The following is a 60,948-nucleotide window of genomic DNA, read 5'->3' as shown; positions in this document are numbered from 1 at the left end:
AAAACAGTGAGTAATAGACAAATCTGAAACCATATTTGAAATCAGCACCAAAAATACTATCAGCGTTATTTTTATGAATGTGACCAAAAATATTTTTGTTTTTAACCTGCACTAGTTTTTTTTAAAATAAGTATTTCTTTGTCTTTTATTTTGATAGAGATTAGACCTATGATTTCATTGGAATAGGAACTTCCAGATGAGAAAGTTCCTTCTGCCAATGAAGATGCACCCCTTCTTTGTAATTTAGGAAATTGCCTAGAGTACTGGGAGGATCCAGTGACTTGCCCTGGGTCCCCACAGCAAGCCACCCCAGTCTGTCCACTTTACCACAACTGCCTCTCAGTTGCCTTTATTTTAGCATTCCCTACATTTCCCACTGTATTTCTCCTCCCAACCATTCCAGAGAGCTGACTAGCATACAGTTTCTGATGTTATGTATGATGTCCCATGAGGAGGAGAGGTGCCTTTTCTTATGCCTCTTGGGGGCATCTGTGGCTCTCGCTTACCTGTGGCTGTGCTGTGCCCCTGCAGCAGTAACTTTCACATTAATCTTTAGACAGTATACTTGATGGAGTCAGTGATATAAGACTCAACAGAGAATTCTACAGTCATAAAAAGAAAAGCAAAATGAGCCTTATAGTCATGCTGTCTCATTCAGTAAATATATGAAACGATTTTTTTCATTGCCTGTAGCAAGTGGAGAAGCCAGCTAAGTTTTTATTTTGCTTTCGCAAAAAAGGAAGTGTTGAGGATAGAAAAGATTTCCATGAGGAAAGTATTTACACTTTCACAAATTCTGGGCTTTTAGGGAAAAGAGAAGCTTCAGTGGGGCTGAAGACCGAAAGGTGAAGGAGCCTTGAAGGCTGGGCATTTCTTAGTGAAGCCATACGTCTCACATGGAGAGAAAGGGGTGGTGGGAAATAGAGTTGTCTGAACAGGAGGCTGCAAGAAGACCTGACATACACATGGGAAGGCCGTGGTAAGTAGAGACCCAGCCTCGGAGGCCATGCAGGGCTCTGAGACAAGAGCTCGATCTGGAGTCAGAAGAGGCGTGTTATGTTGGACAGGTCATTTCACTGGTCTGAGCCAAGAGGATCAAATGAGATAATTGTGTCAGGTGTTGTGAAAGCCTCAAAGGGCTTTGTGAATGCCTGTTGCCATACTTCCTAGGAGTACTAAGGAGCTAGGGATTTCAGTAAATACTAATTAGGTGCCGGTTCTGTGTAAAGCACCGTACTAGGTGTTTACTCTAGCATTAAAGTCACCCAGAATTGGCACATTGATGCTAAAGGTCTCTAGATAGTCATAACATTCATAGATGTTCGTGTTCATCCTGGTGGGAGCATAGGCATTGATGATGGAGGCATGACGTTTTCATGCAAGTGGCAGTCACTGTATCACGAGCCTGTCGTTCACTCCTTTGGGCAGGCATACAAGCTTGTCGACTAGATTAGTTTTGATTGCAAAACCACCTCCAGCTGCACGGCGCCTTCACTGCTGCCACTCCAGAAGAACACGACCCAGCTCCAACCTGTGTAAGCTGGCCTTGTTTCACTGCTGTGTGGATACAATACCTGCTGAGTGCTCCTGCAACAGGAGCTGTTCATCTTTCAGGTCTACGGGATTTTGTGTTGGCATGTTCCATGAGTGGAATCATTTCTGCAGAAGTTTTTGTACCTTTTTTTTGTGTTTTGACCCCAGGATGGGATCACCACCTGTGGTAATCATGCCAGGTTGGGTAAGCAGACAATTTTTAGGACACCTTTACTCTTCCTCATCCTTCTTCACAACAGAAGGTGAGTAGTGCAGTTCTTTTTTAAAGGGAGGCAATTGAGGTTAAGTCTCTTGCCCAGAGTCACACAGCTAGTGAGTGTTACGTGTCTGAGGCCGGATTTGAACTCAGGTACTCCTGACTGCAGAGCCTGTGCTCTATCCACTGTGCCACCTAAGTGCCCCAGTAGTGTGGTTCTTAAAAGGCTGCGGAGACACCCAGGGGCTGCCAGATCTCACTGCTGCTTCCCAGTGAGAAAACGACCTTATGGCCTTGGCCACCTGTGTGCCGGATTGTGACTACAGCTTCCGGTGTATCCACACCTGCCCGTCACTACAGGACTTGGAGATAGGTAAAAACGGTAAAATGGAAATTGGATTTAAGTGAGGCAGAGTTGCGTGAAGTCGTCAGTCTCATTCTCTCTTCCAGAGTCGTCACAGTTCAGTGGCAGGACAGAGTTAAGATGACCGGTGATGGCCTGAGATGCAGTGGATGACCGTGGTGTCTTCAGCATCTAACCAAACTCTTAAGTGCTCCGTAGTGCCTGTAGGAGCAGCCTTCGTGGCCATTGGAACAATTATTTTCACCTGCCCATTTCACCGGGGAAGTCTTCACATGCTGGGGGTAGACACCCCCCTAACTCACCGATGGGTTTGAGACCTCTCTGTTACCCTCAGCCTGGGTTAGCCTGTCTGCTGAAACGGTTTACCAGGGTGTGGCCACTGTGCATGCCAAGGCTTCTTGGAGCCACACGTGAGAGGTGGAACGGGGGACACCAAAGCGGGGAGCATCCCTGAAAAGGGCTCGGTAGCCCTCCCCCCGGAGGTGCTAGTTTTCCCTGAACACGCCCTGCACTCCAGGTCGCTCTTAAAAACTTTGGAATTGATTGTGAGACACGGGAGACGCTGGCGCAGGACCACGCAGCATGGCGTGCCCTCATCAGAGAAAGTGTTGCGCTCCATGAGAAAAGCAGAACTGAAGTAGCTCAAAAGAAACACCAGGCGTGCATTTAGAAAATCCACCCTCAATGTTCATGTGGACCGTCTGTGCCCGACCTGTGGGAGAGCACTCCGAGCCCCTGCTGGTCTGATCAGCCACAGCTGGACACACCGTGACTTGACTTTGGCATAGGGACGTTGTTTCGGTCCTCTTTGAGAATGAAGGACACCTGCTGGGCGTTCAGTTTGATAAAACAGTATCTTGGAGTTAGACCCAGAAGGAAGCGTGGTGGTGGTCATCTGGTCCAGCTCCCTCAATTCACAGATGAATAAACTGAGGTTTGGAGGTGTTAAATGACTTAAGCTGACTAGGTGGCAGCTGAGGCACTGGCTCAGGGCAGGGCTCTCCCCTCTGCATTAGGCTGAATACACTCAGGCAGAGTAGAATGGGGCACAGGAGAGCCAGTGCTCTAACAGAGTTAGGAGGGAGAGAGCGCTTGTGGGCTGGAGATGGATGGGGAAAGGTTTCATGGACGTGGGTTTTGAAGAAACAGCATTTCAGTAAGGTAAGTGAATATGGGGATGAAGTCACAAAGGTGACAGGGATCAAAGCTGCAAAAGAGAGTGAAAACTTGAGACAGCCTCTCAGTTACGTCATGCTTAACAAAATAATGAAGAATATTTAAAAAAAAAAATGTTGAGAGGTTGCCATCAATTGATTATATATATGTACATATGCATATGTATGTGTGTGTATATATATATATACACACATACACGTATACATATGTACACACACACATATATATTATATGTATAGGCTTTAACAGCTCATACATCATGGTACAAAGAATAGAACACTTGGCTTTAGAGTCAAAAGACCTGTGTTCAGATCCTGCCTTGGCACTACCTGGGCAATTGTGAGCAGTCATTTGGTTGCTTCCACTTATATTTAATTGATTTCCACCCCTTCCACTTATTTAATGCCTATTCTATGCCAGGAATTGTGCTGGCCATACGGGATACAAAGAGAAAAATGAAACCATCTCTGCCCTTACAGAGCTTACATTCTAGACTGTGGGAAGCAACTTGAATGTTAATAAAAATTTACAAAGTGTATGCAAGTCACTTAACCTCTGTAGACCTCAGTTTCGTCATATGTAAAAGGAGATGATTGGACTAGGTCTCCTAAAACGCTAAGTCTATGAATGCCATCTGCATCCATGCAGGAAAGCTGCCCATCTATTTCAAATAATGGGTCTCTTGAAGTTCAGTGCTGAATCATTTAGTTTTGGTTAACATTTGTTCACAAAGTAAAAGTCAACTGACAAAACCAGCAGAAGGACCAAAGACAAGAATCACCATTATTCCAGTACATAGGTCCTCGACCACCTACCAGCATTTTCTTCTCATCTGGATAGGGGTACGTGGGCCAAAGAAGGATTATGGTGGGACAAAAGCTCATTTTACATTCCCTTAAACTAGAGCCAGATTATCACTAGGGTTTGCTTTGTTTTAAAGGCAATGCTCAGCTTGAGAGATCTTCACAGATCTTAAAATATGACTTTTATGAAAAGGAAATTTATGCAAACTTTTTTTATTCATTCTACCACCTAGCATGGTGCCTTGCACAAAATAACTGCTTAACCATTGTTAGCTGAGTTGTCTTGATAGTTGGAGAGGTGGCGAGGTCCTCAAGTGTGGCCCTTTGATTGAGTCCAAGTTGTACAGAACAAATCCTTTCACTAAGGGGATTTGTTCTGTGAAGCTTGGATTCCGCCACAGGTTCTCCACCCCTGGTTTAAGAATCATAAGCAGGAACCTGATTCTGATCAGGAAGAGTACCCCACAGGTCATCTCTCCTGAAGTATGAGTCTGAAATGAGATGTTGGTGGCAGTGATGATGAGATTGTATTTGGCTGCCTTCACTCTCCAGACATTCCACTCCCTTTCCCCTTTCATTCATCGTCTTATTTTCTCTCCTTCACTAGTAGCTATCCAGAGAAACTGATGGAGGAAAAAGTGTCCTTTCTAAAACTTCAGCTTAAGGGCGCAAGATGTCAGTTTTTGCTAATGAAAGCATATGTGAAGAAGTTGGCAGATTTTGCCTGGTTCGAGGTAACAGATCATTGAACTTAGTGTACTTCCACCTCGTTTCCCCTACTCTGAAATACTGCAATATTGATGTAATTACACGATTAAATGCAGTGTACAACAGGAACAAACACCATGGAATCTTATATTTTTGACCTCTCAGTTAATTATGTGATTGTGAAGATAAGATTTTGGGCACAGAATCAGAATTTTAGAATTGGAAGGGCCCTTAGAAGCTGATTGGCCCCATCCATACTTGTACGAGAACTTTCTCTAAAGCGTAACCAATAAGTCATCACTATTTTTGTTTGAAGACTCCTGATGAGGGACATCTCGCACCTTCTGAGACAAACCATTCTGCTTCTGGGGGCTCTCTTAGGAAGTTTTTCCTCACTTCCATGCAACATTGAGCCATTGCTTCTAACCCGGGGCTGAACTCTCCCGACTGGTGACTGAATGAGCAGCACCAGCTCACAAAGCCCAGCCAACCAGATGGTGCTTCACCTCTTGTCCACCCTGGTCATCTTCTTGCTGTGTGCCCTGCTGCTGCCCCCTCTAGACTATCAGACCTCTGGCTACCATGGCCTGGGGGACTTGATGCAGTCATCTTTGGGATTCTTCCCGGAGTTTATCTATCTTGATTGGTGAGCTCAAACTCGCATAGTGCACCATGTCAACCAGCCCTAGACTCTGAAATAATGGAATGTTCATCCAGACTCCACTTCAACCAAGCCACCTACTCCAGCCATCTCTTGACAAGATAGGTTGAAAACGTGCTGTTTCTTTACCAGTGAAAGGCTCCAGTGACTTCAAGAATGCCCCATGAAAAGAGGCAGATGCTGTTTCTGCCCAGGTATGTGAATGAGAGCAGAGGAAAGAACTACATATAGTACCAGTATGGGATGTGCTGGCTCTTACGGAAAGGGCACTGAAACCTAACTCGAGCCAGTCCTGTCTCCTGCAGAGAGTGCTGGGCAGGAACCCAGAACCATTGAACCCTATATGAGGGTTCCCAGTATGAGGAAGTCGAGTATGCCTTTAAGCCTGGCCTTAAAGATCTACTCAACAGCAAGGGAAGGTCATGCAAGGAAGTGATGGGACAAGACCAAAAACACACACAAAAAAGACTGACGTACCAAAGACATCAAGAGAAAAGGTCTGCCCACCATTTGTTTTTCCATTGCCCCTCGAGTCACTGTACCTGTAATTCTGTGAAGATGGTGATATTCCATGAATCAGCAGTCATATAGTATCACTAGGAACAGACTACTGGTGTTGAAAAGATGAGCATTTGCAAAGAGGATGCAGCTTGGGACCACTGCAGTCTATTGCGGTCTCATCATTCTTTTCAATTCTGGATCCAGCTAATGGTCTGCCAATACATAGTGTGTGCTCAAGGTGTGTACTTTGGACACATTCAAAGCATTGTTTATCTGATGCATGTTGCACAATAAGCATTTTTGGTCCACTTATTTTCTCCTGTGTACTATGGACACGTTTAGGGCCTTGAAGCAAGCAGTACAATACTACCCCAAAACAGATGCATTTGGAGACCATCACCATGCAGGTAAATCAGTCTTCTGCTTCATTTTTGTGCAGTATTTTTTCTGTGGGGTACTCTAATGTGGTGAAAAAAGTGTTGGACTTGTTTAAATTCCACCCCTGACATGCAGGAAAGTCACCTAAATCTCTAAACCTGTTTCTTCATCTGTGCAATGAAAATAACACCTGTGGTAGCTAACTCACAAAATGGTTGTAAGGATAAAGTGAAATCAAGCATGTGAAGTCCTTATAAACATGAAGGTATCGTGTCAGTCAGTGCCCATGATTATTTTCTTGACACTGGAGAATGTCTTCAGCAAACATGTCTTCCTATTTTATGCCTCACATGATAGTGATACTCAAGGATTCTGGAACAAATTTATCTCTGGTTGCAAAGATAACTGAAATGATTGCTGTTACATAAGCTGCAATTGTTTTTCTGGTGGTTTTATTACCTGTGCTTATTATCCTGAGCCCTGCAAATAAAGATGTCAAAGTGCCACACAAAATACTGGTCCTTGTTGTCTTTGGGCATACAAGGAAACTAACTCCATCCACTGCTGTAATTCTTCTCTTCTCTGAACCTTTCTTCCATTTTGATACAATTTCTTCATTCCTTCAACTTAAAGCATGAATATCAGTAGGACCTAGTTCAGTTCCTCTCAAACAAAGCACATCAGTGTGTTCATAACTATAAATTCAGCCCCTCCTATGATCCAGTGCTAAGCCTGCTCTTGGAATCTTACATATTTTGTACCGACTGATGTCAGTAGGCCATCTAAAACCATAGGACTTGAAGTACCCTTGTCTACTAGTCTGAAGAAATGGCAGTGGCTTACACAGGGATTTTGTTCTTATATATTTTACGAGTCACCACAGCCAAAGACTGATCACCAAGTAGTCAGCTGCTGGGGTGAATCCTCCCCATTTCATGTCCGTCCATCTACTGCTCAAATCCGTTCTAGTTTGCAGAGCAGCTTACACGCCATTGGCATTGCTTTTGAAAACTGGCATCACTTTAGTTCCCACGGAGGGAAACATTAAAGGAGGATGTTGTGCTTCGAGTAATTACCTGGGCTATGATTTTGGAGCATTTGTGCCCATGTGTGCTTTAGAGGAGAAGGGGAATGGTGGCATTGGGACTAGAGAAGTCTAACAGTTCCACAATTGAGACAGGAACTTTTAATTGCGATGAGGGAATTTAATTGTAATTACCTGAGATGTGAGATGGACAGGTGAAACATTTATTAAGCACGTAGTACATGTCAGCACTAAGCACTTATTACTTGTCAGGCACCATGTTAAGTGCTAGGGATATAAATACAAGCAAAGAGAAAGTCCTTACTCTCAAGGAGGTAACATTCTAATGGGGGAGGTCAGTACTTCAAAGGGAGCTGGGAAGGGTGAGTTACTCATTGGCACCAGGTGGAAATGGTCGGATGGAAAGCAAGAGCAATGTTTTTTTGTAACCTTTGGCTACAAAAGTGTATTTTTTCCAGTTACACTTGAATATCATTATAATAATTTGGAAGTTCACAGCATGTCAAACAAAGTGATAAAATGCTGCAGTATTAAAATTATCCCGAATGATTTGAAAAATTCTCCAGCTTCTTTCTGTGCTTATTTTGACTTTTGATTTACATTTGATTCTGGAGATGGACAAATAACCTCTGCAGAATTCCATTAAGCCAAGCTCTATTCTTTACGGCAAAGTGACATGAAGACATATGGCCTGGCTGCCTCATAAAATCTCCACAAAAATCTAGAAAGTGCAACAGACTGATTTTTGATTGGGAAATCCAATGAAAAGTCACAGTGAGTCATTTTACCAGCCCAGGAATGCTGAGGGAGACAGAAGAAGAAGCCTGTGATGTAGAACAGGGTCTGAAAAAGAGCCAAGACTGGGCACCAGGACACGAAGCCGCTAGAATAAAACTCAGGGGATCTCTGATGCATTGGCACAGGATGCAGGAATGGGTGTCATCTGGCAGTTCTGTGTGCCCTCGTTATGTAGTGGGCAAGGGATAAGCTCAGAAATAAATGGTCATTGTTGAGGGTAAGAATCTGTAGTGGAATAACCAGGGCAGGAGTCCCAAACCCAAGGAGAGCCTGCATTTCGCCTGCAGAGCTTCCTGGCAGGCTCAGAGTGACTGTCTCCGGCAGCAGTCTACTGAAACACCCAACCAGGGACACACTAACCGACCCAGAGCTGAGTCAGGAACCAGCAGAGCTTGGAGAGGAGGGCAGTGAGGAGCCCACTCAGATCCTATCACTTTGGGAGAGCAGGCCCGAATCCTGCACTGTGGGAAGAAAAGCAAAGGAGCTTAGAGGAAAACAGCTCAGGCCAGACAGACGCTCCCCCTAGATGTGTGCATAGCCCCGCACTGACATAACATTCAAAGTCAAGAAGGAGGATGGAAGAATAAGCACAAAATAATCCTGCCGTAAAGAACGATTACGGTGACAAGGAAACTCAAGAAGCAAACTCAACAGAAAGGAATGACTTATAAACGTCTACAAAGAAAAAAATGCATCCTGGAAACAGGTTTAAGAATTCCTGGAAGAGTCAGAGCAAGAGTTTAAAAAAGAGCTAAAAAAAACATAAGAGCCAAATAAGAACAGTAGAAGAAAAAAATGAAAAAAATAATACGAAATACGGCAGAAACACATCCAAAGAGCTTGGAACAAGAGATATAAAACCTTATCCAAGAAAATAATGCCCTGAAAATTAGAATGGACTACAAAGAGAAGCTACTGACAACATGAGGTGGCAAGAAACAAAAAACAAACAAACAAACAAACAAAAACAAGACTGGAAAAATAGAAGAAAATGTGAGAAATCGCCAAAACAAACCAAAAAACCCTGACCAGGAAGACAGATTGAGGAGACATGATCTAAGAATCATTGGACTACCTCACAGCCTTGACCTCGAAATCATATTTTAGGAAGCCACAAAAGAAAGCTGCCCAGATCTCTTAGAGCCAGAGGGGAAAGAATAAATTGAAAGAATCCAGTGATCACCTCCTGGAAGTAACCCCAAAAAGAAAACTGCCAGGAATATTATAGTCAAAATCCAAGACTCCCCAGGTTAAAAAAAAATACTGAAAGGAGCTAGAAACAAAGAATTCAAGTTCTATGAAACCATCATAAGGAACACACAGATTTAGTAGCCGCCACCATTAAAGAAATGGAAAGCCTGGAATATGATACTCCAGAAGGCAAATTATCTCGTCTCACAACCAAAAATAACTTATTCAGAAAAACAGTCTAATCCTACAGGAGGAAAAATGGATTTGTAATGAAACAGAGGACTTCCAAGCATCTCTGATGAAAATACTAGAGCTTCATAGAAACTTTACATGCAAACACAGGAGTCAAGATATAAAAAGGTAAACAAGAATGAGCAATTATAAGGGACTAAGCAATATTTACATTATTTATGTAATAATAAACTTTACATTTTTTACTGGAGAGATGATACATGTATACTTTGAGAACTCTATCATTAGCAGAGATCAGGAGTCTAATTGGATAAAGGGCTTCTGTTATGTTTTGATTATCTCAAAGAGAATGGAAAGGGTGGGGAAGAGGACTATTGGGAGAGTGGGGACATTTATTTCAAATGGGGTGCAAAAGTCTATGCGGCAAAGAGGGAAAGCAAGCAACACTTGGCCTTCACCATTATAAGAGAAGAATACACACACAGAGTTGGGTCCAGAAATAGACTTCAACCAACAGGGAAACAGGAGAAAAGGCTTAAGGGAAAGAGAATAGGAGGGTAAACTGAGGAAGGGATTAGTCAGAAGCGAAATAAATAGGGGGTAGGAAAAAGAGGGAAAATGATAAGAATAGGATGGAGGAAAATAAACAGCAATCCTACCTGAATATACATGGGACAAACTCACCCACAAAACACACCCCAGTGGATTAGAATCCAACAGTGTATTATTCACAAGAAAACTACTTGAAGCAGAAAAAATACACAGTTAAAATAAGGGACTAAAGCAAAATCTATTATACTTCAGCTGAAATAAAAGAGCCAGGAATAGCCATCGTGATCTCAGACAAAGCAACAACAAAAATGGACCTGATTAAAAGAGAAACATAAACAACATTTTGCTTAAAGGTATTAGATGATGAATTAATATTAATACTAGACATATGTATCCAACAGCATAGCATGTAAATTCTTAAAGGAGAAGTCAAATGAATTATAGGGAGAAATACAGGAAAGATATAATAGTGAGGGACTTCAGTTTACTTCCTCTGAGACTTCGATAAATCTAACAACAAACAAACAAAAAACAAGGAAGAAGTTAAGGACCTAAATGGCACTTCAGAAAAGTCAGATGTGATATCCCACTGGAGAATACTGAATGAGAAAGGAAAGGACTATATCTATTTCGCATCTGTTCATGCCATCTTCACAAAATTTAACTGTATAGTAAGGCTTAAAGGCCTCACAAACAAATGCAGAAAATCAGAAATGTTAAATGTGTAATTTTCCAGTCATTCAATGAAAGTTACATTCAGTAAAGGGCCATTGGAGGAAAGATTAAAAACTAATTCAATCCTAATGAATGGACGGGTCAAAGGATTAATCAGAATTGATCAGTAATTTCATTAAACATAATGACAACAATGAGAAAACATACCAAAATTTGGGAGATGTAATAATAGCCATACTCAAAAACTTATATTTCTAAATGTTTTCTTCAGGATAAGAGAAAGAGCAGATCAATGAACTAGATATGCAACTAAAAAAGCTAGAAAACCAACAAATTAAAAACCTCCAATTAAACAACAAAATAGAAATCTTGAAAATTAAAGCAAGTTTAACAAAATTGAAAACAAAAAAAAATTGATAAAACTTTGAGCTTTTTTGGGGGGGGAGGAGTTGAAAACCAATAAAGGAGATAAGCTATTAGCTAACTTGATTTAAGAAAAGAAGAATACCAAATTACTAGCATCAAAAATGAAAAAGGTGAATTCCCAACCAATGAAAAACTATTAGGACTCTTGCCAATCATATGCCAGTAAAACTGATAATCTAAATGAAATAGATGAATATTTACAAAAATATAAGTTGCCCAGCTTAACAGAGCAGGAAATAATAGTCCTTAAATGACCCTATTTCAGAAAAAGAAATTGGAACAATCCATAAATAAACTCCCAAAGGTGGGAAGGGAAAAAAAAACTCCAGGATCACATGGATTTAAAAGTGAATTCTACTAAATGTTTAAGGAATTCCAATACTACATACATTTTTCAAAAAATAGGGAAAGAGGGGCAGCTAGGTGGTGCAGTGGATACAGCTTTGGCCTTGGAATCAGGAGGACCTGAGTTCAAATCCAGCCTCAGACACTTGATACTTACTAGCTGTGTGACCCTGGGCAAGTCACTTAACCTTGATTGCCTCACCAAAAAAAAAAAAAAAAAAAAAAAGGGAAAGAAGAGGTCCTAAGAAATTTCTTCTTTGACATAAGTCCCTAAACTAGGGAGTCAAAACAGAAAGAAAACTATACCAATAGCTTTTTTAAAAAAATGTTTAAATTAATTTTGAACTTAAATACAAAAAGACAAAAAATTTCCATATGCACAGCACAACATAAGAGAATTCAATATAAAACCATGAATTTCCATTTCACATTATTTACCTTAAAAAAACCTATGTAATAAATATTACACATTGTTTTCAAAGCTACCCTGCTTTTCTGTGCTTCCTTCTAAGTTTCCTTTTGTTCTCTGCTGTTCACTTATTTTTTTTTTCTCCTCTCCCCAACCTACCCCAGAGAAGGCTATTATTAGACACAAATATAGGTTCTTCTTCCTTTTTCACACTTTGGGAAAGAGACCTAATAGTGGTATTGCTGGGTCAAAAAGTATACACAGTTTCTTAACTCTTTAGGCATAATTCCAGATTGCTTTCCAAAATGGCTGGATCAGTTCACAGTTCCACCAACAGTGAATTAGTATCCCAGTTTTTCTGCATCCCATCCAACATTTGTCGCTTTCCCCTTCTATCATTTTAGCCAATCTGATAGGTGTAAGATGATATCTCAAAGTTGTCTTAATTTGTATTTCTCTAAAAAAAATAGTGATTTAGGGGCATTTTTAAAAAAATGATTACATATGGTTTTGATTTCTTCCTCAAAAAACTGCTTGTTCATATCCTTTGACCATTTATCAATTGGGGAATGACTTGTATTCTTATAAATTTCACAAAGTTCTTTATATATTTGATATGTGAAACTTTTATCTGAGAAACTGTCTATAAAAATTTTCTCCAGTTTTCTGTTTTCCTTCTAATCTTAGCTTCATCGGTTTTATTTGTACAAACCTTTTTAGATTTAATGTAATAGAAATTATCCATTTTATACCTCACAATGCTATCTCTTGATTATTCATAATCCACAAGTCTGATAGGTAATGTGTTCCATGTTCCATTTTGACCTTATCTTGGTAAATGGTGTAAAATACTAGTCTATGCCCAATTTCTGACAGACTGCTTTCCAGCTTTCTCAATTTTTTTTTTTTTACCAAATAATGAATTCTTATCCCCAAAGCTTAAATCTTAACATTTGTCAAACAAAAGGTTACTACAATCATTTGCTACTGTGTATTCTGTCTACTCTATTCCACTGATCTACCTTTTTATTTCTTAGCCAGTACCAGATAGTTTGGTAATTACTGCCGTATAGTATAGTTTAAGATCTCATACTGCAAACCTCCTTCCTTTACTTTTTTTTTTATTAATTCCTTTGATATTCTTGACTTTTTATTCTTCCAAATGAATTTTGTTATTATTTTTTCTAGCTCATTAAAATAGTTTTTTGATAATTTAATTGGGATGGCATTGAATAGATAAGTGAGTTTAGATAAAATTGTCATTTTTATTATATTGGCTCTGATTACCCATGTACAATTAATATTTCTCCAGTTATTTAAATCTGACTTCATTTTTAATTATCGTCATGCAGTTCTTGAGTTTGTTTTTGGAGGTATACTCTCAGGTATTTTATACTTTCTACTGTTATTTTAAATGGGGTATCTCTTACTATCTCTTCTTTCAGGTTTTTGTTGGAGATATAAAAAATGCTGATGATTTATGTGGGTTTATTTTATATCTGGCTACTTTGTTAAAATTGTTTCCATTTTTATTTGAATCTTTAGGATTTCCCAAGTTTATCATCATATATTCTGCAAAAAGAGAAAGTTTTATTACCTCATTGCCCATTCTGATTCTTTCATTTTCTTTTTCTTCTTTTATTGTTATTGCTAGCATTTCTAATACAATATTGAAAAGTAATACTGGTGACAATGGGCATCCCATCAATTTCTTGTTTTACTCCTGATCTTCTTGGGAAGGCTTCTTTCTAGCTTATCCCCATTGCAAATGATGCTTGCTGGTGGTTTTAGGTAGATGCTTCTTATCATTTTAAGGAAAAATCCCTTTTTACCTATGTTTTCAAGTATTTTTAATAGGAACAAGTGTTGTATTTTATCAAAAGCTTTTCTGCATTTATTGATATAATCATATGATTTTTGTTACTTTTGTTATTGATATAATCAATTATGTTAATAGTTTTCCTTATTTTGAACCATCCTTGCATCCCTGGTATAAATCCCACTTGGTCACAATGTATAATCTTTGTAAGATATTGTTGTAGTCTCTTAGCTGGTATTTTATTGAGGGTTTTTGCTTCCATATTCATTAATGAATTGATCTATAATTTTCTTTTTCTGTTTTTGTTCTTTCTGGTTTAGGTATCAGTACCACATTTCTTTCATAAAAGTAGTGTGGTAAGACTCCTTTGCCTATTATTCCAAATAATTTAATATTGGAATTAGTTCATCATTTTAAACGTATGGTAGAATTCACTTGTAAATTCATCTGGTCCTGATGCTTTTTTCTTAGGAAGCTCATTTACAATATGTTCAATTTCTTTTTCTAAAATAGATTTATTTAGATATTCTATTTCCTTTTCTGTTCATCTAGGCAGTTTGTATTTTTCTAAGTATTCTTCCATTTCACTTAAATTGTTAAACTTCTTGGCATATAATTGGGCAAAATAACTCCTTTTAATTGCTTTGATTTCATCTTCATTAGTGGTATGTTCACTCTTTTAATTTTTAATATTAGTGATTTGGTTTTCTTCTCCCTTTTAAAAAATTATATCAACCAATGGTTTATCTTTTTTTTCCAAAAAACCAATTCCTAGTTTTATTTATTAATTCAATGGTTTTCTTACACTCAATTTTATTAATCTCACCTTTAATTTTTAGGATTTCCAATTGGGTGTTTAATTGGGGATTTTAATTTGTTCTTTTTCTGTTTTCTAATTACATACCCAATTCATTGGTCTGCTCTTTCTCTATTTTATTAATGTAAGCATTTCGGGATATAAATTTTCCTGTATCTACTGCTTTTGCTGCATCCCAGAGGTTTTGATATGTTGTTTCATTATTGTCACTCTCTTGAATGAAATTATTGTTTCTATAATTTGTTCTTTAACCCAAATATTCTTTAAGATTAGGTTGTTCAGTCTCCAGTTAGTTTTTAATCCATGTTTCCATGGTCCCTTATTGAATATAGTTTTTATAGAATTGTGATCTGAAAAGGATGCTTTTAACATTTCTGCTTTCTGTATTCAGCCATAAAGTTTTTATGCCCTAATATATGGTCAATTCTTGTAATGTACTTCTGAGAAAAAAGTGTATTCTTTTCTATTCCCATTCAGTTCTCGCAGGATATCTATTGTATCTAGCTTATCTAAGATTCTATGTACCTTCTTAGTTTCTTTCTTATTTATTTTTTTGTTAGATTTATCTACTCTGAGAGGGGAAGGTTAAAGTCCCCCACTATTATAGTATTTCCACCTGTAATTCATTTAACTTTTCCTAAATTTAGGTACTATAGCATTTGGTGCATATAGGTTTAGTATTGATATTGCTTCATTTTCTTTGGTACCTTTTATTGTAATGTAGTTTCCCTGTTTATCTCTTATTTTAAAATATTTTAGCTTTAACATTGTGTGAGATCATGATTAATACCCTGCTTTTTTTTTCTAACCTCAGCTGAAGCATAGTAAATTCTACTCTAGCCCTTTATTTTAACTCTGTGTGTATCTTTCATATTTAAATGTGTTTCTTCAAAACAAGATATTGTCGGAGTCTGATTTTTAATCCATTCTGCTCTCCGTTTGTTTTATGGATGAGGCCATCCCATTCCCATTCAAAGTTATGATTACTAGGTGTGTATTTTCCTTCATCCTATTCTTCTTCTCTGTTATCCTTTTCACCCTCTTTTTACTCTATCCCCCATCATAAATCTGATTTACCTAATCCACACCCTTTTAAAGAATCTCTCCCTTATCCTTCCCCCCACCCTCCTACTTCTTTATCTACACACCCTTCTAAAAGTCCTTTCCTTATCCTGTCCTCTCACCCTCCTCTTTCTTTATAAATTTAGGAGACTTTTATGCCCTTCTAGATGTACATGTTATTCTCTCTTTAACCCAGTTCTGAGGAGAATAACATTCCAGAACTACCAGCTCTCCACCCCCTTCCACTGTAACAGTTCTTTCATTCATGCCTTGTTTGTATGAGATAAGTGCTCCATTTCACCTCAGCCAACCCAGTTTTATTTTTTAGAATCATCCCATCATACCCAACTCAACTCCTAGCCTTCTATCTGTGTATGTTCTTTCAAACTACCCACGTAATGATGACGTTCTTAAGAGTACAGATAACATTTTCCCACATAAGAGTAGACAGTTTGACTTTATTGAGTCTTGGTCTTTAATGTTTGCCTCATGTTTCTCTTGGATCTTATATGTCATATTTTCCATTGAATTCTGATCTTTTTGTCACAAATAGCTGAAAGTCTTTCAATTCATTCATTAAATGTCCATTTAAAAAAAAATAAGGATTATACCTCACTTTGCTGGCTAAGTTATTCTTGGTTGCAAACCCAGCTCCTTTGCTCTTTGAAATAAAATGTTCAAGTCCTTCCTCTTTAGTCTTTTAATGTAGAAGCTGCTAGATCTTGTGTTATCCTGACTGTATTTAAACTGTTTTTTCCTTGTTGCTTATAGTATAGAAATGGGCAAGGGGAAGCTAATGATGTTATAAGATAGCAAGAAATAATAAAACAAAATCAAAAGAATGAAAAAATAGAAGAGAAGGTGAAACATCTCATTAGAAAAACAACTGATCAAGAGAACGATTTGAGGAGAAACAATATAATAATTGTTGGACTACCTGAAAGTTATGATTTTAAAAAGAAGAGTTTGGATACGATATTACAAGAATTCATTAAGGAAAAGGAAAATTATCCTGTAGTTCTAGAATGAGAGGGTAAAATAAAAATAGAAAAAAATCCATCAATCACCACCTGAAAGGTATCCCCAAAAGAAAACTCACAAGAACATCGTGGACATCTTTCAAAGTTCCAGGGTTAAGGAAAAAATACTATTAGGACTTGAACATTGTATTTCGAAGAGCAAAGGAGCTGGGTTTGCAGTGTAGGGAGTTACGCAGCTCAAATCACTGCTGTGTTTGCCATATCTCTATGTCGTGTATGTTTAAAAAGGGGAGAGGTCAAGATTTTGTGGTCTGCATGTATGTATGCCTGTGTCTACATACACAGATATACATACATCCGTACACGTGTAGGGATGGGGGAAGAGGAGGAGGGTGAGAGCTGCTTCTTCATCGACAGGTGCATATTCCCATCCCAGTTACTCTTTCGGACCCTAACAGTGTGAGGGATTGCCCCCAGTCACCAGCTAGTGTGAGAGGAGCAATTTCAATCCATGGCTTCCTGATTCTAACGCTGCCCCACTTCCCAGTAAGTGCTCTTGTACTTCTATTAATTTTTTTAAACTTCAGCCATGTTTTATTTAATATTTGAGTAAAGTTACACAACATTCGTTGTATTTATAGCCTTTTAAAGCATGACTTATATTATTTTAACAAATTAAAGGAAACTAACTACCCTAAGCAACATATCAAATCTATGACAGTAATACGATTAAAAAACATAGAAATGACTTACTTAGAAACTTGTTTTCATAGGTTTTTGGCTGATTGCACAATAGCAAAGCCTGCATCGGTTGAAGGACCTTCGATTTCTCCATAAGTGGGTGTCCAGTAATAATGTTTTTTAATGCCGTGAGACAGCTCAGCAAGATATACACAGCCATCAACTTCATAGGGCTCCACGTCTGTATTCTCTTTTTTTAGACGACCCGATGTTATTAAGTTTGAAAATGCCTAGGATTTTAAACAAATAGTATTTGCAGAAGATTAATGGTGTGATTCAAGTTTAAATATTTTAACTTTTACCACATTTTATATCAAAATTTAAAAATTAAGCCTTGAAGTTTTACAGGTGGGGGGGCTTTATAGATATAATTCCTTTACTGTTTAACATCATACAATCAAAGCATTCTAAATCACTTTAATCTATGCTGGAAAAGGTATTTCTCAGTGTCTCACACATTATTTTTCCTTCTTTATCTTTGAAACCTCTTCATTTTCATGGCTGGTTAACAATTCTTTGCATTGTTCATTATGGTGGATGGGCAGTTATCCTGTCCGTCAGCAGTGCCAGCATTGAGGATTCCTTCAGGACTCCAGCCCCTTGAGAGAGCTCCTTCAATAGAAAACAATACACCCTATTCTTCACCATTTGTCCCTTTAGCTTTCCCCTCTAAGAAGATACTTTTGGGGCTGGGGTTTGGGGAAGGAAACCACAGAAGCTCCTGCCACTTTGGGTGCATTATTGCTCTTGGATTAGGGGAAAGTTTCTTCTCTCCTCCCTCTTGAAATGTGCTCAAAACTTATGTTAATTCTGTTCCCATGTTGGGAAGAAATACAGTTCTCAGGACCTGCAACTTAAGTCCCCTTGCAAGACAGTCAACTTAACCACACCAAAAGAACAATTACTTTTGTGTATTTTGATGAGTACCCTATAATATCTTGGAAATCAGACTTTAAAGAATCTTGAGGTAAAGATTTTTTTCTAGGCTGTTTCATTTTTAATTTGAACTACATTTTGATTTGTACAAAGACTTTTCAGTTTTATGTGATCAAAATTGTCCATTTTAATCTTCTGTGATCATATTAATCCCATTGTTTGGCCAAATACTTTTCTCCTGTCTATACATTTTATTTTTTGTACTTATTTAATAGTATTTTTCCAGTTACTTGTAAAGATACTTTTCAACATTCATTTGTTGTAAGATTTTGAGTTTTGAATTTTTCTCTCCCCCTCTCCTCATCCTTTCCCAAGATATCAAGCAATCTGATATAAGTTATACATGTACACATTACAGACTAATGTTCCACATTAGTCATATACTGAAAGAAGAATCAGAACAAAAGGGGAAAAACCACAAGAAAGAAAAAAAAAACCAAAAAAGTGAAAATAGCATGCTTCAATTCGCATTCAGATTCCAAAGTTCTTTCTCTGGATGTGGGTAGCAATTTCCATCATGAGTCTTTTGGAATTGTCTTGGATCACTGTATTGCTGAGAAGAGCTAAGTCTATCATAGTCTATCACTGCACAACGTTGCAGTTACTGTGTACAATGTTCTCCTGCATCAGTTTATACAAGTCTTTCCAGGTTTTTCTGATGTCTGCTCATCATTTCTTATAGAACAACAGTATTTCATTACATTCATATACCACAACTTTTTCAGCGATTCTCCAATTGATGGGTATCCCCACAAATTTCAATTCTTTGCCACCACAAAAAGAGCTGCTATAAATATTTTTGTACAAATAGGTCCATTTCCTTTTTTTATGATCTCTTCAGGATACAGACCTAGTAGTGATATTGCTGGATCAAAGGGTCTGCACAACTTGGTTGCCTTTGGGCATAGTTCCAAATTGTTCTCCAGAATGGTTGGATAAGTTCACAACACCAACAATGCATTAGTGTTCCAATTTTCCCACATCTTTTCCAACATTTGTCATTTTCCTGTTTTGTCATGTTAGCCAATCTGATAGCTGTGATGTGGTACCTCAGAGTTGTTTTGATTTGCATTTCTTTAATTAATAGGGACTTAGAACATTTTTTCATATGACTATAGCTTTAATTTCTTCATCTGAAAACTGCCTGTTCATATCCTTTGACCATTTATCAATTGGGGAATGACTTGTATTCTTATAGAGTTTTCTTAATACTGAACCAACCCTGTATCCTTGGCACCATAATTGCCTTTTTTCGATATTTTATTAAATATTTTTGCATCAAGATTAATGAGGGACAATTATCTATGGTTTTCTTTCTCTGCTTTGTCTCCCCCTTGGTTTAGGTATTAAGATCATATTTCTATCATACAAAAAATGTGGTAGTATTTTGGCAAATAGCTTATGCAATACTGAAATTGTTTCTTGAATGTTTGATAGAATTCACCTGTAAATCCATTTGCTCCTGGTTTGTTTTTGTTTTTGGTCCTTTGGCAACTCATTTATGGTTTATAAAATTTCCTGTTCTGAGACTGGGCTATTTAAAATCTTTATTTATTATTTTTTAGTCTATTTTATATCTCTGTAAATGTTTATCAATTTCATTTGTTTTCAATTTTGTTCTCATGTAACTGGGAAAAGTAGTTTCTAATAATTTCCTTTCTTTCCCCTTCTCTTCTCGTTTCCTGTTCCCACCACATTTCCCTATTGAGTTTGATGTATTACTGCAACTATCCCTTTGTGTATGTGTGTGTGTTGTGTGTGTGCTCAATCCTTTATCCAATTCAGATGAGAGATATCTCTGTGATGCCTGCTCCCCTAAACCCTTCCTTTATTCTTATATTTTTGACATATATTTTAATTATGAAAAAGCTAAGACTAGGCTCCATCCCCTCCTGTAAGCTTGAATGGGGTTGGGCAGTCCCTGTTTGGTTCTGTCTTTGTTTTCCTGAGTTCTTTCCACTGTCCTCTACTACCTCTTGTATGTTTGTGCTGAGAGCTCTGCAGGTGGTTGTCCCAGGTCAGGGCATTGCCATGATCTTCTACCCCTGATGAGGCTTCCTGGTTGGGGATGCCACTATCTTTCATGAGGTTGCCCTGGTTCAGGCACACTGGGATTTTTTGCTGCTCTTTCCTCATAGGTTTCCCCAATCAGGGTGCTGCACTGGCTTCTGACTTTTTAACCAGCACTTGGGCTAGATTCTCTGAAAAGATGCTTCCACAGCTTCTGTCTTGCTATGCAATCCTAGGCTGGATAAAGGTGCTTACTCCTGTTTCTCTTTGGATTTCTTGGTCATTGTTCAATTTGGGCTCTTTTCAGATCATTTAGGGAGCACAAGTGGAAAGACCTTTCATATAACCAACTTATGCTGAAGAATGAAATTTCTAACTTCTATTTTTTCTTTCACTTCTTCACAAGCTTGAAGTAAATGAAAGAATCATTTATTAAGCATTAACCAAATGTGAGGGAAGTATTGTTCTAAGTGCTGGGGACACCTGCCCTCAAGGGGAGAGAACATATAAATAACAAACTATGCATCAACGAATATGGATCAAAGAAATCTTGTCTACTGAAATTTCAGTCACAGAAGTCACCAATATAAGTAGGTTTTAGAACTTCAGGTTTTTTATCAAAATCTTTAAATCTCACAAAGGGAATCAGAATCAACTCTGACAAGATGTAGGTAACATGCTTGTGTTTCATAGGAGTATCTTCTAATAGAGAAAGAGAATCACAAAATGCAAATAGTGAAAAAAAGAATACTTACCACACACGTTTCACTATCAAGTTTGTTTCCCCAGATGTAAATATTAGTAAGTGTGGTATTTGTTTTCATTGATTCTGAAAAAGCAGTAAGTCCCTTTCCAGTTATGTTATTGCTTACTATAGATAACCTAAAGAGAAAATGATAATGTATTAGGTACCTAGAAATCCAAAGATCCATGAAGAATTACAAATTCATGATTTATGAAATCTGTTGCTAAAACAATTTGCTTAATCTAATGTCTTAGCATTAGTCTTTAAAGGGTTTCATAGTGGGTAGCTCGGTGGCAAAATGGAGAGAGCACTGGCCCTGGAGTCAGGAGGACCTGAGTTCAAATCCCGTTCCAGCCACATAGCTTACTAGCTGTGTGACCCTGGGCAAGTCACTTAACCCCAGTTGCCCCCCACACACACCCCAATGTTAAAGTAAAGTGTTTCATAGTTTGTGGCTTATAATTAATCTACCATTTATTTCTAAAAAAGTAAGAACTTAAAATTATCCCCAATTGGATGCATCAAAATACGATGCCTTTTAATTAAGCTACACTTTGAGTCTAGATTGTTAACCTGTTCTTTTAATAAACAAATTATTTTTTTAAATGTCTGACCTTTTTATTTGAGTGTTATGATTGAAGAGTTATATACAGTTAAACCGATTTAAAGTCCCTCCGTTGAAATGTAGCAGGGACAGATGGAGGGAAGGAGTGTTGTTCAGTGTCGGGGCGGGGGCGGGGGGGGGGGAGGTTTGGAACACTGCAAGACAAGAATCTGATTGGATGAATTGACAACAAACCTCCTAACTTCTAGAAAGACCAGTTGTCATTAACACCAAGGTTTGCAGCTAGACAGACAGTGAGCCTGTCCCTTCTGACATAGCAAATGCACTTTCCTTCGACTTCATTTAACCATGTACCTATGTAATGCTAAAGACATTCCTGCAAAGAAAGCATTCTTAAAGACAAGGATTTTCTGGTTTAATTCTTGAGAAGGGTTTATAACTAGAATCAAATAAAGATAAATTTTTAAATAATTTGCAAAGCCAAGAACATACTGGAATATATTTTCATAATTTATGAGGTACAGGTGAGTATTTAAGTATTTAAAGCTATATGATAAACTTTTGGACAAAGAGGAAAGTTTAAAATAACAATAACAACAACAACAACGTCATTTAATGATAATAAAAAAGAACTACCAAAAAAATTCAAATTCAAACCCAAAATGGGCATCAACATTAGGGTCCTGTTACTGTCTTCTATCAGTAACAGGTTTTTCTGAAATGAAATAAATCCTAACAATTTTTAGATCTATACTAACGCTTTCAGACTTGTGTTATAAAAAGCCAAGGCTTCGGTCAGATACATGGAACCCTCATCTTCGATGCTGTTTGAAGAAAGATCTATCACTTCCAATACGTCATTCCTTTTCAGTAGTTCTCCCAAATATTTCATTGCATCACGAGTTATTCTGTTGCTAGGAAAGAGAAAAATGAATTGCTTTTGAAACTATGTGGTCAGAATGTTTCTTATTATTCATTTTAGAAGGACACCTAACGGGTAGCAGTGGACATTATTAGATGAATCAATGCCTTTAATCAATCAGTTTCTCAGAAAGCTACTTAAAACTAGACTTTAAAAAATGCTTCCATCCCAATTTATAGAGCTTATATATTACACAATCTTATTTAACAGTAAAAATTACCCATGTAATATCATTAGCATATGCTTTATATGTGGAAATTTTATCTCTGATGCCTCACCAAGATTAAGAAAAGTTGAAGCTTTATAAAACATTCAAAAAGACTACTGAACTTTCTAGGCATTTAAAAAATAAAAATAATTGCCAAATTATTCCAGGTATGACATTTAACATTACATTCTGCATAGGTTTTTCCAATAGGAATACGCTCGAGTAAATTGCTTCAGATTATATGGCTAAATCTGTTCTCACCAGCTGACATCCAGGTAACGTAGAGCAGTGTTTAGATAAAGGGCTTCACACAGCTGCTGCATGCCAAAATCTTTCATGTCATGCTTACACACATGTAGCTCAATAAGGGTTGAGTTAATTTGCAGTGTGTTGCTCATATGGAAGGTTGACGCTTCCTAAAAAGAGACTTAGTTTTGTTTATGGTCTCCATTCAACACAGAAGCTACCAATGGCTAAATATGAATTTGTCCCCTTCTAGAGTATCTCCTCAACAGAGACTAAGTCGTTTTAATTCAGCAAACATTGATTAAGCCCCTTTTACACATGGTTTCTTCCAAAGAGACTCTGAGTAGTTGTTTACATTTTCTTCTCCCCCATCAGACTGTGAGCTCATTGAGAGCAGATATTGCCCACACTCAGCCCAGGGCTTATGGACTGACTGACCAAGTGTTACTGAAGCAGTCAGATCCACCTGTGCCTAACATTTTTAAAGGATCAGAAATAATCATTAGCAATCCCGGAGTAAAACAGATGAGCTGTTTCCCGTTTCTCTTTGACGTGGCTGTGAGAGAGGAAATCAGTATAATAAAAAAGGACACAGCAAGCCAGTTAATGAACCTCTATTTCCTCGGGTCAATACTCCTATTACCTGGAAGGTAAGAGAAGGTTGTTGTGAAGAAAGCACTTTATACGCTTTACAGAAAATCAGGTCAACTAGCATATGTTAAGCTTCTACTTTGCGCCAGGTACTACGCTAAGCATAATGTACATGTGTCGTTTTTATTGTTGGTGTTAAAATCACCAGGGATGACAGCCAGAGGTGGGAAGACCTAAAGAAGCCCAGGATTAATGAAGGTCCTGGAGACCTTCCACCAGTTGGGATGGGGGTGACGGTGGTAACACCTAGAGTCTGGGAGGTAAGGAGGTGAAGGCCAGTAAGGAAGCTGAGTGGGCAGGTATCCACCAGTCATGAGAGGTTCCAGAAATGTCCACCAGGTGGTAATTCAAGGATGCGGCCTGGCCGTCCGTGGTCTGAAAGCACCATGATTCCGTGACTTGTGTCTCCAGTGGGCAAGGGGACCGTACCGACCTTGTTTTCCTGATCTGTAACAGGAAGCAAGGATAAATATCCCAGATGTTGTTTCTGTATAGGAGGTAGCCTAAGAAATCGGGAAGGCGTGGTCATTTCCTAATCCCGCCTCTGCCTCAGAGAGCTTTGGGTTCTCCAGGAGCAATATCACGCTCTTGACAAACTGGTGTTTTCTGTGCTCATCCCATTTCTATCACTTAGCTAAAACGTTTGAGAAATAGAGACGGTTCTTAAATAAGCGAAGAAACCTGTCGTCCTCTCCAGGGACAAGAGCTTTGCAGAGGAGGAAGAGCATCAGATAGGGTCTGGAGTTTCTGCTCTGACGTTAGCACTGTAAGACATGGGGCACATTACTGAACCCCTCTGAGCCTCAATTTCTCATCTGTAAAATGGAGATAATAACACTTGCATTATGTACCTCATAGGGGTGTTTTGAGGGAAACACTTTGCTAACTAAAATGCAACATAAATATGAGATTAAAAAATTATAGCCAGGATTGATGGAGGATATTTATTTTAAAGAAAACTGTTTTTCTTTATAGCCTTGAGTTCACAGAAGATTGTTTTTACCTCGCCCCCAAAGTTTTTCAAACTGTTTATGAAATTTAAAAAAAACAACAACTTTCAACATTTTATTAACACAATATTATTTTAATGAACTACTAAACAGGTACATACCTCTTCACTCTTCAGGATAGGGCGGTTTAAGTTTATCCCTTTAATTGATTGGTTTTTAATTAGCACAGTTGCTATTGCTATCAAACTCTGCATCCCCTGAAAATAAGTGAATTCTTACTGAGTTACAAGAGAAAAGATGGTTTTTTTTAATTACATGAAACATGAAGGAGAATAAAAAACTGATGCTTAAGGAAAAGACCGTATCCAGGTCAAAGGGACGGCACAGCCAGACCAGCCAGCCGCCCACTTGTTCAGGCTTAGTTAGTTCTCTATGGGCAGGACTTTTCTAGGTCCTGGGGACTGACCCTTCTATATCCTCCCAGATTCAGATGAGCTGAGCTAGAAGATGCAGGTAGAGCAGGATGAAGGGGCTGGTTCAAACTGGGAGGTCCCTGGATACTTGCGCTCAGGCTTATCACAATGAATCCTATCTCGAGGGCGACCCACCTTTGAGTGTCTCTGTCTGATCTCCTGGACCATTCTGAACTGGAGGGAACTTCCCAGGCTCAGGCTGATGGCCAAGTGCGACCCAGACCAGGGACAGGAGGAGGAGGAGGGGAGGGAAGGGCTAGCAAAGAGAGGGAGGGGACGGTCTCTCAAATGCTCCGACTGTGTTCATTTCTATGGCAGCTGTCAGGGACCTGGACACAACTGGCGGCTGTGGAATCAGTCCTGTCCTGAACAAGCAGCAGCTGGCAAAGTCATCTTTAAAGACGTTTCTTTGTTCTTTCCACCAATACATGTGCCGACTTTCCTAATGACAGGATGTGGTTGTAATTTAGTCTTGAATAAATGAGTGCTGTTTTACTCACCAGATCACAGTCTCCCAAATCTAACTTCTCTAATGATGAGTTAATCTGGAGCATTGTGGCAAAAAACATTCCACCTTTATTACCAATCTTGTTCCCAGTTAGTCTTAGGTGTTTGAGAGTTCTGTTTCTCTAAGCAGGAAGAAATGTCAAAAGTTAAATATTTAAGTTTTTTAAGCTATAGAATTCCCTTTAAAGGATTTGTTTAAATTATTTGAAAAATACAGGGATCTTTAATATAAAAATAAGCACATTCATCTAAATGACGAAAGAGTTTGTTTGGCTAATGGTTTCTACTCATCAGAGAGCAGCTGTGCAAAGTGGTCTTGGGTAAGTCACTGAAGCCTTTCTCAGCCTTCGGTACATAGGAGCATCGATTTAGAATCGGACGGGCCTGTGGATATCATCAAGATGAGGGAATGGAGGCCAAAAGAAGGGAAGTAACTGCTCAGGATTTGAATCCAGGTTTTCTTGATCTTGAATGGAGAGCCCTAGCCCTGAGACGGCCTGTCGGATGAAGGGTTGGACCCTCTCTGAGTTGGATACCATGACTCTAAGTCATCACCACCAACCCTAGCAGGAGATCACAAAACCTGAAGGCCATCACTGGCATTCTGGTGGTCAGAAATCATGGAAACTCCACTTCTACATTTTATTTCTTGACTTTGGGGAATTCTATACAATTTGTGTTTGATAATTTCCATAAATATTCTGCAAAGATACCTCCAGATGTTTTATAGTTTTAATGAGTATATTACTGAAACTGGTATGCTGTCCTAGACAGAGGGCTGGCCTTGGAGACACTGACAGAGGCTGACTGAGATCCTGGGCAAGTGGCTTCATCTCTGTGTCCCAGGCCACAAATCACAGAGAAGATGCTCCTTAGAGCTACGAAATGAACACTCCGGTCTTAGCCACCTCACTCCCTTATACCCCCCACACACTATGGTGTATAAAAGTAAATGATTCACTGCAAAGAAAGTCCAAGGTGTCCAAGGAACCTGCAAGGCCTGAAGAAGGAAAGAATCTCCCTGATTCCATGAAATGCGTACACAAAATGCAAATTTGCACCCCATTAAAAAGAGAGCAGGGCTCTCAGTGCCGTGGTCAGGGGCAAAGGCTACTTACATGGAGTGCTTTGGCGATCACTTTTGCCCCGTCAGCTGTGATGTCGTTAAACGTAAGATTGAGGTAAGTGAGACTTCGGACTTCCTGTAACAAAGAGGGAAAAGGGACTGTGGCTGAGGAGTTTCTGGAGTTCCACCAGGAGGGCACTTTTTTAGAGAGGTCAATTTATTTTGTTTTATAAAGAGTTTTCTCCAAGAAAGTCTTGACAACTGAAAAGAAACACAGCTGATACAGTGCTCAGCTGAGTTCCATGAAAAACACCACTGATGTAAGAAGCCCAGCACCTTAGTTTAAACCTAATCACAGCTACTACTTGAAAGAGGAAGACTGCAGTTGTAGTCTGAATGATGATTTGGCCACGTGTATGTTGTGTTTTGTGGCACTTCTTGTGGCTATGGGATGTAAGGAGTTTGCAACAGGTCCGAAAGCTGTGCTCTCTGAGACTAGACACACTCAAAAAGTCTCAAAAAGCAATCTGAGATTGCAGATGTAGCCACAAAGGACCAGATTCCTGGAATTCTGGAAAGACCGAGTAGCCTGTTAAGACTAAGTGGTATCACTGTAAACAAAACAAACATGTTAGGAGTCAAAATAATGCAATACCTCAAGGAGTTCTGCAACATGGTTCATTCCATCATCAGTTAAAAGGTTGTATCTAACGTCCAAACCTAAGGGACACAAATTAATACGTGACTGACCACCTTGATAATATCTAAATTCTGAAGACAGGAAGACATGATTAAGTTAAAACCAATACCTGTAACATCGTTATATGGTTTTATGGTATCGATAAGCATTTCAAAATCGTCATCGGTGAGTCTCTGTACTGGTATTAAGCGGTTATTACCAGCTATTTTTACTGTGATTTCATCTTTAAATCTGAGTAATAAAAAATATTTTAAAATACAAAGAATCAGCTCCATAAAGAAATCAATACAGTTTGTGTTCACGTACAAAGGTGAGTGTAAACAGTCTCATCCACAGGGGCAAATGTCAGTCTTGCAGGGTAAAACAGGAATAGTGAGCAGTGAAAGCTAACATCTGAACAGAGCTCTGTGGTTTTCAAAACACTATCACATGCATTTTCTCATTTGACCTTTACAACAGAAGGTGCCAGCATTCTTAGCCTACAGATGGAGAAACTGAGTCTTAAAAAGCTTGAGCAACTTACCCAAGGTCAGAAAAACAGGGATGAGCTAGGGACTAGAACCGAAGTTCTAAGCCAATGCACTCTGCCTCCAAAATTTCAAGTTGTTATTGACAAAAGATGTGTCCAACTTCTAATGAATTTTTAAATGGCTGTAGAATCTCTCAAGTTTCTATGGGGATGATTTTCAGAGAACAGAGACATAATAAATACAGTATTATTTTCTTACCCTTTATTAGTTTTTCTATGTTCTTTTTCTAGGAGCTGGAGTACTTCATATACAAAAGGATTGTAATTCCGACCGGAACTTTCACACACTTCCAAATAATGACGTGGGAGAGTGGCGAATGTTGTTGAAACTATAAAGAAACAAATCCAATGATACTTCCTTGCACAAGGACCATTCAGAAGCATGTGGAACGACTGTGGCTCTTCAATGGGATGGCCGGTCTACCGGAGATCTGTAAGTATGACATCTATATATTGATGTATTACTGTTTTAGGGAACTGGAAATCAAGCACAGGCACAATTCCACTAATCTGGAAGCTAAAATAATGGAAATGTGCAATGAGATTAGGCTAAGGGTTTTTAACCTAGGGTCCACTGACTGATAGATTTCAGGTGTTTCATACACTTGGGTGAGGAAAAAAAAACTGTATATTCACTTTGATAGAATATTTACTTTATAATTTCATGTATTTTATGTATTTGAAAACATTATTCTGATCAAGGGTCTGTAGGCTTCACTAGACTGCCGGAGGGGTCTAGGACCCTAAAAAAGGTGCAAGGAGTGTGGACATCTCAATTAAGTGAAGTTTGGCAGGGACAGCGTAAGAGAGTCTAAGGCTGCAGATCTTCCATAATTTTAAAATAAGAAGACAATTTTAAGGAGCACATTTATCATAAGATGAACTAGAGTTTACCTTTGCATGATTGATGAACAAAAGCTTGTTAGCACATTAATAGTAACGTGACTTAAGATGGAGAACATTTACTGTAAAATGAGACCAATGTGTTCATGCCATTCTTTTAAAGGGTGGCTCATGTTGTATAACTAACAGCCTTCCAAGAGCTGCTACCAATCTGGACGCTGCCACGGCTTCTTCATGTCCCTTCTGCCTCGCCACCCAAAGGGGGTATGTGTGTGTGTGTGTGTGTGTGTGTGTGTGTGTGTGTGTGTGTCTGTCGCACGTTGTCTGCCCTTTTGGAATATAAGCTTCTTGAGGACAGGAGTTTGGGTTTTTTGCTTTTTTCTTTTTTCAGTCCTAGTGCCTGGCACATAGTAAATGCAAAATAAAGTTTTGATTGACTTCTCAGTTTGGAGCAGTACAAGGGAGGGAGGGGGGCCCCTTGCATTTGGGCTCTCACCATGGACCTCCTGGGTGGTTAGTGTGCCCATGGACTCCTTCTCAGAACAATGCTGGGGAAGGAAGATGTGGGAGAAATAGGTACGGCCCAGACCTGGAGGGTAACAGCGTAGGCTCCGCTTCTCCCCATATACTTGAGGCCTAAGAGACAGACAGTGAGCAAACATTTCTCAGAGCAAGCGATAAGCTGGAAGGGCGAAGCCACAAGAATACATCAGGGTAAAGGTGGGGAGGGAGATAGAATCTTAGCTCCTCCTCATCTTAGTCTCTGGGGTCCAGGTATGCGGTGGAGTGCTGTCTCCTCCCCAAAGCCAAAGGCTCTGAGGGCCCCCCATTCATCATTGGGAGCTCCCACCTTCTCCTCCTCCTGCCTCAGCCCCCTCTCCCTCCAGCCAATCAGGAGTCCTGCCACCATAGGTGTGCACAGTGTCCCTGCCACACCCACCCCAGGGGGGCTGACAGATACTTGTTGTGGTTTTGAGGAGGTGGGGAAGATCCTACCGAGCTGGGGTTGTTTTGATTCTATGCATTCTTTGTATTACCAGAGCCTGGCACTGAGACTGGCACATGTGGTAGATGCTTAATAAATGCCTGTCCACTGACTGACGCCCCATCAACTTGGAGTGAGTGGAGTTTTCATCTTTGATCCTGATCGCTCTTGTCAAAGGGGCCCATCCCCAGGAGGCTGGAGGGACGAGGGGCTCTCTGGCAGCCCCTAGGTGAGGACACCCCGGTGCTGACCCCTCCAACCTCGTCATTGAGAAGCCTTCTGTGTGGGCTCCCTCTCCTGAGGCTGGCGTGGGCACCAAAGTCTTGGCCAGGCCTAGCGGGTAGGCAGGGCTCGGTGCTGAGGACCAGAGAACCAGAGCATGTCAGACTGCATAAGGAAGCTGGAGGTTTCAATGACCCCAAGTGACTCCCTGACACACAACCCACCTGTCGTGTTTTAAGAAAGATAACGGATGGGCCAATGGGCAGGGATGAGGAGGTAGGCTAGACCACAGGCTGGACCCGTGATTTCAGGGGAATGAGGAACTCCCTCTCCCGGTGCGGGCTGGCCCTTTCCCTGTAACCTCTCTAGACTTTTGGAGCCCTCTCAGTGTCACCTGGAGCTGTGATAGCGGCACCAAACAGCATACTGATTTAGAAAACCACATATTGACATTATCTATGTTTTACTGTTTTTTAATTTATTTTGATAAATATTTCTCAACTACATTTTAATCTGGTTCGATAGAAGTCTTGCCATGGGGGTGGGGGGGGGGAGGTTTGACGCTGAGGCAGAACTTGAACCCAGGTCTTTCCAGGCCATTTTTCTTTTTCACCACCGCGTGCAGCCTTTTCATTCCTTAGCATAGCGCCTGGCCCACAACAGGCGATCACTGATGCTCGCTAATAATGAGTGTATGCCAGGACAGTTTCAGTTTTCACTACAGCCTACGCCCCTGTTTAACAGCTGGGCCTGCTTTCCAATAACGACACTTAATTGAATAATTTAATAAGCATTTACGAAGCCCGCACAATGCACAAGGCACAGCGGGTGCTGGGGACCCGCAAATGCAAACAGATGCAGCAGACGAGGAAGGAGCAGATGCGGGTGGTCAGCGCAGGGGTGAAGAGGTGCGGCCGGGGGGGACAGCCCCCCGGTGAGATCACAGAGGCTCCCCCCCCACCCCGGCAGGAGGGGTCCCCTTGGAGCCGGGCACGGGGGCGGGGACACACGAGTCCTGGGAGCCCAGGGCGCTGGCAGCTGCCTGCGGACGCGTGGGCCATCCCCGCTCCGAGGCCGGACCCTGACCGCATCCCACAGCGACCCCGGGCTCCTCCGGCACCTGCATTTATTAAGCACCTGCTGGGGGCTCGGCCGAGGGGAGGGGCGGAGGAGGTGCAGAGTCTCCGCTAAGGGCAAGGGCAAGGTCTCCAACTGTTCGGCCCCCCCCCACCCCGGCCGGGGCCGGCTCCGCGCTCTACCTACCCGCTATTGGCAGGGAGGTGAAGGAGGTAATGATCTCCATTCCTTTCTCCGCCAGCACGGACGGGCGTCCGCTGTCCGGCTCCATGGCAACAGCGCAGTGGCTCCGCTCCGCCCCCTAGCGGAGGCCGGGCTCTGTGCTCCCCAGTGCTATCCGGGGCTGGTGGGGGGCGTGGCTACGCCCACTCTGGGGAGGCCGGAAAACGGGCGGTTGTTATGGCAACCCGGCGCCTGCACGCTCTCTCCGTTCTCCCCGCCCACACGGGGGGGCGGAGCCACGTGAGCCCATGAGCGTGGCTGGGACGGAAACGGGGGTTACCGAGGCCCCCAGGCCAGCTCCTTCCGCAAGTCCTTGCGTCCCGCCCACCGCCTGCTGCAGAGACTCCTCCCACGAGCACTTCCTCCTGAGCACTGAGCCTGCGCACCAGCCGTTGCAGCTCTTGGGGGGGAGGGGAGCGGGCGAGAGAATGAATGAGGAGGAGAGGAGAGGCGCGCGCCCCGTCCCCGTCCCCGTCCCCGGCCCCCCCCCTTCCGGGTCTGTGGCCCGGAGAACGTGGGGAAGGAAGGGCGTCGTGCGCGGCTCCTGGCCACCACCAGCAGGGGGAGCCGCGGGCGACGGCCGGGCGGTCTGCCTTTGGGGGGGCCACGTGGCGCAGAGCGCAGCTCTCGCTCCCACAACCTGGATGACACGGGTTCGAATCTCCCCGCCGGTGGGGGTGAATTGGCCGAGGCTTGGAGGACGAGTGGTCTCAGTCCTCTAGGACATGGACAGTCGGCCGAGATATCTGTAGTCAGTGATTAAGTAACGGAGATATGCCTATGCGGTGTGACAGGGATGGATTGAGCTCTACGTGTGGAGCACCTACTACGTGCCAGGCACTGTCCGACAAATGTTGATCTCACTTAATCCTCACTACCCTTTCGGCCCCATTTTACAGATGAGGAAACTGAGGCAAAGAGGTTAAATGACTTCTCAAGGTCACACAGCTAATCATCATAATCATAATCATAACTAACGTTTATATAGCACCTACTGTGTGCCAGGAACCATGCTGAGTGTTTTACAAATATTCCCTCCTATGACCCACAGCAATATTATCTCCATTTTACAGATGAGGAAACAGAGGCAAACAGGTTAAGTGACTTGCCCAAGATCACACAGCTAACAATAAGAAGCAGCAACAATAAGGATAGCTAACATTTTTATGTAGCACCTACTATGTGCCAGGTACTTTGCTGAACGTTTTACAATTGCTATCTCATTTAATCCTGGGAGAAAGGTGCTGTTATTATTCCCATTTCACAGATGAGGAAATTGAGGCAAACCGAAGTTACACCCAGGGTCACACAGAGCTAGTTAATGACTGAGGTCAAATTTGAACTCAGGTCTCCCAGATTCTAGCCCCAGCACTTTATATACTGTACCCCATAACAGCAGCCCCATGAATGGGCCAATAATTTTCTTGTCTTCTCCCAACTTCAAATCTGCTTTGTACTCATCTTGTATGGACTTTATCTAATCATCTGTGTACATATTGTCTCCTCCATGAAAATGTAAAGGCCTTGAGGAAAGGGGCTTTTTTTTTTTGTCTTTGTATCCCCCAGTGCTTAGCATAGTGCCTGGCACACAATAGGCGTTAAATAAATGCTTGTTGACTGATTAGAGTTACAATTTGTAACATTTATATAGGCTTTAAGGTTCAAGGCACGATAATGGGAAGAACCCCAGATAGCTAAATGAGAGATAGATGGATGGATGGATGGATGGATGGATGGATGGATATAGACAGATGATAGATAAACAGATATGGATGGATAGATATAGATAATGATAGGTAGACGATAGATGGATAAAAAATAGAGATACATGATCGACACAGATATTCAGACAGATGGGTGAGTGGATGGATGGACAGATAGAGATGCATGGTTATGCAGAGATAGCTAGCTAGATAAATACCTAGGTTGATAGCTATTTAGATAGAGGATAGGGGAGAGAGCGAGATAGCATGGTAGTTAGAGAGATGATAGGTAGGCAGAGGGCTGGAGCAATTATTAAGCACTTACTATTTGCCAAGCACTGTATTAAGCACCGGAGATACTGATACAAGAAAGGAAGACAGTTTCAGGGAGCTTCCATTCTAACAAGAGAAGACCACACACAAAGGAGTTCTGGAAAGGAGGGAGCATGGGCGAGTACTTGCTCAGCGACATAGGCCAGGAAATGGTGTGGAGGCCCTGGCAAAGTAAGGGGACGCAAGGGCAGAGCTCTAGGTTCTGGTGGAAGGAGAGGGGTGGTGCTGATGGTGGTCTGAGTAGAGCATGTCTCTGAGGACATGCAAGTAGGGAAGCTGCTTCCCGTATATATTAATAAGGGGAAGGTGGGAAGGCTAATTTCTCCATTGATTATAGAACAGAACCAACCTTTGCATTCCTCTGGTCCTGGTGACTCACCCAAGTGTGGTCGCCATCTTCAAGTGCTTCACCATTCAAATGGCTTCACCATTTGAAGTGCTGCCAAAGGGGAGAGAATTAAGATGACCTCAGAACCTTCTGTAGCTCACTATTGTCCACAGGATAAGTCACAACCCCCTCCCAGGCTTGGAAAGTCATCCCCAGGGTGGCCCCAGCTTGCTGTTCCAGGCTGGTGTCGTTGCACACCTCTGACCTTCCCATGCTCCTTTCCAAGAACTCTTCTCCCTCTCAACACTCCCTCTCCTGCGGTTTCTGCCTGTACACAGTCATGCTCCTCCTGGAATGCCTTCCCTCCTCACCTCTGCATGTTTGTCTTTCTAGGCAACTGGTGACTCAGCCCCGGAGTCCGAAAGACGGACGATCAAATCCAGCCTCAGATGCTTGCTAACTGTGTGAGCCTGGGCAAGTCATTCTGTTTGCCTCTGTTTTCTCACCTGTAGAATGGGGATAATAACAGTACCTTCCTCTCAGGGTTGTTGTGAGGGTGAAATGAAGTAATATTTTTAAAGTGCTTAGCGCACAGTAGGTGCTATAGAAATGTTTATTTCCTCCTCTTTAAGGCCCCACTCAGGTGCCACCAAAACTGTGTATCTTTCTTTGACGGCTTGGCTGAAAGGATTTTTTCTCCTAAAATTCTCCTAGCTCATTTTGTCTGGATGTCTGTTTCCTGTGCCCTCTCTAATTCCTTCTTTGTTTTATACTCGTCAGTATACATACCATCTCTCTTTACTCACCCCCAGTAAATTGTTTTTAAGGAACAGGGATTGGGTCATTGTTATCCCTGTATCCCCAACATCTCACTCAGTCCTTTGTATGGCGTTGTTAGTTCAGTAATTTTTCAGTTGTGTCTGACTCTTTGTGATCCCATTTGGGGTTTTCTTGGCAAAAATGTGGTTTGCCATTTCCTTCTCCAGCTCGTTTTGCAGATGAGGAAACTGAGGCTAACAGGGTTAAGTGACTTGCCCAGGGTCATATAGCTAGTAAGTATCTGAGGTCAGATTTGAATTCAGGAAAATGAGTCTTCTTGACTAAAGCCCGGGGACTATATCCACTGTGCCATATAGCTGCTCTTGTATATACATAATTAGGCCTTAATAAATATTTGTTGAATTTGAATTCGTTGATCCATCATCTTTCTGACAGTTAACCTCACAAAATCAAATTCTGTGACTCACTATGATTTTAACAATCTAGCCAGTGGGATGAATTTAAATTTACTTTGTCTAACATTTAAGTCCATGTAATTCAAGGAACATTTATTAAGCACCTACTATATGCCAGTCAGAGCGCTAAATTCTGGGAAAAGATTAACGCCCCTAAGGAGTTTACATTAAATTGGTTGGATATAACCTGTCCATGCATCAGTAAATACAACGTAAGCAAAAAATGAATACAACAGAACTTTTTGGGGGGGGATGGGGTTTGAGTTTTAACAACTATTAGGAAGGTATCTATATAGAAGTGGCACTAAGTGGAACCCTGAAGGGAGAAAAAGTCCCAAGATGTGGAGATGAGAAGGAAAAGCATTGCAATTATGTGTGTGGAGCAGCACGTGGCTAGAAACATGAAATTACAAGTCCTGTCCCTATCAATATAGAATGCATGGAGGGAAGTGCCATGAAAGCTGTATTTTTATGTTTGGATATAGAGAAAGATTCTTTCAGTGTGGCTCCAGTGGTCAGGAGTGGGACAGATGGGCGCAAGTCAAAAGAATGTAGCTTTTGGCCAAACAGAATGTGCAGGATAACTACAAGGGAGAAATGCTTAATAATTAGAGTTGTCAAAAAATGGAATGGGCTGCTTTCTGAAGTTAATAATAATAATTAGTATTTATTAACATATAATTTAATGTTATAAATATAAGTAAATGTGTAACTTCTTATTAATAATATTTAGTGCTCTAAGGTAGGCAAAGCACTGTTCATGTTATCTCACTTGGTCCTGAGAGAGCGAGGTGCTGTTATGATCTCAATTTTACAGATAAAGAAACTGAGGCTGAGAGAGGGGTAAAGTGCAGAGTCACACAACTCATAAACTCAGATATATTTATCTAAGGTAGAATTCAAACTCAGGTCTTCCTGATTCCCCATCCAATGCTCTATTCCACACACAATGAATCCTCTGTCACTGGAAGAATGAAGGGAGCCCAGAAAACTACTCTTGAAGTCTACTGAAAGCTAAATTCTGCTTGTTTTTGATTTGTTTTTCTTGTCTTACAATGCTTTAGATTCTGAATATTTGGGCTTTTTAATCCTGCTACCAAGATGTTTGCAGACCAAGTCTTCAAACTTTTGTCCTACAAACAAAAAACGGCCTTATCAAAGTCTGCGGAACCCCCACCAGAACGAGTTGGAGACAAAACATATTTCATGGATGCTTCTAATAAAAATCTCACCTTTATCCCACCTTCCATCCTGGAACTTTGGGAACTGGAAGAAGCGCACTTGGAAAATAATGCACTTGAGGGAATTTCTAAAGACATCCGGAATCTCACTAACCTAAAGATTCTCTACCTGAACAACAACAACATAAGATTTCTTTGCAAAGACCTCGGGGAACTGACTAATCTTCGAAGTCTGGACCTTAGCAACAACCCCCTGATTCCCAGCACTTTGCCTGTCCTTTCCCATCTGCGGGCCCTTCGACAGCTCCGGCTTTATAAAATCCACTTGGAGCATTTCCCCATCCAGGTGTGTAAATGCCTGCACCACCTGGAATTGCTGGGACTGTCTCACAACAGGCTGAAGGCTCTGCCCAAAGAAATCGTCAACCAGACCAAAATGAGAGAGATTTACCTGAGGAATAACCGATTTGAAGACTTTCCCCAGGAGCTCTGCGTCCTTTACAACCTGGAGATCGTCGACTTGGAGCAGAACCAGATCGCGGTCATCCCCGACGAGATCAGCGCGCTCACCAAGCTGGAGAAATTCTTCATCGCTTCCAACTGTGTGACCTACCTCCCTGACACTCTGGGCAGCTGTAGCAAACTAACGATCTTGGATGTCTCCTATAACTTCCTGCACAACCTCCCCTCGACCCTCAAAGAACTGACCGAAATTACTGAGCTGGGTCTTTCGGGGAACTGTCTGGAGAAGGTGCCCAGGCTGATCTGTAAGTGGACGCTGCTCCGTCTCCTGTACATGAAGAGCACCTGTCTGAAAACCCTGCGCCGCTCCTTCAAACGCCTGCTGAACATCACGCTCTTAGATCTGAGCCAGAATTACTTTGATTTTTTCCCTATCGAGATCTGCTCTTTGAAAAACCTGGAGGTGCTGTCCCTGGATGACAATCGCATTTGTCAGGTACACACTTTCCTAGGACCTGTAAAGGGCTGCGCTCATAACACCACAGCCAGATCTATTGGATGGTCAATCTAGGGCTGAAAGGGACCCTCAGGGGTCATCCAGAGGTTCCCAAACTTATTTGGCCTACTGCCCCCTTAAAACATTACTCAGTGCCCCCCTAGAAATCTTACAAAGTAGGAAAAAAGTCTCAGATTAAGTGTGCAATTGCACCCGAGGCTACTGCCCCCCCCCCCCAATTGCTCCAGCAACTCCGGGAGCAGTATCACCCACTTTGGGAACCACTGAAACCCCCCCCATTTTACAGAGGAGGAAGCTGAGGCCTGAGGTAGGCCTCCTGAAAGAGTTCACATTCAAACCCAAGCTCTGTGATTTTCAGTTTCTTCCTCATCTCCCTGTCCTTGGTTACCAGGCTGATTGCAGGCCATCAGTCTGGCTTTCCTTGCTGAGACTGAGGATGAATAGACGAAAATTCACTTGTAGAAAAGAGATAGGTGAAGGGGGATTCTTGCCCCTGCCAAAGGATTCTGTTCATTAAGCATTTGCAGGAGTGGTCACTTATGGCCCGTGGGGTTTGGTTTGTAAGTCATATGTTCAGAACTAAATTCCTTGCTTTAAAAAAAAAAAATAGATCCAAGGCACTGAATTGCTGAAATACTGAATATGAAATTATTTAGAGTTTGATAGTGATGTCTATCTCAAAGGCTCTGTCCTGGGTCCTCTTCCCTCTCCACCTCTATCAGCATCTGATGGATTCAGTGACTTTCTCTTTGTAAATGCCTCCCAGACCTTGGCGTCCAGTCCCTGTCTCTCTCTTGCCCTCCAGCCCTGAATCACCAACTGCCCAGTGGAAATCCTGGAGACGCTTCCAGCTCATCATGTCTAAAACAAAACTCATTCTCTTTGCCGCCGAACCCGTCCCTGTTCTCAACTTCCCAACTTCTGTTGTGGGTCCAAGAATCGTTCCAGTTGCTCAGTTTCATACCCACAGCGCCATCTTCCTCTGATCCCTTCCTCTGCACCTTTGCTTCGCTCGCTGCCTGCTGTGGCTGGGATACACACCCTCTTTAGGTCTTCCTCTTGGAATCCCTGCTTTTTCTTCCATCTTCAGCCCAAAGGCCACCTTTGCACGAGGCCTCTCCTGGTCCTGCAGCTCCAATGCCTTCCCATCTGAGGTTCTGTGCTATTTATTTGCCTTGTGTGTGTTTTGTATATGTACTTGTCTGCTCCTCTATTAGAGTGTAAACTCCTGAAGGGCAAGAACGTAAGCCCAAGTGCCTAGCATAGTTCATGGTACATCGTGGGCACTTAAGGTATGTTTGTGGATTGAATACTGATTAGGGAAGCAATTTTAGATGATGAAAATAGCTTTAATTTCTTTCTTTCTTTCTTTTTGTCTTCAAAGTTTCCCTCTTTCTATTGGAAGTATTCTGGAATCCTAAAGCTTCCAGATAAGCATTTGCATTGGTTCCATCAATGTATTTAAAGAGCCTAAGTTTTCAATGTCCATAGTAGTTTGTCCATCAATGAATTTAAAGCGCCAAAGTTTTCAGTATCCATAGTAGTTTATTAACCAACGAACAATTTTTTTTAACCAATGTCATACATGGCATCAGAAGTGAGCTGGTATTTAAATATTTAACAACCAGCTCTTCAAAAAAAAGTAGATAACACACTTTTCAATTTAATCTTCATTTTCTCCATCAATATTTTTCTATCACTTTCTTAAGTCTAGTCAATCAACAAAACAATAATTCCAGTCCTGCTTTGTAGCATTTGCCGATTTCCAAGGTATTTTTGGGGTTCACCCCAAAAATGTTACAATCGATTCTGAACTGGTGGGCACTGGTTTTAGCATAGCCCTACATGGCCTGCTTATCAAATCTACAGATGACACGAAGTTGAGGGAAAGAAACAGAGGATGACATGGTTAGGTTTCAAAAAGACTTTGGCTGGCTAGAACAAAGCACCAAGTTGATGAATTGATATTTGATAAATTAATACAGATCAATGTAAGGTCCGCCACTTGGGTTCAAGAAATCAACTCCAACAAGTACACTATGGGAAAACCATGGCTGGGCAAGAGGTTTAGAGGATTGTAAGGTCAATGGGAGTCAATGATGCGAGCTGTCTGCCTCCCAAAGTTAAGGCAGCCTTAGCCAGCTGATATCGAGACACCTGGTGGTGCTGGGCACGAGGGAGTATTCTGCTCCAGGCAGAACATAATGAGAGCATCGTGTTCCGTTCTGGGTGCCACATTTTAGAGATGACATTGGCAAGCTGAAGATCATCTGTAGGGAGGTGATCTGAGGCTGGACATCATGCCATGTGAAGATTAAGCGGTTAGGCAATACATTGGACCTGGAGTTAGGAAGACCCGAGTTCAAATCCAGTGTTAGGCACTAACCAGTTGTGTGACCCTGGGTAAGTCCCTCATTCTCTTGGTGCCCCAATCTCCTCATCTGTGAAATGTGAATTATAATAGCACCTCACTTGTAGGAGAGAATAGAATGAGATACTATTTGTAAAGTGCTTTGCAAACCTTAAAGCCTTACTTAAATGTTAGATATTATTATCAGTTGATGGAACTAGCTATGTTTATCCTGGAATAGAAAAGATTAGTGGTGGTATAGTAGCTATTTTCATATACTTGAAAGGTTATCATATAGAAAAGGGATTAATTCTGCTTGACCCTAGAGGGAGGTGGAGTGCTGGATGAGAGTTACAGGCAGGGCAGCTTTGGTCTTGATAAAAGGAAAAACTTCCTTGCAAGTAGAGCTGTCCCACAGTAGACAGGCCACTATTGGGAGGTAGCGGATATCCTTCACCAGAGGCCTGTAAGGGAAGACTGGATGGCCACTTAAGAGGGGTGCACGAAAGGGATTCTCAATTAGGTCTAGACCTTGGATGGTCCTTTCCAATTCTGAAGTCCTGCTGATCTGAGAATGGTTCCATGGTTGTGGTGGTGGTGGGAATAGCAATGGGTATTTCTTCTCTATTCCCACTGGTGTGGGGATTGGGGCTGGAGGGAGATAAATGAGCCAGTGTGTAGGGGAAGCGTCCAAGGATGAAATGTGTGTCAGGTTTGGGGGAGGGGTATATTTACTCATTTAGGGTGTAGGGTCATTTTTTTTTTACAGGTATTTGGAGGGGTTTGGGGGAAAACTCAAGCAAGTCACTGCTTTTACTCCGCCATCTTGTCAGATAGGGTTAAGGCAAGCAAAAGGCAATTACCTGTAAGTTGTGCCCAGCCCATAGCAGGTGCTTAATCAATGTTTATTGATGGATGGATTGCGCCAGCTCCCAAAATCTGTGATTAGATCTACAAATTAAATTAGGGTAAGAAGGCTACATTCTGTAAAGTGGTCTGTTTTCTTTTTTCCTTAACTTCCTAATAAAAATCCCTTTTAAAAAATTCTAACCTTTCCTCAACTGAGAGAAGAATTTTCTCTCTGAGAGAGAAGAATTTTCCATGCTCTAGCCTGGAAGAAGAATGAAAAAGAACACTAAATTTGAATCTAGGGTTGAATCATAGCTCTACTGTTTGAAAGCTGTGTGACCCTGGGAAAGTCACTCTCTGGGCCTCAGTTTCTTCACCTGTAAGATGAAACAGTTGAACCAAATGATCCCTCGAGTCTTATAGCTAGAAATCTTATGAATTTCAAGGAACTCAGGACAACGGGGAAGGTGTGGGGGGATTCTCCTTGAATAGTCAGGCAATGGGATGTCAGCTGTCATCACAGTTCAACATTCCGGAAAGAGCCTGAAGAGCTGGAGAAGGAGAAAGAAGGAAAAACAGGCCAAGGCTAATGCCGGACAGCAGTCATATCTGATTTTTTTTCCTGCTGTGTTTTCCCTTGCAAGCACTATTTCCCAGACAATTTTTAACATTCATTATAAAATTCCTTGACTAAGACACTTGCCTTTTACAAGCTATTTTTTTCTTTTTTGGGGGGGGGGGCTAGGCAATGGGGTTAAGTGACTTGCCCAGAGTCACACAGCTAGTGTCATGTATCTGAGGCCAGATTTGGACTCGGGTCCTCCAGGGCCAGTGCTCTATCCACTGCGCCACCTAGCTGCCCCTGCAAGGTATTTTGAAGTGGGTAGTTGGGGCACATTTACAAGTTAGTTAAGTTTAGTTAGTTTGTTGGTTTCTCCATGAAAAGTGGAGTATATTATGTAGCAGGATGGATTGAAGGGGTAGGGGATGTTTATCTTGGGGGATCTAGGGAGAAGTGATAGCTGTCTTCAAGTTTAAAGGACTGTCCTCTGGAAAAGGGATTAGCTTTGCCCCAGAAGGGAGAAGGAGGAGCTCTCGGTGCACTCTTGAAAAGACAAATTTAGACTTGAAGAAAGGAAAAAATTTCCAATAATCAGCGTTGTCTCAAAGTGGAATAGGCTTCCTCTGAATGTTATATGCTTGCTTTTCTTGCAGGTCTATGTGGCAAAGGCTAGAAAGTAGAGGGAGTTTTGTTTTTTTTATTAATTTATTTTTGGTTTTCAACATTCACTTCCATAAGCTTTTGAGTTTTAGATTTTTCTCCCCCTCCCTCCTTACCCCCCCCTCAATCTGATATAGGCTCTACATATACATTTCTATTAAACATTTTCACAATAATGATGTTGTAAAGAAGAATTAGAACCAATAAGAGGAACCACAAGAAAGAAGAAACGCAACAAAACAGGAAAAAAATAGAGCAAATAGTATGCTTCAATCTGTATTCAAACTCCATAGTTCTTTCTCTGGATGTGGATAGAATTTTGAGAGAGTTCTTTAGTAGGCATAGATTGGCCTCCTTTCCACCTCTGAAATTCTTTGATCCTGTGAAATACAGCGATGGGGCAGACAGAGCTGAAAGGGGACAGCCCAAAATGTACCAGGCAGCATCCCTGAACCCAGCTCTGAGCCTGAAGGTTATTAGTGGTTCTGCTTTTACCCCTAGTTCAATGAGGACAGCGATGGGGTCATCTTTAATCTTTTTTTTCTCCCAAGCAGCAAGCACAGCACTCTGCTGGGTGTGCTTAAATGTCTCTTAATTGAATTTAACTTATCCTTTAAAAAATAGCCACAACAAATTCTAGCTCCAGTTTAACAACAACTGAGTTGGAAATCTTCTAGGATGGAAATAATGATGCTATGTTTGCCAACACCATGTGCAGTGGATTGAGCACTGCCTAGGAGTTAGGAGCCTTGAGTTCAAATAACCCCTTAAACACTCGCTAGCTGTGTGACCTTGGGCAAGTCGTGTACCCTCTTAGAGCCCCAGTTAAAATGCTGGTAATAATATTGACACTCCACACACCACAGGCTTCTTGTGAGAAAAGTCACAAACCTTAAAGTGATATGTATGTGTGTGTGTGTGCGCAATTAGGGTTTTCCCCTCTCCTCTCCTCTCCTCTTCCCTTACCTGAGGGTGCTCTGCCCAAAGGAAGGGAATTTATTTATCTTTCCAGTTATCTATCCCACCTATCATCTACCTACCTTCCCTTCATTCATTCACTTACTTATCTATCCATCCATCCATCTATCCATCTCTCTATTCACTTATTTATTCATCTACATCTACTACTACTACTGCTTCTGTTACTACTATTGTACCACTGTACCTTTTTAAAAAAATTATTATTAATGCCTTTTGTTTTTACAGCAGAGTCATATCCAGAGACACATGCTACTGCCACCAACAAATGAGCCCTCTCTTGGGACAATGAAAAACCAGCTGACCCACAGTGGCCACGTCTGACAGTGTCTGTCCAACATTCCACACGCATAGTTCCCCAACTCACTACTGCATATGCTTTTTTTTTTTAAGCATTTTTCATTTCATGATCTTCAAGTACTTGACCATGTTAAGTTTCATACATTTGCGTGGAGGTTAAGAATTGTCTTCACTGACTTTTTTCGTTTTGTAAAAACAAAGTTTTCACAGGTTTTCTGGGTTACTCTCTTACACCGCCATAAATAAACTTTTGGGACTGAATATTATGCATTCCCAGTTCTGGCCATACTCATCCCATGGAGTTTGCAAACATGATTCATCCAAGAAGATGCTGAATTGCCTCTGAATTCTGTTGATTAGTAATAGTTTGTTTCCAAAGCAAAGCCCTATTGATTTTCTATTGTGTTCAAACAATTTTGGCAACTTCACTCTTTGGTTTTTTTTTAATACCTCTATCTAGGTCCCTCCGGAGGTGTTCAACCTTGTCAAATTGAAGGCACTTGGTCTAACTGGAAATAATTTCACTATATTTCCAGAGGAAATCTTGCTAATTGAATCTTTAGAACAACTATATCTGGGACAGGATCAAGGAACCAAACTGACCTACATCTCAGAAAACATTCTGAAGCTAACGGTATGAATTCAAATTTTATATAATTAAATATTCACCAAAAATACTCAAGTTTTGGGGCAGCTAGGTGGCGCAGTGGATAGAGCACTGGCCCTGGTGTCAGGAGGACCTGAGTTCAAATCCGACCTCAGACCAAACACTTGACCCTAGCTAGTAGCTGTGTGACCCTGGGCAAGTCACTTAACCCCAAATTGCATAAAAAAAAAATAAATAAATACTCAAGTTTTGGGGCAGCTAGGTGGCCCAGTGGATAGAGCACTGACCCTGGAGTTAGGAGGACATGAGTTTAAATCCAGCCTTAGGCACTTACTAGGTGTGTGACCCTGGGCAAGTCACTTAACCCCATTTGCCTCAGTTTCCTCTTCTGTAAAATGAGCTAGAGAAGGAAACAGCAAACCACTCCAGTGTTTTTGTCCAAGAAAACTCTAAATGAGGTCATGAAGAGTTAGACATGACTTAAAAACGACTGAACACCACCACCACTAATGGAATATTCGCACCAACTGTTATTCCCTACTCACTCCTTATAGGTGCCCCTCCTTGTTTGCTCAATCATGTATTTCCTCAATAATATCCCTACTTCCACTTCCTATGTATAGGTCAATATTGGAAATAGTCTGCAGTTTACTTGAGCCCACGATTCAGATCCATTGTTCCCTGGGTCACTGACAACTTGAATTCCTTGGGGATTGTGGTTTTTCAGAGTTCAAAGCCACAGCACATCTCTGAGAGAGCATTTCTGTTGAAAAGATGAATGTGTTAACTGAATGGATAAGCAAATCAGTGCTCCTTAGGTTTGAATGAAGTGCAGTAAATGACTACCCTAGAAACTGACAGTTACATAGAGAGTCAAGTGAATTAGAAAAAAACTGATGCTTGTGGAGTGAATTAGAAAGATACCCAGAGCAAGCATGGGATTCAGCATCCCATTTCACCAGTGAATGTAATCATAGCAGGCCCTGAAGTAGCTGTCCATACAGACTGGGCCTCCAAAAAGATCACTACTGTCAGTGTTCAAGTATGCATCCTGTGCCTCCATCATTTCAAAACTATGGCTCATGAGTTCCCACCAGTATGTTTCCGATTAATGATTAGCTAGTTGTCTCAATTAGCTCTCAGCAAAGGCGTTTACTCAAATGGTACAGCAAAAACAATAGTTACAAAACATTCCCCCTGCAAACCTGAAACCCACACTCCTACAAATACATACTATGTGGGGGAGAAGAGTGATCACACACTTCAAAGACAGTGGGAGTCAAGCATATGTTTAGGGAGCACATGTAGCAAAGACGACTCACAATCTGGAAATGCAGGGCCTCAATATACTTTCTGTCTTCATATTATTGACCCCTGAAAATGGGGTCTGTTTGAGATGGTGAATTGAGAAGAGTGTCTCTGTTGGGTGGGTTACCCCACTCCTAGGCTGGGCTGGCTCCTTACAGAGCATGGTGTCTCTGCTGGACAGTTACTCAGGTGGACTTTCTCTTCTAGGTAATGATGTCTCTGCTGGATTGGTTAATCTGCCAGCCTCCTTGACCTGCTCCCTGAGGGTCAGCTGAAGATTCCACCAGCTGTAGCTTCAGGCTCAGCTGTAGTCCTTACTTGTGGTACTGCTGAGCTCTTCCAGAAAGAGCAGAGACCCTTAGGACCGGCAGAAGCCTCTCTAATTCTGTTCCCTCAGGACCTCAGACCTAAGGCTTGTCACCTCCAAGAGAGGAGGCAGGAAATCAGAGGTTTTTGGTCTTTCTTTTTGGCCCCTTTTCCTGTCTGGGGACTGAATCCTTTCCCATAAATGAGCCTATTCAAAAATGAATGTCTTTTACAAGGTGTAAAATCATCCACTCTTCATTTGGAAGAGGATCACCCTCTACAAAGTCAAAAGATAATCAAAGATGACTTGACTTTCCATCTTATTTTCTCTATCACTTACCTCTTATGACCTGCAAATTTGCTGAAGTCTGAAATAAAAAGGAAAGGAATAAGTATTTGCCAGGCACTGTGCTAAGTGCTTTACAAATACTATCTCTTTTGATCCTAACAACAAATGGAAAAGATCTGCAAATATTTTTTATGATAAATTCTTCCCACCATCAAGGACCAGGGAGCCACCATCTTGAACTTATATTCCAAAACCACATTGTGAGATAAGCTTCTTGACGAAGTAGAAATGTTATTGAAAAAAACAAAGATGGCAAAGGCAGGTGACTCCTAGACCAAATCCACTCTGAGGAAATCCATGCTAGAGAAGACTTAATTTTGAAGGCATTTAGGGAAAATAGTAAAGATATGGAAAAAATCTTGGACCTTATTGTTACCTTTTTTTGAGGATGAGATTTTGTCATTTGCATGAAACCCTGAAACATCACAGAGCGTACTGAATGACACCTGTAATCACTCAAGAGATTTTGACTTAATCATCCATATAGGAAAAACCAAGCAGATGAAAAATATCTATTGTCCAGAAATTATTGTATGTAATTGGATGAAGAATCTATATAATTCATCCATATATGTATATATATGTACACATACATATATGTATGTGATGTATGTATATCTATCTGCATTGATTTATTCATTTATCCTTCTATCTATCCATCCACTCATCTGTCCATCCAACCACCCATCCATCCATCAACTATCTATCTATCTATCCATCCATCCATCCACGTACCCACTCACTCACCCATCCCTCCATCATCTATCTATCTATGATAGATACTACAAATGGACAATGATCTGTACCCAGAATCAAGCCAGAAACAGAGGGGGCTGGAGACTCTTTGAGAAAATGAAACATTTTTTTAATGACCCCAAACTTCTCTCTAAAACAAAGGGCCATCTTTCTTAACAGAAGTAATATTATATGACTGTAAGTCTTGGAACACTGCATTCTCTAAAAAATTAAAATTTATAATTACCCAGAAGTCAGTGGAGAGTGGCAGGGGTTTTTCAACACATAACAAACAATTACATAGTAAAAACAACATAGAATATATCATCAAAGAGATGTATGATCAGAAAAGAAGATGGGCCAGGTATTGATGAAGACATTCATTCCCTTCACACTAATCAGATGCCAGATCTAAGGCTTTTTTTTTCTTCACCAGGATATATTAGATGATTCTTGTAGATGATTCTGGGATTAATTTATCTATCAACTTGAGAATTGTTACACTGAAGTTTTGTTGTATTTCAGAACCTGAAAGAGCTATATTGTGAAAATAACAACCTTGAGTATTTACCTGTGGGCATAGGTTCACTGAGAACCTTACAACTGTTGGATCTTCACAACAATCAGATTAGGGAGCTTCCAGACTCCATATGTCAATTACAAGGTAATAAGTCTCCTCCCTTCTGCCTCCCACTTTCCTTCTCCCCACCTCCACTTTGGACTAAACCTATGATTTCTTTGGTCTAGGGGAATGAGGAAATGACTTCTCCCAATGGAAGGCCTTGGCACTTTCTGTACAAGAGAGAGCCATGAGAGATCAGATCACTTATCTAGGGTCAAATAGCCACTATGCGTCCAAGCAGGACTTGAACCCAGGTCTTCCTTATTTCAAGGCCAAGGTCATACATTATGTCACTACCCAATCCTTTCATTTGACAGATGAGGAAACTGAGGCCCAGAAATGTTCAGGGATTTGCCCAAGGTCACACAAGTAATAAGACAGCTAGGTCTTCTGAATTCAAATCAAAGGATACTCAATTTAGAACTGGAGGTAGGAGCAGCTAGGTGGCTCAATGCATAGAGCTCTGGCCCTGGAGTCAGGAGGACCTGAGTTCAAATCCAGCTTCAGATACTTGACACTTACTAGCTATGTGACCCCGGGCAAGTCTTTTAACCCTGATTACCTCACCAGAAAATAAAAAAAAAATGAACTAGAGACAGTTAGAGGCCACTGAATCTAACCCCATCACTTCACCTATGAAGGAACTGAGGCCCAGAGAGATCAAATGACTTGCTCAGGGTCACACAGCTTATGTGATTATGGCAGGATTTGAACCCAGGTCTTTTTGCATTCAAGTTGAGTGCCCTATCCACTTTCCATTACAAACACTTCCTTCAAATCCATCATCATAATTTTGCCTAGTCAAATCAGTAAACTTTTATTAAGCACTTACAGTGTCCAGGCACTGTACTAAATGCATAGTCCCTACCTTCAAAAGCTCACATTCTAATGAAACCATAGGAAAAGCTCACACACAGTAAACATTTTGTAAGGAGAGCTTCATGCCTGGAGTTGGGGAGACCTGAATTCAAATCCAGCCTCAGACACTTCCTAGCTGTGTGACCCTGGGCAAGTCACTTCACCTCTGATCGCTACCTTTGATTGGTCAATTCTACGACAATGTTTAGGTCTCTCTGCATTAATTGTGGTGGGCTTCTACCCCAAATCTTACAAACTAATTACTCACAGGAAATGAAAGGAATTAATTCTTCTTGACATGCAAGTTCTACTCAAGTAATTATGTCGTTGAGTTTATTCTCAAAGTATTTATTTTACTTGCCCTATTTTTAGAGATGGAGAGACCAGGACTTGATCTGAACATCTTTGAATATTCTGTTTTCTTAATTAAATGCACTTCTTTATCCTGATCCTGGAAACTTCCACTGGAATGAACGAAGAAGATAGGTTTGCGTCTCTCCTATACCCCCACCTCCAAGCTCTGCTCATACAATAGGCAATTACTCTTGTGACAAGGTCTGGTAAATGCTGTTGTATTGAAAGAGAAACCTTTGGTTCTATTCCCCCACCCCTACGTCTCTTAAAGAAAGTAAGCATCCTGAAGGTAGGAGTTCTCCCCTTTTTGTTCTTGATTCCCAGCACCTGGCACAGTGCCTGGCACATAGTAGGTGTTTAATAGATATTAAGTGAGTTGAATTGAAGTGATTGGGTGACAATAGAGGAAGGTGATATTTAAGAAGCTGGCACTGGGCTGCTAATAGTCATTTGGTTTTGAAAAGGTAAATCCTCTCTTGTATTTTAGGTTTGAAGACACTGATTCTTGAAAACAACTACTTGTCGGAACTTCCAGAAAATATGGACAGTCTAGAGAGCCTCGAGGTTCTCAACCTAGAAGGAAATCCCATGGAAGACCCTTCGGAAGAAGTGTGTAAAATGGGCATTCCAGCAATATGGAATTACTTACAGGAAAAGAGATTAATGAAAGTTATGGCCACTAAGGTAAAATCAATAGACATTCCCAATGATAGATGTGTATGTGTGTATGTGTATGCGTATGCACGTGCACGTGTGTGTGTGCGTGTGTGTGTGGGGGGGGGGGACCACACTATCCTGCTTAGACATCTGGAAAGGCCCTTCCCCAAAGAAAATAGTTTTTGGTGTCCTGGACCCAAATTCATGCTGAATAATACCAGACTTGATTTTCTTTTCAGATTCAGGCTTGGTACAGAGGAGTGAGGGTGAGGAGAGAGTTTGAAGAAATGTTAAAAATGCTAAAGAAGGGAAAGAAATCCCCCAAAGACAAGAAAGAAAAAGAAAAGAAAAATGAAAAAGCAAAACCGGCACCCAAGGGCAAAAAGAAATAATCCTTTTTTCTTGCCGGACTTTTAAAAAATGGGTAATGCCCCGAACGTGGTTGGAAGAAAGGAAGATGAGGCTCCAGCCGTTCGACTCTCGAAGAGGGTGGTAAGCATTAAAAGGCTTTCATACCAACCCTAGCTGTGGATGTCTCCAAGAGGCTTAATTAGTGAACATCTCCTGTTAGATTGTAAGCTCTTGGAAGGCAGGGATTGTTTCATTTTCTTCTTTGTATCTGCAGGGTCCAGCACAGGGACTTTCACAGAGGAGGCATTTCTTAAATGCTTTGGAGCGGAGCAGTGTGGAGTGGTGGGTGGTGAGTTAGACTTGGAGTCAGGAGGACCCGAGTTCAAATCCAACCTCAGATACTTACTAGCTGTGTGACCCTGGGCAAGTCCTTTCACCTCTGCCTGCCTCAGTTTCCTCATCCGTAAAATGTTGATAATAATAGCATCTATCTCCCAGAGTTGTCGTGAGGATCAAATGAGGTAGTAAGTGTAAAAGGCCCGGCACTACGTGAATATTAGATAATGTTATAATTATTGATTATTGTTATTATTATAAAATTTACTTGGCCTTATTTTCATTGCTTGTAACTATAACTATGGGCCCCAGGGAAGCAATCTTTTTTTTTTTTTTAAATAAAAAGAGCGCTCAGCCTTTTGGTTTGATTGTTGTATATTTTTGGAGGGTTGGTTATTGAAAATATCCCTGTGCTTGCGGAGAAGCTTGTGGAAGGGTGGAAAGAGTGTCAGACCTAGAGTTGGGAGTCACTCATGGGCTGTGTGACCCTGGACCAGTCACTTCCTTCTCTGTAAAACGAGGAAGGTTGAACTAGTTGACTTTTAAGATTCTTTCTACAATCTGTGATCTAAGCTTTCAATCTATAATCTCAAGGCCTGAAGCCAAGTCTTAGCTCTCTGCTTATAGCCTGAGTAGCTTAAATCAAGTTAATTCATCTGTCTGGGCCTCAGTTTCCTCCTTTGTAAAATGGGAGGTGATGGTCTAGTTGACTTTTTTTTTTAATCCTCTCTTTTTTTTCTTTGTGAGGCAATTGGGGTTAAGTGACTTGCCCAGGGTCACATAACTAGTAAGTGGCAAGTGTCTGGTCTGAGGCTGGATTTGAACTCAGGTCCTTCTGACTCCAGGGCCAGCACTCTATCCACTGTGCCACCTAGCTGCCCCTCTAGTTGACTTCTAAGGTCCATTCCAGCTCTAGATATCTGATTCCAAGACCTGGCTTTGCTTTGTACTGATTATGTGACTTCAGACAGCTGCTTAACCTCTCTTTTCCTTTATCTTTGTCTATAAAATGGGCCTGCCCACCTATGATTTCTCTGGTTTACAATGACTCAAATGATACGATAATGAAAGTTCACATTTATATAGATTTCTTTGTTTGAGGTTTACAAAGTATATTCAATACATTATTTCTTATGAACTGCACGATTTCCCCCTGGATTCAGTACTTGCCTAAAATGCCCATTTTAGAGACAAGAGAACTGAGGTTTACAGAGGTTAAGAAGCTTGCTCCTGGCCACGCAGCTAGGTGGGTGGAGGAAGTGAGACTGTGGTGCAGGTCTTGCTGAACTTCGGGACCACACTGTATGAAAGGGCTTGGGGAGACTGTAAAGTAGTGACGTGTCTCTCCTTTTTTTTTTTTTAAACATTATACAATGGGGGCAGCTAGGTGGCACAGCGGATAGAGCACCGGCTGTGGATTCAGAAGGACCTGAGTTCAAATGTGACCTCAGACACATAACACTTACTAGCTGTGTGACTCTGGGCAAGTCACTTAACCCCATTGCCTAGCCAAAAAAAATAAACATTATACAATGTTCCCAGCTGGGCTCTTAGTGTCCATTGACTGAGAAATATGAGACAGCAGAAGGATAATGCTGGCTGCCTCTACAGATGGAATATTGGACTCCTTCAGATAGCTCCACAGACCCCCCTCCCCCGGGTCCCACACGTCTTCTCGCATCCCTCAGGGTCCCTCCAGACCTTTGTTTCCTGGGTGACCTCCTCCGGGGGCCTGCGCTGAGGGGATGAGGTCAGGCCGGCCATGCTTCTTCATTGCTCTGCGTCTGTGCATTGTGCTTCTGATTCTCTGGATCTTCCCCACATCCCTTTAAATAATGCTGATGAGAATACTGCCTTTACATAGCACTTCAGGACGTACAGAGCTCTTTACCAATAGTAACTCTGATCCTCACAACAACCCTAGATGAGGGAGGTGCTGCTGTTATTCCCATTTTACAGATGAGGAAACTGAGGCAGTTAGCGGCAAAGTGACTTGCCCAGGGTCATACAACTAGTTGGTGTCTGAAGTCAGATTTGAACTCAGGTCTTCCTGACTCCAGATGCAGCTCTCTATTCACTGAGTCACCAGCTGCCTGGAGAATAGCCTAATAGAGTAGAAAGAATTATGGGTATGGAGTCAGAAGACCTGAGTTTGAATCCTGTTACTACCACTTACTACCTGGGGGACCTTGGGAAGTTGCTGGGCCTCTGCATCTATAAACCAAGGGTAGACTAGGTATCTAGACCTCCGAGGTCCCTTTGAGTGACAAACCTATGACGGTGTGACTCAGTGTGACTTTCTGGTGCACAGGTGGAATCCCAGATTTCTCGACAGAATCTCCGGGACTACCTGTTGTAACTTGTACCATGAAATGAAGAGTCCCCTTAGAATATTGCCCCTAAACGGTTAGTCAATCCTCACTTGAAGGTATCCAGATATGGCGGAGCCCCTGCTTCCAAGACGTGGTCATTCTAGTTTGGAACAAACTGTTAGCAAGTTATTTTCTTAAATTTCTTTTTATTTTCATTCCATTTTTAAAAAAATTCAGTTTTATTTTCAGTTGTGATTTTCTTCCTCCCCCACCCATCAGCAAGAAAAACAAGCCCATTACGGATAAGTATAATTAAGCAAAACAATCTCCTGCATTAGATAAAACACATATGCTTCAATCTGCCCTCGGAGGCCGTCCCCTTTCTCTCTGGAAGGGGGGGATGAGTTTCATCACGAGTCCTCTCGAACTACGGCTTTTCATTACTTTCAATATTTGAGTGGATCTGGGATCCTTCTATGTGGATGTTCCCTCCAGCAGTGCAGATTGCCACCCCTCCGTGACTGCCCATCCTGTGAGAATCTTGTCCACATCTTTCCATAAGTTTGCCACGTAAGGTTATTTAACATGTGAGGGGATTCTCTCATTTTCCTTTGACGTTGTGAGGATGTCAGTGGATACATGGCTTGTCTCACCGTGCTTGTCACACCAGCAGCCCATCTTAGTATTTGATTGTGTATTCTTTCATGAAATCCTTTATCTTTCTCCTTTTTCCTTGTTCCTTATTTGTAAAGTATTGTAGCCTCCCCATAGATGCACCTGCCAGGCATCTTTTCATTTCTTTCTGAGTAATTTTGTTATTGTTCAGTTGTTTAGTGGTATCTGACTCTTTGTGACCCTCTGGACCATAACATGGGGTTTTCTTGGCAAAGATATTGGAATGGTTTGCTATTTCCTTCTGCAGTGGATTAAGGCAAACAAAGGTTAAATAACTTGCCTAGGGTCACACAGCTAGTAAGTGTCTGATTTAAACTTAAGTCTTCCTGTCTCCAGGCCCAGCACTCTGTCCACTGAGCCATCTAGCTGCCCACTCTGAATAATACTCATATTTAGTTCTCTGCGTAATACTCATTTTTAATTCTTCAGAGATTGTGGCATTCCATCATTCTCAGCCGTACCAAAAACAATAATCAACAACAGTAGGACATTAGTATTAGAAACATGGGCCAGTTCTATGTTATAGGGGGTGGCTCTCTGGGAGGAGTGAGAAGAGGAATATGGGGGAAGTCTAGGTAATGCAAAAACAAAACATTAACTAGTAACATCTTTTAATATTATAAAGGCTAAAAGTGTATTTTTACAAAACTGACCTTTGTTGCTATAAGATGTTTGGAGTCTTTAAAGAAACCTTCCAGTTCATGAAAGCCATGTTGTCCTCTCTGTTATTTAATTCTGGACCCAATTTGTTGTCCACTTTCAGTGTCTCTCCAAGCCATATGAACTGCTAGACAAGCCCTCTCAGCTTCCTATCTATCTGCATGTCATAATCCTGACAACAGGGATTCCTCATCCACTTTGTTTTCTCTGTGTGGATAGTTTTCTTCATCTCCAACCTAAATCCACCTCACTGAATCTTCTAGTCATTGTTCTTAGTTCTGCCCTATGGGACCAAGGAGAGGTGTAATTCTCCATCCACGTGACAGTCCCTGACATTCATCTTTGAAGTCAATAATCATGTCTTTCCTAAAGGTCTTTTCTCCTCTGGGCCAAAATCCCCTGTGGCTTTCACCGTGGTGGTTTCCAGCCCTCTTACCATCCTGGTCACCCTCCTTTGGATCCCTTCACCTTGTCGGTATCTTTTCCTAAGACTTCAAAATGTCAGGTCTGCTCTGAAGAGGGCAGAGTCCATGGCAAGACCATCCCCTTCCCAGTCTGTGTGCTATGTTTTTTATTAAATCTAATAATTTTTCTGAGAGCCAGTGTGCTGTTGTACAAAGAGTATTCCATTTGGAGCCAGAGAACAGGGTTTACTTAACCTCTCTATGCCTCAGTTTCCTCATCTGTAAAATATGGATAATAACAGCACCTACTTCCCAGTGTTGTTGAGAGGGTTGAATGAGGTAGTGTATGTCAAGCACTTTGTAAACCTTAAAGTGATATATAACTAACTATTATTATTATTATTAATATGATAACCTTGTGAGGGGGATGCTTTTGTTATTATCCCTGTTTTATTGATGAAGAAAGCAAGGCTGAGGGAGTTTTAAAGTGGATTGTCTAGGGTCACACAGCAGGATTCAAACTCAGGTCTTCCTTAATCTGACTCTGCTTCTTATTAACTCTGTGGCCACGGGCAAGTCACTTTACCTCTGAGCCTCAGAAGGCAGAAGAATAATTGCATGACATCCCTCCCAGAGTCAGTGTGAGGAAAGTGCTTTGTAAACTTCCAAGTGCCATATATATAATGATGAGTTATTATTATTAATAATAGAAGAGGCTTTTTTTTTTTTTTAGCCCTGGGTTAACAGATGTCACTGGAATCCACCGTAGTCAAAGTGGATGCTCCTTTTGTGATAGTGGTTGAAATACTCCAGGTCTTCCTGCTGAGGCCCTGGGATCCTCCATCTTTGGATTCCGAGCTCGGAGAGCATGGGCATTTTGGTTAAACCACTTAGCAAGCGTCCAAACCACAGTCCGCACTCCCGAAAGTTGGCCGGCCGAAGGCTGATGTCCAACTCGGTCAGTTCCTTCAAGAGTGGCACGTTTTGAGTAAACGTAGCCCAGCCTTCCTCTGAAATGCTGTCATTGTAGCTCAGATCCAGCTGCTGCAGTTTGGTAAGATGACCGGTTTGTATAACAGATGCTGAAAAAAACAAACAAAAAGCACTGTGAACTTGGGGGAGGGGTAGTGGGGCATCAGGAAGACGTGGGGTCAAGTCTAGCCTCTGACCATGTAAATTATGACACTGGGCAAGTCTCTTCATCTCCCAGGGTCCTAGGAAACTCTACAGCTCTGAGTTGGGATGTGCCAACTCGCTTTGGGAGAGGGAATTTCCTCCTCTGAGAATTGTCTATACCAATGAAATCATGGGTCCCTGTCTCTACTCTATGTCAGGTTCTGTGCGTGTTGCTAAGTCGCTACCCTCAAGGAACATACATCCTTTTTCTTTTTTTTTTTTCTTCCCAATTTTCTTTTTTTAATTAAAAAAAAATGTATTTCTCTCCCTCCTACCTCCTTATCTCCCGTTGGGGAAAAAATAAAATTAAAGCAAGATCCTTTTAACAAATATGTGTAGTCAAGAAAAATAAATTCTCCAATTGACTGTGTCTCATTCTGTGTGCTAAGTCTCTCTCCTCTGTGTCAGGAGGCAAGTAGCATGCTTCCCCATCAGTCCTCTGGGATCATGGCTGGTCATTACATTAATTACAGTTCTTAAATCTTTCAAAGCTGTTTCTCTTTACAATATTATTATATAAATTGTTCTTTTGGCTTTGTCTCACTTCACTCTACAGCAATTCATAGGAGTCTGCTCAGAATTCTCTGGAACCACTCCTATCATCATTTCTTATAACACAATAAATAGTATTCAATTACATATATGTGCCATAATTTTTTTTCAGTCATTCCCTGATTAATGGGTACTCTCTTAGTTCCCAGTACTTTGCTCCATAAAAAAGCTGCTATAAAGATTTTTGTATGTATGAGTCCTTTCTTCTTCTTTTGGTCTATTTGGGGGTATAGGCCTAGTATTGGTATTGCTGGGTCAATGCGCACACACAGTTTAATAATTTTGGGGGCATAATAGGAAGTTTACATGATAACATATGGGTATGTGTATCAGGTAGGTGGCACAGTGGATAGAGTGCAGTGCTTGGAGTCAGGAAAATTTATCTTCCTGAGTTCAAATATCACCTCAGACACTTCTTCACTGTGTGACCCTGGGCAAGGCACTTCACCCTGTGTGCCTCAGTTTCCTTATCTGTAAAATGAGCTAGAGAAGGAAACGGCAAACCATTCTAGCTTCTCTGACAAGAAAACCCCAAATGGGTCATAAAGAGCCAGACATCACTGAAAAATGACTGAACAACAACATATATACGTATGTGTGTGTGTGTGTGTGTGTGTGTGTGTGTATACAAAATCCTTACAAAAATGCAAAATGATTTGCAAGGCAGGCACTAGCAGCTGGAGATGGGGTAGAGTAGGAAAGGCTTTGTGTCAAAGGTAGCTCTTCAGTTGAGCTTTCAAGGAAACGAGGGATTTTCAGTAGAAAGTGAAGATGAGGGAAACGTGCCAGGCACAGGCGACCTAGTAGTGAGTAAGAATTATGCAGTAGTTCCTTCTTAGATTATACCTTCATTTTGGGGATATGAAGGTATTTTTGCAACAAAATTGTTTCCTTCCTTCTTTCCTGATCTTATAGCCTGGAAATCAGTGCTTGTAAGGGGTTAGAGGTGGTGAGAGCAGCAATTTGGATATAGCTATAGGAATGCAAGATAAAGATGTTCAGATCCACTCTACCCTTCCAGGGTGATTAGGGGAAATTCTAGGGTGATCTGCATGCATTCAGGGGCAAGAGAGGAATTAAAAGGAATTTATCATCACAACCCCAAGCTGGCCTGGCAGAGTTCCTGCTGAGGGAGAAACAAAGGAATCAAAAACACAGACTTGAGGGATTTTTACTGTGCTGACTGTATGGGGCTGTGGGTCTGACTCATAAAAGAGCTCAAGTAGCCCTGAGGCTTTGAAAGGAGCTGACAAAAGAGCTATAAACTCCTTCGGGGAAGAAGCCACTTAGCTATAATTTAACAAATAAGCAGCAGATGGCAGGAGTAGCACAGAAGCTGTCAGTGGAAAGTTGACCTCCTCCAGGACTGCTTTATATTTGGGTTGAAGTGATTAAGCGCCTACCAATGCTCCCTGGGTCCTATGGAAGAACCACAGAGATTATCCTGTACTTTCACTTAGCCATACTGAAGGCTATAAAGTAGGACTGGCAACCCTCATCCTGAATTCCTACACTCAAATTGCTGCCCCCTTCTAAATGACCACATATATACATCTACAGAGTAAAGATGGGAGGAGATAGAGTCAATTATCTTTGACCCCAACCTCTTTATTCTTTTCACATACCCCCTCAGACTGTTATTGCTTTGTTGTGGTATGCCTTCTCCTTCAAGGCTGCCTTTGCTGCTCATTTTAAACAGATTCACCTTTATAAAAATAATTTGGTAACAGGACAGAAACCAGGTAGCCTGGGAACATCACCCATTTCCCTGCCAGCCCCTCCCTGACTCTACTATTTCCCTGCATGTACACAGCACCGATATCAGACATGTTCTGATGCAAACACAAACTGTCTCAGTTTTTGAGCTAGAAGTGACTTTAAAAGTATTTTAGCATAAACCCTCCCTTTTACTGATAAGGAGAATTGAGGGACTTATCTAAGGTCACATGGACAATAAGGTATTACACCTGAGGCCTTTGACTCAGTATTTTCCCACATATTTTCCACCATATTGGAATGCAGGTTCTAGGCGCCAGGACTTCATTGTCACGGGCAAATGCATACCCAGGAGAGCCATATCTTCAGCAACCAGGGAGCAGCTTCTCAGTCTTAGCACTTGGAGGGCAGCCGAAAGCTTCAGAGTTTGCAAAAGCAGATTTAGGTTTCCTCCAACATACTTATTCCAAGAAAGGTCAAGTATCTTCAGGGCAGGAAGATACATGGAGGCTTCAGCTGAAAAGGTAAACATGAACAGCTTCTGTTTTCTTGGAGAAAACACCAAATGGAGCTTGAGTTCAAGAAATGTGCTGTGATCCAACAGGTTAACGTAGCTGTTTAATCTCTTGTTTTCCCTCTTCTGCAAATATTTGCCCCAATTCAAGGTTATTTATTTTGATTTAGAAATATTAGGAAAATATCAGTATAAGTTTCAAATATCTCCTCTCCCAGGATTTATTTTCCTTAGTCCTCTTTTTCGGTCAATGGGTGGGGTGGGAGCAAGGAGGAAATATAGAAGGCAGTTGACCCAGTCAGGTACAATTGCACCAGGAAAAGAGTGTTTCCTTCCTCAGAGAATGCAGCCTCAATACCTGTGGCATAGCCAACCCCCACTTTCCCAGGAGAATGTGGGGAGGAGGGAGGATGGTGGCAGGAGGGGAATGCCATGGTAGGAGCAGGGAAGTATCCATTTTCAATGTGATACTGCTTATGAACAAAAAAGTTAGATTCCCTCCCCTAGGCATCTCTGTAAGGCAAACTCTGTGCAGTGCTGGGAGAATTCCCTTACCAAAAGCTGTGAATGCTTCCTTTCCTAACGAGCAGCCAGTGATGACTAAAGTTGACAATTCTGGTAAAAACCGCAGTCTGCTAAGGAGATTCTCTGAAGAGCCGCCCACTTTCTTGTTGGCCGATAGATCCAGCTCCTGAAGACTGGAGAGTAAAGGGATGACCTGGGCTTTTAAGATATCACAGAGCGACACACTCATGAGTGGGCTGGAGGTGAGCATGGAGGTCTATTACTGCCCTAAGGATGGATATTCTTTAAAGCCCTCCCGAAGGATCAGATCCAAGAAAGCACCATTAACTCTGTCCTGTGCATTGGGAAGATGAGTTTTATTTCTTTTAATCTCCTCCAAATGTAACGGGATTAAGATAATTCTTAATTTCCAACAACCTTTCATCCAACAAGAGGGCTGTTCATTAGTGATGGTGCAGAGAGAGGTAGATACGTAGGATCAAATTCTCAGAATACTGCTGAGAATCGAGCTCCCCTATCTTTTAAAAATCATCCTTTTTGAAGAATAAAATGAGAACACATCTCTGATGATCTTTCTTTATCTATAGACACTTCTAGTTATGATCCTGGCCAAGTCACCAAGGTTCTCATTCTGCACCTTGGTTTCCTAATTAGTAAAATGAGTTTTGATTCAGTGGCCTCCAAGACCCCTTCCATTTCTAAATCCATGACCCTGTAAGTCTCTTAACCAGTGTGGGACTCAATTGCCTTGCCAGTTAAATAAGGGTTCCAATCTGTTGGTTTCTTAGGTTGGTTCCAAATCTGAAATTATCATCTTATGATACTGAGGCATAATGGAGGGGAAAAGGGAAAGGGAACATGCATTTATTAAGCACCTACAATGTACCAGGCTCTTTACAAATACTGTCTCATTTGATCCTTGCAATAATCCTGGGAGGTAGGTGCTATTATTATCCCCATTTTACAGTTGAGGAAAGTGAGGCAAACCTCTGAGGTTAAGTGACTTGCCCAGGATCACACAACTAATAAATGTCTGAAGTCAGGTTTGAACTCAGCTCTTCCTGACTCCAAACCCCAGTTCTCTATCCACTGCACCATTGTGTAGTAGGTAGCGCAGTAGATAAAGCTCCAGCCTTGGAGTCAGAAGGACCTGAGTTCAAATCTCATCTCAGACACTTGACACTTAACTAGCTGTGTGACCTTGGGCAAGTCACTTAACCCTGATTGCCTCACCAAAACAAAAAAAAAAAAGTGCTTTGTGTACCTTGAATCTCTATCTATCCTCATGTGCACACCTTCTCTGATTTCTGTTTGGCCATCGGGTTGGAAAAATAGGTTTCTTTGAGAAAATAAACACACAATTCTCACTCGCCCTGCTCCTCTAAAAAGAGCATTAGACTTGAAGTCAGGAAGACCTGAGTTCAAATCCAGCCTCAGACACTTACTAGTTTTGTGATCCTGGGCAAGTCACTTAACCTCTGTCTGCCTCAGTTTCCTCATCTGTAAAGTAGGGATAATAATATAGCACCTATGTCCTAGGGTTGTTGTGAGGATCAAATGAGATAATATTTGTAAAGTGCTTTGCAAACCTTAAAGCATAATCATTTATATAATATTTCATAAATGATAGCTATTTATTGTTATTATTACTATTCTGTTAGAGGAAGAAGAAAAGAAAGAAGGGTAGACTGAGTGGGGAGAGAGAATGCCTGTAGAGACAAAGCAAAGAAAAAGAAGGTTGGGTACACCAAAGACAAACTTCCCTCCTGTAGGATTTAAAACTAGATGGAATTTTCTAACCAGCATTTTCATCTACCTCATCTTACAGATAAGGACATTGAGGGGAGGTGAAGTGTGCAAGGTCACACAGGCAGTCAATAGCAGAACAGGATTCAAACCTATCTCGATCTGAGACACCCCCACAGTAAATACTGTTGCCTCAGGATCCCGGTGGCTCCTGCTTAATTTGGGGGCCCACCCCGCATGCCCGGATTGCTGCCATGACTCAGGGCAGAGGGAGGAGTAAGTTCCAATGTAGAAATGAAATTGTGTGGTCAGTGGTCAGTGGTCAGTGGTCCTCATTTATGGAGCTCCTCCTCAGCTCTTACCCAGAGATGCTACGTCATCTTCTGATAAGGAACACTGGTGAAGGTCCAAAACGTGGAGAAGCTTCAAATGAGCCAAGTGGGCGGCGGAATCTTTAAAGCCTCCTCCCACCTCCTTGTTGCCGGACAGGTCCAATGTCCTTAACTCGGGCAGATGTTCAAAAGCAACACCTGCCAAGAAAGCAAGAATCCCTTTCTGACATCCTGCAGATGGCTAGAAAATGAAAAAGTATACTTTGTTCCTCGTGGCAGGAGAGTAGGGGGGAACCTCTTGCTTTTGACCTGAGTTCAAATCTGGCCTCAGATATTTACTAGCTGTGTGACCCTGGTCAAGTCACTTAACCCTGCTTGCTTCAGTTTCCTGATCTGTAAAATGATCTAGAGAAGGAAATGACAACCCACTCCAGTATCTTTGCCAAGAAAAGCCCAAATGGGGTCACGGAGGGTCAGACACAACCGAAATGACTGAACGACAAAAAGACAAGGAACACGCCCCATACGCCCACACACTTTTGGGGGGGCCAGAATCGACACCATCCCTCCCGTTACTGAATAACAATATTGGACAATGATTTCTTTCAGCGGTATCGGGAGCTCCTGATAAGGAGCCGTTTCTCCCAATGCAGGTTGGTCACTGCTCTGCCACTTATGGCCTTAGAGAGTGTGTGGGGCACTGAGACATTGAATGTCATGCCCAGGGTCACACAGTCCATATGGGTAGAAGCCCTCCTTGGACTTCAGGCTCTGAGGTCAGTTCTCTGTGGTGATGACGGATTGCCTCTCTATAGCTAAGTGGCATCCCCTGCTCCCCAGATTGTGTCCCTCCCTGGCAGCTTGAGCAAACCTAAAATCAGAGAATAAACCCTGATCCTTGGGGGAGGTTTGGGTTAGTTACAGGATTCAAGAGAGCCAAATAAAAAGTGGAAGGCATAGAGTTGGGAAGGCCTGAGTTCAAATCCAGCCTCAGACCTTTACTAGCTGGGTGACCCTGGGCAAGTCAGTAAACCTCTCTTTGCCTCAGTTTCCTCAACTGTAAAATGAAGATAATAATAGCACCTACCTTCCAGGGTTGTTGTGAGGATTAAATGAGATATTTGTAAAGCACTAGCACAGTGCCT

The 60,948-nt window shown here is 41.5% G+C and overlaps 3 protein-coding genes across 7 annotated transcripts in view; 1 reads left to right on the top strand and 2 right to left on the bottom strand.

The window, feature by feature from the left end:
* Positions 1-3,156: 3,156 nt before the first annotated feature.
* Positions 3,157-31,273, bottom strand: LRRC34 (leucine rich repeat containing 34). The gene is made up of 13 exons (XM_027876126.1): positions 31,215-31,273; positions 29,241-29,380; positions 28,101-28,230; positions 27,482-27,603; positions 27,328-27,392; positions 26,725-26,808; positions 25,600-25,728; positions 24,788-24,883; positions 23,041-23,195; positions 22,408-22,563; positions 21,095-21,221; positions 17,406-17,623; positions 3,157-3,321 (listed from the first exon to the last, which is right to left on the bottom strand). Exons 2-12 carry the CDS (start codon positions 29,269-29,271, stop codon positions 17,420-17,422), a joined length of 1,299 nt encoding a protein of 432 aa, XP_027731927.1. The 5' UTR covers positions 29,272-29,380; positions 31,215-31,273; the 3' UTR covers positions 3,157-3,321; positions 17,406-17,419.
* A 4,677-nt stretch (positions 31,274-35,950) lies between these two features.
* Positions 35,951-48,896, top strand: LRRIQ4 (leucine rich repeats and IQ motif containing 4). The gene is made up of 5 exons (XM_027875760.1): positions 35,951-36,988; positions 43,169-43,342; positions 46,539-46,677; positions 48,335-48,531; positions 48,744-48,896. Exons 1-5 carry the CDS (start codon positions 35,951-35,953, stop codon positions 48,894-48,896), a joined length of 1,701 nt encoding a protein of 566 aa, XP_027731561.1.
* A 5,063-nt stretch (positions 48,897-53,959) lies between these two features.
* The window catches only part of LRRC31 (leucine rich repeat containing 31), a 24,719-nt gene continuing 17,730 nt past the window's right edge, over positions 53,960-60,948 (bottom strand). For 3 of the 5 annotated variants that reach the window (XM_027875712.1, XM_027875710.1, XM_027875711.1), the window contains exons 7-10: positions 59,834-60,001; positions 57,756-57,923; positions 57,035-57,202; positions 53,960-54,324 (exon numbers count right to left, since the gene is read on the bottom strand). In XM_027875712.1, coding sequence (XP_027731513.1) covers positions 53,993-54,324; positions 57,035-57,202; positions 57,756-57,923; positions 59,834-60,001 — 836 coding nt within the window. In that variant the 3' untranslated portion in view covers positions 53,960-53,992. The remainder of the gene's footprint in view (positions 54,325-57,034; positions 57,203-57,755; positions 57,924-59,833; positions 60,002-60,948) is intronic. The other 2 variants (XM_027875713.1, XM_027875714.1) reach the window with 2 other exon arrangements.

The sequence above is a fragment of the Vombatus ursinus genome, unplaced genomic scaffold (genome assembly GCF_900497805.2).
Source record: "Vombatus ursinus unplaced genomic scaffold, bare-nosed wombat genome assembly UNPS02014810.1, whole genome shotgun sequence".
Taxonomy (NCBI): Eukaryota; Metazoa; Chordata; class Mammalia; order Diprotodontia; family Vombatidae; genus Vombatus; species Vombatus ursinus.
The sequence above is the reverse complement of the archived record's forward strand: the minus strand, read 5'-3'. Positions and strand labels throughout refer to the sequence as shown.

What these genes read in the sequence shown, in the direction of transcription:
- LRRC34 (XM_027876126.1), bottom strand. Translation starts at nt 29,271, where the DNA reads ATGGGCACACTAACCACCCAGGAGGTCCATG. An exon ending in ACCATATAACGATGTTACAG is followed by an intron (nt 27,393 to 27,481) that starts GTATTGGTTTTA and finishes TGTGTCCCTTAG; the next exon opens with GTTTGGACGTTAGATACAAC. An exon ending in TTGATAGTGAAACGTGTGTG is followed by an intron (nt 17,624 to 21,094) that starts GTAAGTATTCTT and finishes TTAAAATCCTAG; the next exon opens with GCATTTTCAAACTTAATAAC.
- LRRIQ4 (XM_027875760.1), top strand. Translation starts at nt 35,951, where the DNA reads ATGTTTGCAGACCAAGTCTTCAAACTTTTGTCCTACAAACAAAAAACG. An exon ending in AAAACATTCTGAAGCTAACG is followed by an intron (nt 43,343 to 46,538) that starts GTATGAATTCAA and finishes GTTGTATTTCAG; the next exon opens with AACCTGAAAGAGCTATATTG. An exon ending in TGAAAGTTATGGCCACTAAG is followed by an intron (nt 48,532 to 48,743) that starts GTAAAATCAATA and finishes TTTTCTTTTCAG; the next exon opens with ATTCAGGCTTGGTACAGAGG.